The sequence below is a fragment of the Strongylocentrotus purpuratus genome, unplaced genomic scaffold (assembly GCF_000002235.5).
Source record: "Strongylocentrotus purpuratus isolate Spur 01 unplaced genomic scaffold, Spur_5.0 spur5_scaffold_1, whole genome shotgun sequence".
Classification (NCBI taxonomy): Eukaryota; Metazoa; Echinodermata; class Echinoidea; order Camarodonta; family Strongylocentrotidae; genus Strongylocentrotus; species Strongylocentrotus purpuratus.
The window spans coordinates 19,479,342-19,551,430 of record NW_022145594.1 but is presented as its reverse complement, the minus strand read 5'-3'; the positions used below and the strand labels follow the sequence as shown (position 1 = coordinate 19,551,430).

Below are 72,089 nucleotides of genomic sequence, written 5' to 3'. Positions count from 1 at the left end.
AGCACCTGGAAATATCCATTCCCATATAACGCAAACTGAATGAAATTGTTTGACTTTGAAGATGCCTAAAGTCCCGAACATTTTATGAGGCAATAGCCTAAAATTATGAACTCTACCAATTGACATAAATGCTCAGAAATATTGTGTATATTTGCGACTAAAATTGGAAAGAAGCAACATTTTAATGTAAATATGTTTTCATTTCTTTCAGTTGACAGGGACGAAAGTTACAAAGAGATCTGACGATTCACCTACAGAACGCTCTAGCCCATCCAAGGTTTGTGAGCTTGAGATTTTTAATTCTACTCGCGTTTAGTACGAATTTATTACGATTTATCTGTTTTGAAGATGTCTCAAGTCTCAAGAACAATATATCAGGCACTGACCTTTATGTTATGCTAAACTTGCAGTTTGTGTGTACAAGGTATATATTATGAGCAGCTAAATTATGACCTCTACCAATATACATGAATGCTTAAAATCTTCTACACATTTGCGACTAAAGTTGGAAGGAAGCCACATTTTAATGTAAATATGCTTTATTTTATTTTCAGTTGATAGAGCAGGAAGGAGGAAAGGGGTCTGACGATTCATTTACAGAACGCTCTAGTACATTCACGGTTTGTGAGCTTGGAATTTTTAATTCCATATGTAATTACCTTAGCTTGAAGTTTATACCCAACAAGACTTTTGTTTCTAAAAGAACAGACAAGATATTTCGTTGCCATTGGTATGTTTAAACAATACTTATCATCTGTAATAAATTGTCAGATAAATTTGGGGTTCATAATATTGATTGGAAGACAAGCTTTATAAATGCCTTTAATTCCATCCTCAACCCTGTTTAAGTGATCAAGCTTTAAAAATCTAGACAATGTTGCACTTGTAACTATGTAGATGCAGGGTACCACAAATAGAGGTTGGAGCAGGTTCACGAGTTTGTGGTATTTTGCATGTTATATAAAAGGAACAAAGCCAGCAGATTAAAATAATGGTGTGGGGTCACACGTTAAAGTTATTTGCATGAAGTGCTTCATGTGAAATACAACATTGTGTGTGTCAAGAGGGTGTGGTATATGGCTAGTCTTTTATACCAGTCATCTGGTTACAAGAAGAATGCATAATTTTTAGCAATTGATCGTTGTTGCCAAGTTCGTGTGTACTGCTGTTATGCTAAAATAAAAATGATTCTTTGTATCTTTCCATGTCCAAACTAAGGCATATTAAAATACGTCCAAAGAATAATAATTTTAAATTCTTAATTTGGTTAAACTCGATGTTTGTCCTCTCTTTCCATATGTGTGAGTCATTAAATTAACTGCTTTGTAATAGGGTAAAAGCAAAATTGGATACAAATCTTTCATCTACACTCTCTCGATTCGGCTCACAGAAGAATAGCAGGATTGACTATACAACATTTTAAGTTTGAAAAGCATCTGAAAATATGGTTCTAGGACAATCACCCTCCGGGCAATCAAACCCCGGCCAATTACCATCGGGACAGTTGACCCAACACGGACAATAACCCCCTTGGAAAATCTTTCCCCGAGAACAATAACTCCCCGCTCCTCCCTGAAAATTACCCTCTTGAACAACTGCCCCCCCCCCCTCCCCCCGCCCCCCCCCCCCCCCCCCGAAACAAATTCTGCTTTTTTAAACACCAACTTTTTATCGGGGTGGATTTCCCCTTTAATGAAAAAGGGTATTTTTCGGGGGGGGGGGAATTTTCTTTGGGAGGTCGTCTTTGAATGTCGGGGGGGGGGGGGCATTGTACAAGAGGTAATTGTCCTCGTGGGGGAGTATTTTTATGGGGGTATCTTTCCGTGGGGTTACTGACCTTGAGGGGAGGGGGTGGTAGTTTTCAGGAAGATGAATGTCCTAGGGATAGTTGTCTTGATACGGAAAAAATATATACCCATTTAGTACGAATTGAATACGATTTATCGGTCTTGAACAAGTCTCAAGTCTCAAGAATATTATATGAGATAATGACATTATGTTATGCTAAACCTGCAGTTTGTATGTACAAGGTATCTTTCTGAGATTATGAGCAGCTAAGTAATGACCTCTACCAATGGATACGAGTGCTTAAAATCTTCTACACATTTGCGACTAAAGTTGGAAGGAAGCCACATTTTAATGTAAATATGCTTTATTTTATTTTCAGTTGATAGAGCAGGAAGGAGGAAAGGAGTTTGACGATTTATTTACAGAACGCTCTAGTACATTCACGGTTTGTGAGCTTGGAATTTTTATTTCATATGTAATTACCTGAGCTTGAAGTTTATACCCAACAAGACTTTTGTTTCTAAACGGACAGACAAGATATTTCGTTGCCATTGATATGGTTAAACAATATTTATCATCTGTATTAAATTGTCAGATAAATTTGGGGTTCATAATATTGATTGGAAGACAAGCTTTATAAATGCCTTTAATTCCATCCTCAACCCTTTTCAAGTGATCAAGCTTCACAAATCTAGACAATGTTGCACTTGTAACTATGTAAATACAGGGTACCAAAAATAGAGGTTGGAAGAGGTTCATGAGTTTATGGTATTTTGCATGTTATATAACAGGAACAAAGCCAGCAGATTAAAATAATGGTGTGGGGTCACACGTTTAAGTTATTTGCATGAAGTGCTTCATGTGAAATACAGCATTGTGTGTGTCAAGAGGGTGGGGTATGTGAAGAATGCATAACTTGTAGCCATTGATCGTCGTTGTCAAGTTCATGAATACTGCTGTTATGAAAACAATGATATGATTCTTTGTATCTCTTTTGCACAATGTTTCATTTGTAGCTATGTACATGCAGGCTATCAAAAATGGAGGTTGGGGCGGGTTCACGAGTTTGTTGTATTTTGCATGTTATATAACAGGAGCAAAGCCAGCAGATTAAAATAATGATGTGGGGTCACATGTTAAAGTTATTTGCAATAATTGCTTCATGTGAAATACAACATTGTGTGTGTCAAGAGGGTGTGGTATATGGCTAGTCTTTTAAACCAGTCATCTGGTTACAAGAAGAATGCATACTTTGTAGCAATTGATCGTTGTTGTCAGGTCCGTGTGTACTACTGTTATGCTAAAATAAATATGATTCTTTGTATCTTTCAATGTATAAACTAAGGCATATTAAAATACGACCGAAGAATAATAATTGTAATTCTGAATTTTGTTAAACTCAATGTTTGTCCTCTCTTTCCATATGTGTGAGTCATTAAATTAACTGCTTTGTAATAGGGTTAAAGCGAAATTGGATACAAATCTTTCATCTACACTCTCTCGATTCGGCTCACAGAAGAATAGCAGGATTGACTATAAAACATTTTAAGTTTGAAAACCATCTGAAAATATGGTTCTAGGACAATCACCCTCCGGGCAATCAAACCCCGGCCAATTACCATCGGGACAGTTGACCCCACACGGACAATAACCCCCTTGGAAGATCTTTCCCCGAGAACAATTACTCCCCGCTCCTCCCTGAAAATTACCCTCTTGAACAACTATCCTCCCCCCCCCCGCCCCCCCCCCGAAACAAATTCTGCTTTTTTAAACACCAACTTTTTATCGGGGTGGACTTCCCCTTTAATAAAAAGGGTATTTTTCGGGGGGATTTTCTTCGGGAGGTCGTCTTTGAATGTCGGAGGGGGGGGGGGGGGGGGCATTGTACAAGAGGTAATTGTCCTCGTGGGGGGGGGGTATTTTTATGGGGGTATCTTTCCGTGGGGTTACTGACCTTGAGGGGAGGGGGTGGTAGTTTTCAGGAAGATGAATGTCCTAGGGATAGTTGTCTTGATACGGAAAATATATAAACCCATTTACTACGAATTGAATACGATTTATCGGTCTTGAACATGTCTCAAGTCTCAAGAATATTATATGAGATAAAGACATTATGTTATGCTAAACCTGCAGTTTGTATGTACAAGGTATCTTTCTGGGATTATGAGCAGCTAAGTAATGACCTCTACCAATGGACACGAGTGCTTAAAATCTTCTACACATTTGCGACTAAAGTTGGAAGGAAGCCACATTTTAATGTAAATATGCTTTATTTTATTTTCAGTTGATAGAGCAGGAAGGAGGAAAGGAGTCTGACGATTCATTTACAGAACGCTCTAGTACATTCACGGTTTGTGAGCTTGGAATTTTTATTTCATATGTAATTACCTGAGCTTGAAGTTTATACCCAGCAAGACTTTTGTTTCTAAAGGAACAGACAAGATATTTCGTTGCCATAGGTATGGTTAAACAAATATTTATCATCTGAATTGAATTGTCAGAGAAGTTTGGGGTCATAATCCTGATTGTACGAGAAGCTTTATAAATGCCTTTGATTCACTCCTCAACCCTTTTCCTGTAATCAAGCTTCACAAATCTAGAAAATGGAGCACTCGTGACTATTTATATGCAGTGTACCAAAAAATAGAAGTTGGAGCGGGTTCACAAGTTTGTGGTATTTTGCATGTTATATAAAAGGAACAAAGCCAGCAGATTAAAATAATGTATAGCGTTAACAACATATTGTGTGGTGTCACGTCTTTAAGGTAGTATGTTCCATTTGCAGGCCAACAAATGAAAAGGTTAAATTCCAACAGCATTTGAAAGATAATACAAATTTAGAGCTTCTCTCAAAATAAAAGGGCTAGAAAATGGGAAAATAACAACCATTAGTTGTCGAATCGACACAAGTGCTTGCAGTCACTCAAGTAATAGTCATCTTTTCTTCAATTCTAATCTTGATTGCTAATTTTTTTTTAAATGTATAACCCTTACAAAAATGTACCATGGTAACCATGGTACTTTTGTCCAAAGTACATTGTTTAATGACCCAATGTTATTCATTGTTTCGGTACCATGATAACCAGGGTTACCATGGTGGATGGTAATTTGGACAAAATTACCATGGTTACCATGGTTAATTTTTGTAGGGGATATAAAAACAAATTACTTTGTGCTATGCTAACTAAATTGCTCGGGTGACTATATGCATTTTGACTACGCACTTTAACTGGGTGACTCTGGGTACTGGTGCTAATGCATTATTCTGTGTACAAATTTCCTTATTCCTTTGTGTTTTAAATTCTCCCGTCTAAATTACGTCTTTCTCTGCTGCTACGGCTTTTTCGTCTACAATATTTATTTTACCAGGACCTATAATATACAAGCACTGCTTTTTAATAGGTTCCTCACATTCTACTTACTCTATTAATTCTCGGGGTGATTGTTCTCGGGATGGTGGTCTTTGGTTGCCAGGGGGTGGCATTGTCCAAGGGAGTAATTGTCCTCGAGGGGGGGGGGGGACTTTCCGGGCGGTTATCGTTATCGTCCTTGGGGACCGGGGGCATTTTTACGAGGGGGGGGGTCATGAGTGGAACGCAAATACTCAGGGCTGAATTGAACTACAACAAGTTCAGAATAGAATTTTTAGGGAAGAATATATAATATTAGATCTATTACTTGTAGTGTCAATATATACTTTCCAAGGAGAAAATCATACAGAACTCTCATCCGACTGGGTGAGGAAAAACTTGAATAAGAAGAGGAATCCACATTTTTTTTAAAGAAAAGAGTGATGTAGTTGCCTCTACAAAAAGCCTGAGTGATTGTAATCAATTGTGAACAAAGTTTGACGAAAGATACATTTTAATGTATATGCTTCAATTTCTTTTTAGCCGATTCAACAAAAAGGAGAAACGAAGTCAGGTGTTTCAACTAGAAAAGTGAAATTCCTACCCAAGGTTTGTGTGCTTGAGATTTTCAATTTAATATTTTACTTTGTGTCCTAGTTTATACCTAACATGACCTTTTAATATATGAACATGCAAGTTATTCTATAACCGTAAGTATAGTAAAAGAAAAAATGCCCTTCATATTTAATTGATTGGCTTTGAAAGTTATGCAATAAGAAGGCAACAAGCTTGTGTAATCTGCCTTGTCAGAGAAATCAGTCTTCCCCATTAATAATAATGATTTAGTACCTTAGACACAGACACAATGTTTGAATTTGTGATTATATGGAGTTACTCATATTTCCAAAGATTTGTTTTTCTGTACGTTCATACAGTATATCGAAAATAAAAAAATTACCATACCTTTTTATAAATGGCTTTAAACTCCTCCTCAACTATTGTCATAAGATCAATATTCATAGATCTAGAAAAGAAACATTACAATCATTCAAGGTTTGTATGCATAACTTGAAGCCATTGAACACTGTTGCCAAGTCCATGTGTTTTGTTATGCTAACAATGATATGATTCTTTGTATCTTTTTTGCACAATGTTTCATTTGTAGCTATGTACATGCATGCTATCAAAAAATGGAGGTTGGAGCGGGTTCACGAGTTTGTGGTATTTTGCATGTTATATAACAGGAGCAAAGCCAGCATATTAAAATAACGGTGTAGGGTCACGTGTTAAATTCATTTGCAATAAGCGCTTCCCTTAAAATACATTATTGTGTGTGTCATGAGGGTGGGGTATATGGCTATGTTTTTCTCTGGAAAATTTTATGAGGCAATGAACTTCATGTTATGCCAAACCTGCATAATTTGAAGCCATTGAACACTGTTGCCAAGTCAATGTGTTCTGTTATGCTGAAAAAGATTGAGTTCTTTGTAACTTTTCATTTCAGAGCTAAGGAATATTCAAAGTTTAAAACACCTCCAAAGAAACACGAATTTGATTTTGATATTATTTTATGCAATATTTTTTGTCCTCTCTTTAATTAGCCCTCACGTAACAGCGTAGTAGGGTATAACCAAAAGTATATGAAAGCTCTGCATCAATGTCATGTACCCCCCCCCCCCCCTCCACCTTGCAGCATTTCCAGATTCCAGCTTGATATTTTACTGCTGATATTTTACTGCTGATATTTTGCTACTTGGTAACACTCAAGCTCTTTAGAATTGTAAGAGTTACTTCAATTCCCTTATGTTCTTTATTCAATAAATCTTATACAATGGGTAGATCGGAGCCCATTTCACAAAACTGATTTTGAATAACAATTGCCAAAATGCTATGACAAATCTTGTCAGAGCTAATCAACTGTGCATCGCTTTTAGTAGCATCAGTTTAAAGTTTTTATTGATCAGAAAATATGAAATTGTCTAACTTCTGTACAAGTAGCATTAACGCATTACATTTGTATTATAAAATTGCAGGAAATGTCTGACCTAAAGACACCCTCAAAGCCTAGTCATGCATGGTACGAAAATACTCTGGACTGATTACTTGAACTACAACATATCCAGAACAGAATTGTTGGTGAAAAATATAAAATATTAGATTTATTACTTGTAACGCCAAGATCAATTTTCTAAGGACAAAATCATTCATAGCATTCATCCTACTGGTTGAGGAACAACTGGAATGAGAAAGAGCAATCCATTAAAAAAAAAGATATATCAGAGAGTTGCCTCTCCAAAAAGCCTGGGTGATCTGCGTTGTCGAGAGAACCAGCCTTCCACATTAAAAAACAGTGATCTCCTTTGGTAACTTGAAACCCGACACAATGCTTAGATATACGATTACATTGGGGTTACTTGTCTAGCTAAAGCTACTGTCACAAAGGTTCGTACGAATCTCCATGTTTTTCCATTGTCTTTCCGAATTTCCATTGTCTGAAAATCGTTCGTACGGCGTTCGTAGCAGTTCGTAATGGCATTTATGACCGAGGCTTAAACGGCTCTGTCAGAAAACTTTCCCATGTAAAACAATGATCCCTTTTAGTACTTAGATATCAGGCACATTTGTTTAGATATATGATGGTATAGTGCTTACTTGTATTTCCAAAGGTTTATTCTTCTGAAGGTGTATATATTCCAAAAACACAAATTTCCCATACCCGATATATTCCCTTTAATAGGGGAAATAACTCCAAAACAACCCTCCTTTGGGACACGGTGTCATCTTGAGATCACATGATTTATCATCATCATTAATTTCAGGTGGCACTGTTAAGCGCTGATGTGGTCTTCACGAGAGCACGCCATGCAACTCTTTCACCTGCCATTTGTGTTGCACCTTTTATTCCTTGTTCAGACACTTTCTTGATTTATAAATGCTCTTAAATTCTCCTTCAACTCTTTTCAGAGGAGCGCTTTCCAACGGTCGCCTATGTCGTCTGGTTACGGAAGTATCGATTTTGGGGTTTGTATGCATAACTTGTAGCCATATGAACACTGTTGCCAAATCCATGTGTTCTGTAATGCTAAAAAAGATTTATTTCTTTGTAACTTCCCATGTCTGAACTAAGGCATATCATAAGTTTAAAACGCCTCAAAAGAAGAACAAATTAGATTTTGATTTTGTAAGCAATTTTTTGTCCTCTCTTTCCACATTAATTAGCCCTCACGTAACAGTGTAAAAGGGTTTAAAAAAGAAAGATGAAAACTCTATAAATGTTGTGTACCCCTTTCATCTTGCAGCGTATTTTAGATGTTAGCTTGATATTTTACTGCTGTTAGGTCAGTGCACTTATGCTACTTGATAACACTCAAGCTCTTTAGCATTTTCAGAGATCATAACAATACCTTTATTTTCGTTATTGAATAAATCTCATAATGGGTAGATCAGGGCCCGTTTCATTAAACTGATTTTGAATAATAATTGCCAAAACGCTATGACAAATCTTGTCACAGCTAACTTAATGCATTGCTATTAGTAGCATCAGTTATACCTTTTTTATTGATCAGAAAATATGAAACTGTCTAGCTATTGGACAAGTAGCGTAAGATATTTAGTTATACATACATTATATTTTAAACTGTATGAAATATCTGTCTTAAAGACACATCAAAGCCTGGACATGAATGGTACGAAAATACGCTGGACTGATTGATTGAACTACAACATATACAGAACAAAATTGTTGGTGAAAAATATATAATATTCGATTAATCACTTGAAGTGCCAAGATCAGCTTTCTATGGAGATTGTCATTAGAAACTGTCATCTTACTGGTTGAGGAACAAAGTGAATTACAAAGGGCATCCAAAAAACATGTAAAGAAAATAATGATGGAGTTGCCTTTTCAAAAAGCCCTGGGTAATCTGCCTTGTTAAGAAAAGCAGTTTTCCCTATTGAAAAAATGATGTCCTTTAGTACCTTGATACCCGACACAATGCTTCTATGTATGATTATATTGGGGTTACTTGTCTTGATAAATGTTATTTTCTGAAGGTTCATAATTCTAAAACACAAATTTTCCCATACCTTAAATATCCCGTTATGGAAGATTTAAACCTGGACACGATTGCGCGCGCTGATTTGTTGGGGGTAAAATGTGCTTAAATGGCCCAAATGTTATTATTTAGAGGTTCACCATTGCAAATATGCATTTCAGAAGAACTGTTTCCATATCAATGCAATCATACAATGTGGGAATGAGGATTTGATGGCCAATTATGTTTCAGGTACCCAAGATTTGATTTAAAAGGCCCGAATGTGATGCTAGGAGTCCACTGGGCCAGCGCCAGTTGGTGCCAGTTTGCGCCAAAGATTATGTGATTGGCGCGTAGTGGCTCGCTGTGGCGCCGAATTAATGTCCGCTCGGGATGTGTCGCCAAGTGGAATAAACTGGGTGCCATATAGCGTGCGCCAAATGCCACCCGGCTTGCTCCATTCAAGGCAGTGCATTAAAAGGACGTCGATCGTAGCAATCCCCATTGTCTTCGTGCGAATCTAAAAGTCCCTATTGGTTGACTCGACACGTACCTTTAGTATAGCACACTTCCAAATGTCTTTAGAAAGATACACATTTCACTATAGTCTGATGCTCTTCAATTTTTATGTCATGCTAGGAGTCCACTGGGCCAGCGCCAGTTGGTGCCAGTTTGCGCCAATGCAATTTACTGTGGCGCCTAGTGTCGCCAATAAGGTGCCTAGTGGCGTGAGGTGGCTCAAACTTGGCGACACATAATCTTTGGCGCGTAGTGGCTCGCTGTGGCGCCGAATTAATGTCCGCTCGGGATGTGTCGCCAAGTGGAATAAACCAGGTGCCATATGGCGTGCGCCAAATGCCACCCGGCTTGCTCCAAAATGTTGCGCCAGTTTGCGCCAGTTTGCGCCAGTTTGCGCCAGTTCGCGCCATTACACGGCCATTTGATTCCAAAATTCACCCTGTTGGCGCCATTCGCGCCAATAGACGGCTACTTTGCGCCACTTGGTGATTAGTTTGTGCCAAAGGTCGCCAAATTGGTTTTAACTTGCCGCCGCTTGGCGCTACTTGCCGACTATATAAATACCGGCCATCGGCTACCTGGTTCAGACCCTCCTCAGCTGCTGTATGAACAACATCTCTACTAAATATTTAAAATTTTGATAGGCGGCGAGTGGCGGCGAATGGCGGGCAACCAGGTGGCATTTGGCGCGAAGTAGTCACCAATCGGGTGCCGTTTGGCTCGCGCCACTGCACATTTGGCGCGCCACTTGGCGCCAAGTGGCTCCATGTGGCGCGAAATTTCATTGGCGCAACTTAGCGCGCGCCATTACATTCCAGTGGATTCCAATCGGCGGATTGTTTGCGCCAAAGGGCGATATGTTCGCGCCATTTGGTGCCACTCGACGGACACTTGGCGCTGATTGCTCGATGCAAGTGGCGCGACGAAAATTTCAAACTTTTTTGAAATTTTCTTGCCGCCACATTCAAATTTGGTGCCGTTACGGGCCACCACGAGCCAGTTGGGAGGCAGTTCGAGCCACTAAACGCCACTAGGAACCTTATTGGCGACACTAGGCGCCACAGTAAATTGCATTGGCGCAAACTGGCACCAACTGGCGCTGGCCTAGTGGACTCCTAGCATGACATAAAAATTGAAGAGCATCAGACTATAGTGAAATGTGTATCTTTCTAAAGACATTTGGAAGTGTGCTATACTAAAGGTACGTGTCAAGTCAACCAATAGGGACTTTTAGATTCGCACGAAGACAATGGGGATTGTTACGATCGACGTCCTTTTAATGCACTGCCTTGAATGGACGTCACACGTTTCAGTCCATGCAAATCTTAAAGTCCCCAATATTATATATTTTGGTCCCTCCTCCGATCTCTGAAGCTATTTATAACAGCCGAATAGGGAACGCATATTTCCTATTAGAAATAAGAAATGTATTTGTGTGAGAAATCGTGTATTTTACTGACTCAAATATTAAAAATGTGCTGTATGATGTGCTGAACCCATTGAGGAGATTCATGGATAATAATTATAGACCACGGGCACCTACGCCTTCCATTAAAATGTTTATGGTTCTTTTTCTTTATTTAAATGTAAATATGGGCACACCGAAGGGATCATGGTTCTCGGAACAAGGTTGAAAAACGCTGCTCTAGTTCATCTGCCTTGAAATAATCGAAGAGAAAGTTGACAAAATATTTTTGTTATGATTTATTATAATGTAAAAATAGTACGAAATAACTTACGAGACCTTTTAATGTTTTCCTATAACATTTCACAGTCAAAGGAGTTCGACGGAGTCTTACCTGACAATCGAAGACTGACTGAGGCTGATATAGATAGCTTTACACGTAACTGGATTGCAAATGAAGGTATGTGAAAATATATCACATGGGATTCAAAATCATCATGCGAAAATCATGATGTTGGACTTGTTTCAACATATGTGTTGAAAGCCTTGAAAAAGCATTGCATGTACCGTGTATCGCATTGTTATAGTTTTTAAAAAGTGCAGTAAACGTTGTTGACGTAAAGCTACCCCCCCCCCTCCCCAATGAAGAAAACAAATCTTGATTAAATAGACATATAGTATTGCAGCATAATTATTATATATGGTAGCAGCGAGAACGGTTTAATCATTCTCCCTAAAGAGAGAGTAAGCCGAACTGTCATAAGAGAGTGGGCAAGGCTATAGGATAAATGCAGTACAAAAAAGGTCTACAATAGAGTCAGTGCCAAAAATAAAACGACAGCATGGGAAATGTTGGTGGTGGTTAGAGGGGGGGGGGGGCGTGGAAGGAGGTTCATAGGGCATATGGCAATTTTAGTAGTGGTAGGGGGTCCTGGATTGAGAATTTTACTGTTGGGGGGGGGGACGCAAATGTCAACAAATCAGTGGCGTCCAGTGCAAAAATGAAAAGAATGAGAAAAAAATGAAATTTCATAATCGTCCTTTGTTCGTTTCTAATCGTCGTATGTTAATTTCCAATCGTTCTTTGTTTATTTCTAATCGTGCCTTGTTTGTTTCTAATCGTTATTTGTTCATTTCTAATCGTCTTTTGTTCGTTTCTTAACTTCCTTTGTTTGTTTGTAATTGTCCTTTGTTTGTTTCTAATCGTCCTTTGTTCGTTTGGCATGGGCCTTTGTCTGTTTATGACTGTTCTTTGTCTGTCTGAAATCACGTTTATTTTTACCCATTTGGCCACCCATTCATCTAGACCGTGAAGGAAAAAGTGTGAGAACCCGTGACAGAAATAAATTAGTGCCCATTGGACCCCAGTTACACCCTAGTACTGTTTCATCCACACTTGCCATAATTAGATGGATTAGGGGGTCGTTTATTCAATTAAAGGGCAATCAAACACTTTGATTCAGTTCATTTGTGTAAAAGCGGAAAACTGAAAGAAACATAATGGCGAAAGTTTGAAATAAATCGGACAAATATATAATAAGAAAATTATAAATGTTTGAAATATGAGATCACCAAGTCTATTCGATTTCCACATTAGTAGGGTAAATTGCCGTTTGGTTTACAACCCGTTCGTCTACTACCCAATTAATCCATTCACATATGGTCTACACCCGGCACATATACTTTCCACATGTTCTAATAAACGTTTCGTCCACTCATCATTTGGTCTAATGACCATTTAGGATGTAATTTTCATTTGGTCTTATCTCTAAAAATATTTGGTCTTGTTCGTTTTTACCAGTCATTCGAATTTCCCAGTTTTTCTAATGCCCATTTCGTATACTTATTTGTTCTAATAATCATTTGATCATAAATAATGATAATCAAATGATTATTATACCTTTTTGATGATAGACGAATTGATTACTAGACCATGTGGAAGGTAGACGGGCAAGGATTAGACCATATGGGAATAGACTTATGGGGTGGTAGACGAACATGTTTAGATCAAACGGCAAAAAACGTGACATAGTCGCAGATAACTCTTAATGGGAGGTTTTCCGCCTCTACATCACATACAATTGAGCCCATTTTGATTATGTTATTATATATTTTATTATACCTATAAGGATTATAACTTTAAACAAATTATATTTTTTGGATTTTTTTTTTTGGTCAGATTTCGACAAACTTTCACCAGTTTGCTTTTTTGATCTTTCTGCTTTGAATTTTCTGCTTTCTGATAGAGTTGTTGCTCTTAAGGTTGGATTTCCTTTTAACACAGTAGGCCAGGAAAGATATCACATTTTTTAGGTAAACCTCAAACAAATTGCAATACAATATTTTTCACTGCAATGCATTTTAGTAAGTTCCCCCAAATGACATACTAAAAGTCCGAAAAAATCCGTGTAGTGGAAGTGACCCTAATTTGCATAAATCCAATATGGCCGCTATTTCGAGGATTTTCACATAGATTTGTCATACTGTTCAACTTGTATGGGCTGTTGTGGCATTAAACAAATTGCAAACAAATATTTTTTACTGCAATGCATTCTCGTAAGTTCCACCAAATGACATACTAAAAGTCCGACAAAATCCGTGTAGTGGAAGTGACCCTAATTTGCATAAATCCAATATGGCCGCTATTTCGAGGATTTTCACATCGATTTGTCATATTGTTCAACTTGTATGGGCTGTTGTGGCATTAAAGAAATTGCAAACAATTAATTTTTGTTTACTGCAATTCATTCTAGTAAGGTCCCCCAAATGACATACTAAAAGTCCGACAAAATCCGTGTAGTGGAAGTGTCCCTAATTTGCATAAATCCAATATGGCCGCTATTTCAAGGATTTTCACATATATTTTGTCGTATTGTTCAACTTGTATAGGCTGTTGTGGCACTAAAGGTGTTGAAGAAGTGATTTTTTTATCAACTAAAATACCCATATACTACAGGTATATCACACACCTGAAACAAATCCCCGGCACACACACACCCACACAATCCAACATGTAATTTATGCTCAATTTTTCACCTTAAATAGCAGATGATGTTATTTCATTATGCACTAGACAAATATATTGTAATGCGAAACACAAAAATCATGCCATTTTAGTTTGAAAAAACTCAAACAAAAATCTTCAGAAAAACTGGCCCTTATGAGTATCCGTACAAACACAAGAGCTGCTGGTACGTGGTAGGGCTATGTAGGGATACAGCCTGTACCTTACATTATCCTCATGGTCGTTGTATTGGTTAAAACTTGTTCTCATTGCATCAGTTTACTTTAGAGAGGTGACAAACAGAAGCATACATTGCATGCCCATGGCTCATCACAATACAAGAATATTACTGCGGTATTGCGCTCTCTAATCACTATTTCTGTCAAATATTCAACTAAGTTAGACCTGAAAGCGTTTATTAATTGTGTGATATCCAGTGATAAAGCTTAATGCCTCATTCATAGTCATTCATTGTAGAACTTTAAAGTTGAACACCCAATAACAGTTTCATTATAATATCGATGGAAAGCTTATAATGTGCAGAATACAATATATGTTTTTAATAAAAAATATATGACCCCACATAGGCACAATGACTAATCAAAGTTTGTCACTACACCCCACTTCATCTAAGGTAATTCAGATGTCAAATTAAGCCTGTAATTCATGACGTCACAGAATGTACACCTTTCTATGCAGTGCTACAAAGACAAGCCTACACATGAGCCTACATCAATAGGAAGGGGGTTTTAGTTGCTGGTGTGGTACTGGTACTGGTTGTCCTATTACTGTAGTTGTATAGTAGGAATATGCATGAAAAGAAATAATACTTGGTCCTAAAATGTGTCTAGAAGACTTGCATCTGTCAACGATCTTCCCGCAGTTGATGCTGTATACCATAAACAATGCATAGTGAACTTTAAAACTGAAAAACAAATATCAATGTTATACTCTGTGAGCACAATCACTTCCAAAAAGGCTAAAACTGGCCGACCTAAGGATGAGGTGAAATTGACTGCATTCTTAAAGTAATTAAGTTCCTGGAGGAAAATGATGAGGAACAAACAGCAGTAGTTGATCACTAAGATGCAAGAGTATTTACTGGATACAGATCATGAGGCCTACAGTGGGGGTATACATGAAAAAGAACATACAGGGGCACTTTGGTGAGAGGATTGTTATAACTGAACTGAACGGAAATAGAACAACAAACCAAAGCAGGAGAAAATGAGGATCATAAGGACTGATGCCTCACCGTATAAAAAATGACGTTAAGCTAAAGAATGACGTCAAGCTAAAGAAAATTGCAAGTGACGCGTTTACCCAACTCCTGCTGAAATGTCGTCTACCTTCGGAAGTTCCTATAGTGATCACTATAGGAACTTCCAGAGGTTATTCAGCACCCAGGTGTTCAATGTGGAGCAGATTCCTGGAATTAATTGTGATGCAGCAGAATTTTAAAGCCACAGTTCTTGTCGGTGATGACACAAACCTTCTCATCTTGCTGATCTTCTACGCTGATCTGAATGCGAAGGACTTTTTGTTTGCACCTGATCAGCCCAAGGCAAACTCCAAGTAGAACCGAAGATGTAATATGAAACAGCTGAAGGAAACTCTAGGAAGGTAGTGTGTGTAACTACTTTCTCTTTGTCCATGTGCTTCTGTGCTGCCAGACAACGTCTTACATATTTGGATATAATAAGGCGTGCAGCACTGAAGAAAATCATGAAGAATGATGACTTTTTTGAGCTTGCCATATGGTACGTCAGCCAGCATCAGACCTGAAGGAGACAATTATTACAGCTGGATAGAAGACACTCGTATGCCTGTATGGTGGTGACTCAACAGAAGTATTGCGTAAAGGTATCATTTAATCTTGTCTGCCTTATTATTAGAAGCAAAGACTTTGCCACCAACTTCAGCAGCAGCAAAGTTCCTCAGTCTGGGTGTGTACTATCAGATATCAGAATAGACAGGAATGGCAGACAACCTGACATCGGGAAACTGAGTTGGCAGGTCATGGATGGGAAATATCTTCCAATAAAAACTGATAAAACACCAGCACCTGCATTACTCCTTAAGGTCATCAGATGTGGATGCAAGAAAGACTGTGCAGCCAAGAAATACATGTGCCGGAAGTATGGCCTCCAATGTTCAACAGCCTGCATTGATTGTCTCGGCACTAGTTGCACCAACTCACCACCATTAGACCTACACTAGCAGGACCCGTGGAAAATCCACGGGATTCTAGGGGAGGGGAAGGGGGGGGCGGTAAATAGAAAGAGGCCTATGTGCTATCGAAAATAAAATTTGATTATATTTCTATAGGGTCTAGACGATTTTTTATAATATGCGCTGTTTGACTATGAATGGCGCACCATAATACCCGTTTTAATGCATTGATTTGATGAAGAAACTGTATCATAGTAAAAGTATTTTATCCAGCATGGCTATATTTTTAAACGACCATCTGAATTTTCTTGTGAAAACTTTACTTTGAAAAATGATTATCGAAATTCAGCATAAAACTATACATGGGCAGAATAATCACAATCTAAGCTCAGGTTTCATACCTCTATAGTCACGAAACTATATTGAGATAGGGGCAATAACAGCAATTTCAAAGTGTTGTCGAGTCTCAGCTCACTCACAGTCACAGTTCCGACAGTGCTCGGCAGCAGTGGCGCACTGCACTGTCCGTGCGTGGACTCGAGCCCCACGGCAGCTAGCTTGCAACTGGACTGTCAATTACGATGAATTTCTTGTGAAAACTTTACTTTGAAGAATGATTTTCAAAATTCAGTAAACATGGACAGGATAATACTAAAGTAACCCTGCTTGCATACCTCTATTCACGTAAACTATATACAAATCACGGCAATCATCATAGAATCAGAGTCGAAGCGACTGACCTGTGCGTGTGACGGTCTAGGTGGAGGGAGGGTGGGGGGGGGGGGGGTAAATAGAAAGAGGCCTATGTGTATCGAAAATAAAAATTGTTTATTTTTATATAGGGTCTAGACGATTTTTATAATATACGCCTTTTGACCATGGCGCACCGTAATACCCGTTTTAATGCATTGATTTGATGCAAGAACTGTATCATAGTAAAAGTATTCTATCAAACTAATTGAGCTAGGCTATGTTTTTAAACGACCGTCTGATTTTCTTGTGAAAACTTTACTTTGAAAAATGATTATCGAAATTCAGCATACAGCTATACCTGGCCAGAACAATCAAAATCTAAGCTCAGATTTCATACCTCTATAGTCACGAAACTAAATTGAAATCGGGGCAATAAGAGCAATTTAAAAGTGTTGTCGAGTCTACTCAGCTCAGCTCACACACCTGCACAGTCACAGTTCCGACAATGCTCGACAGCAGTACAGTGGAATGCACTGGCACTGTCCGTGTGTGGACTCAAGCCTCACTACAGCTACCTTGCAACTGCAACTGAACCGTCAGTTACGATGAATTTTTTGTGAAAACTTTACTTTAAGTATGATTGTCAAAATGCAGTAAACATGGACAGGATAATCACAAAGTAAGCCCTGCTTTCATACCTCTCATTCACGTAAACTATATATAAAAATCACGGCAATCATAGAATGAAAGCCGAATGAAAGTCGCAAACCGACTGTGCGTGTGAAAATCATCGCATACATTATACACGTACGTTCGTACACACAGCAGGTCCGTCTGGCCTACAAAGCATATCCTATAGAAAGACGCATAACACGGGTAAGCTCAACCCGTTGAGCGTACATATTGGCTACATCCCATCACCTGAGTGAGTCATCGGTTAATGTGTATTTCTCTGACACGCTACAAAGCATATCCTATAGTAAGAGGTCTAACTCGGGGTACGCCCCACCGTTTTAAGATGAGATTTGCTACACCCGTTGACGCGAGTGGATTCTCGTCTATTGTGTGTCTCTTCGTCTCGCTTTGATAATTAGTCAAAGGGCGGGAGCACGCCTTGTCGACTCGCTCTCGCGGGTTCGTCGCCTCCTTGCAATCCACGACGCCCGCCGTGCTTTCGTCCGCCCGTCCTCCCCGAAACCCCGAAACCGCGTTTAACGGCATGGACGTCGATCGCGGGGTCGAGGTGGCACGCGGGTTACGGGAGACAGGCCTCGTGGAATTGTGCCACCGTCCCCGCGCCACGGCGGAGGCGAGCGGGGTCGGGGAAAGACGTTTTTGAGGAACCGTTTTGTACCCGTTTGGACCCCCCGCGGCGATTTTGCGTATTAGTAATATAGACTAGCAGGACCCGTGGAAAATCCACGGGATTCTAGGGGAGGGGGCCAAATAGATAGATAGAGGCCTCTGTGCTATCCCAAAATTTTTTAGATTATCTTTATATAGAGAATTTTTATAATATATGCTGTTTGACCATGAATGGCGCATCGTAAAACAAACTATGTCAGATAGGATCTCGATAATTACTATTTATTTGCATTATTATTGTTGTGATTTCAATGTAGTTTCATGAAAAGACTACATATGCAGAGGCTTGGATTATGATTATGTTGGCATTGTTCACAAAATGTGTATAATTATTTTCAAAGTAAAGATTTTACGCGAAAAATCGGACGGTTTGTGCACAAATTGACTCGACTGTGTGTGGGACTGTGAGCGTAGAATCCAGTGAAAGATTTATTTTTTTCGGGGACTCGATCTATATCAAATTTTGGGAAAATTTTGGGGGGCTACTTTTTTTTTATCTTTCGGGGGTCATTTTTCTTGGGCTAATTTTTCATTAATTCATTTAAAGATGCAGTTTGTTTAGTTTAGTAGCGTAGTGTTACGTAAAAAAAGGCGTACTTTCTGCGTCAAGTTTCTACGCCGAAAGTACGCGAATTTTGTTAAACATATTAAATTGTTTGCGTCCATCTTGCGTTCTTTTTTGCGTCCCTCAGGGTATAGTAACGTAGGCCAGCGTACTCTCAGTTCAGCGTAGTTGGTACGCAACTCTACTATGGACCCCACGCCAATTAGTGATCGACCTGCCAGTGTCACAAATAAGGCATTAAAGATATGCTCATCTGACCGTAATTAAATGCCTAAAACCCCTGAGCTTTCGGGGGTTCAGCCCTTTGTACCCGTGGACACCACGCCTGCACTCAAATCGCTTTGAGTTACCTGACCCCCCCCCCCCCCATACTTTAAAAATTGATTTGATGCAAGAACTGTATCATACTAAAAGTATTATCATGTTTTTAAACGACCATGACGACCGTCTCATTTTCTTGTGAAAAATGATTATCGAAATTCAGTATACAACTATACATGGCCAGAATAATCACAATCCAAGCCCAGGTTTCATACATCTATTCACGAAACTATATTGAAATCGGGGCAATAATAGCAATTTCAAAGTGTTGTTTAGACTCTCCTCACACCCACGGACAGACCTGGCTACTCCAGTCACCGCTACTCCATGCTCACACACTCAGCTCCGACAGCACCGCCGACAGCACCGCCGACAGCGGCGCTCAGCTGCCGTGGCAATACACTGTGGACTCAAGGCAGTTTGCAACTGAACTGTCACGTGAAGGCGTACTATCACAGATCTATTTGCGCTATTCTTGTTGTGATTTCGATGTAGTTTTCATGAAAAGACCAATAAAACAGAAGCTTGGACTATGATTATGTTGGCATAGATCACAGAATTTGTATAATTATTTTCAGAGTAAAGATTTTACGTGAAAATAGGTCCATGGTTTGCGCCAGTTGTCGCAATCGCCTCGACTCGTATCGACTGTGGTGTGTGCATGTGTGTGACCTGAGAGCGTGTAATACACGTACACTGTTATGTTGGCGCCTGGCCTACAAAGCATATCCTATAGAAAGACGCATAACACGGGTAAGCTCAACCCGTTGAGCGTACATATTGGCTACATCCCATCACCCGGGTGAGTCGTCTGTTAATGTGTATTTCTCTTACATGCTACAAAGCGAACCCTATAGCAAGAGGTCTTACTCGGGATACGCCGCAGCTTTTTCAATGAGACTTGCTACACCCGTTGACGCGAGTGGATTCTCGTCCATCGTGTGTCACTTCGTCTCTCTTTGATAATTAGACAGAGGGCGGGTGCACGCCTTGCCGACTCGCTCTCGCGGGTTCGTCGCCTCCTCGCAATCCACGACGCCCGCCGTGCTCTCGTCCGCCCGTCCTCCCCGGCACCCCGAAACCGCGTTTAACGGCGTGGACGTCGATCGCGGGGTCGACGTGGCACGCGGGTTACGGGAGACAGACCTCGTGGAATTGTGCCGCCCTCCCCGCGCCACGGCGGAGGCGGGCGGGGTCGGGGAAAGACGTTTTTGAGGAACCGTTTTGTACCCGTTTGGACCCCCCGCGGCGATTAGTGGTATTAGTAATATAGATGTAGAACTTGATGCTACTACTAATCAGCATGCCACATAAATGTATGTTTGTTGGAGACTACCAATTACTCTAATCAACTTAAAATATGTATACCAAACTGTACGCCTCATGATCTGCATCCTGTAATAACAACTGAACTGGGATTGTACACCAACATTATTATAGCTGCTCTGAAATGCACTATAAGGTGAGAATCATCACAAAATGTATGCAAATTAACCAATTTTTTTGAAAATGTATGTGTATATTATATGCAAATTAAAGAACCAAATTATGATACATTTGAAACATAACAATATTTTACAACATGAATAAGCGTTGTCGCAATTATTCTGAATATATCATAGGACAAGAAATATAAGTATAATCAATTCTCTTCAAAAATGCTTAATTTGGCAGCCATTTTGAATTCAAGCAGATTGAAACACTCATGCAACTGGGCAGATGAAACCTTGTGCAAACAAAAGCATTCCAGGAAATAACATTTTGATTTTAGACTTTCAAAGTACACCCAAAGTATGCTAAAAGGTATGTATGGTGAATAATTTAACCAAATCTAGGAAAATTAAACCCTAGAATTGGTGGCCATTTTGGATTTATGTAAATTTGACACACTTCCACTACACGGATTTTGTCGGACTTTTAGTATGTCACTTTGGGGACTTTACTAGAATGCAATGCAGTAAAGAAAATGTTTTTGCAATTTGTTTAGTGCCACAACAGCCCATACAAGTTGAACAATATGACAAAATCTATGTGAAAATCCTCGAAATAGCGGCCATATTGGATTTATGCAAATTAGGGCACTTCCACTACACGGATTATGTCGGACTTTTAGTATGTCATTTGGGGGACCTTACTAGAATGCATTGCAGTGAAAAATATTTTATTGCAATTTGTTTAGTGCCACAACAGCCCATACAAGTTGAACAATATGACAAAATCTATGTGAAAATCCTCGAAATAGCGGCCATATTGGATTTATGCAAATTAGGGACACTTTCACTACACGGATTTTGTCGGACTTTTAGTATGTCATTTTGGGGACCTTACTAAAATGCATTGCAGTGAAAAATATTTTATTGCAATTTGTTTAGTGCCACAACAGCACATACAAGTTGAACAAAATGACAAAATCTATGTGAAAATCCTCGAAATAGCGGCCATATTGGATTTATGCAAATTAGGGCACTTCCACTACACGGATTATGTCGGACTTTTAGTATGTCATTTGGGGGACCTTACTAGAATGCATTGCAATAACAAATATTTTTTTGCTATTTGTTATGTGCCACAACAGCCCATACAAGTTGAACAGTATGACAAATCTATGTGAAAATCCTCGAAATAGCGGCCATATTGGATTTATGCAAATTAGGGTCACTTCCACTACACGGATTTTTTCGGACTTTTAGTATGTCATTTTGGAGACCTTACTAAAATGCATTGCAGTGAAAAATATTGTATTGCAATTTGTTTGACCTCAAACTACAATTTTCCTAGCCTACAGATGAAGCTGTCGTATATGCATTGAATTCACAAAAAGCAAGGTTCAAGTGTAACATAGCTTTGTGAATATTTGCCAATGAGAATATTGTCAACATACGTTTAAATGAATCATAAAATATTGAAAGAAAAGTTGATTTTCTGTTTGAACATTATCTAACCACATTACCAACTTGTCTGGACACCCAGCATGTGGGTTCACAATACAAAACACCGACATAAACTGTGGCATATGTAAATGAGCCTTTAGTTGCGATATATCTTGTGAGTCCAAAAAAAGTTTACACTCAGAAAATTGTCATTTGTTTTAAAAGTCAGCTATGAATGAAAGGTTATCATACGTGTTTTGAAAGAGTATTAGGCACTGTTTTTTTTTAAAACTATGACCAAATAGCTAAATGGCCCTTTGAGAGCCTGAAACTTTACAAAGATAACGAAGTAGAAATCAATTACAATTTTTTCTTGTAGCATGGACCTAGATTGACCTCCCATAGCTTAATGACAAATTTTCAATCTTGCTTTATGTGCATGAGGTATCCCTGAACAGCAAATTGTTTACGGAATTTCGTAAAAAAGTTGACATACCTTTTTGGTTGAAGCCGGAAAAAAAATATAGCTACAAACAATATGTTTTTTTGTTGTCTATTGATGATTAATGAGCATGGGTGGATCTTAAATAAAGTTAACAGTACTTTGAATTAACTCCTGTATTTTGATGGAACAGTGCAATTGAAAATGGTGTTTCGGACGTTACATTTTCCGTAAAAAATGTAGACCCTCATTTAACCCACTAGAACAATAGATTATTGTGATTGTATATTTTTTGAATAAGCTTATTAGTTACTCCAAGTCATTAAATTGAAAGAAAATATAATTTAATTATAGTAGCGCTTATATTAGAAATATACTCAAAATTTGAAAAAGTTGTCTCATTTTCCGTAAACAATTTTGTAACGTCCGAAACAACTTTCAATTTGAAGTAGTAGAAAATATATAAACTGCAGGACCTATCTATCGTAACATTTTTTTAACATTTCATTGCGGCTACCCACCAAAAAAAGAAACTTGCAATACATCACTACAATACTATTTTATAGTTAAAACCACTTTTCCGTTAACAGTTGTAACGTCCAAAAGAAATGTAACGTCTGAAACAAAAAATACCAATTAAATGGTGATAATCCATATTTTAGGGTATCTGGAGTGAATAAATCATTATGAAATAAGTTATTATAAGTCTTAACAAAAGTCAAAACAGATATCAGGTCTTTCAAATCCAATAATTGTGTGTATTAAGCTCAAGAAGGGTGTTTCGGACGTTACATTATTTGATTGTTAATACATAGTTTGCAAATTTCAACAAATTTTCAATCATATGTGCAAGTTACGATTTCACAATGCATACTCCTGTTAAAAACAAAATTTTGGTAATTTTATTTAGATTTAAATATGAAATATGGAGAAATAAGATGCAAAAATCAAATTTTTCGTAACATATCTAAAATTTCTGCAAAATTGACTTATAAAACCTAAAATATTGAAGCCACACTTTGGCTGGCTGTTTTAGTATATCCTTAATTGTAATTTATCCGAAAAAATCTCAATAAAAGTGACTCATAAAAAATATTCAACCATTGTAACAGCACTCTCTGGTATGCTGTTAGCACGTTTTGGACGTTACATTAAACTGTTAACAGGCATTTTCATACTTTAACTAGTTTAATTGAGGGGCAAAGACAGATGTGAGAATATCAAATTTCAATATTTCAACCTCTCCTCTTGCTATTTACATCGCTGTGTGTTAGCAAATCATCAGGTTTTCATTTTTACAGAGGTTGTTCCAAATGATGTCATATAACCAAAGATTGTATGGTCAATCTAAACTATTTGGTAGGTTACAAAAGCTCAAAATCACCCACTTAAGCAATACCCAGTGTGCATGTACATGACATGGGTATGTTACAGGCATATAAAGTTGATAAAATCAAGCAAATTAAAAAGTTTCTCTAAAAAATTATGGGGAATTTCATCTGAAAATTAAATACATTTTAAAAAGGGCACTCAGTACACGTAACTAATCTGTGTACAAGGAATTACAACTGCCATTATCCAATACTGAAAAGAGCATTAATACCATATTTAATGATCCTAAACATACAGTTTCTTTCTCAAATTTATAAGCTAGTGTGAAATATAAATGGGCTTTAATACTGCTTGTCCCTTTTCTCTTGCCTATTCATTAACCATCGTTTATCGTTCAACAGAGAAATTTGAAGGATCCTTTACAAAATTATATTCTATGAATCTATAATGTTTCACAGATAACTAGAATACTTGATTTACGCTCCGAACATCTAATTGGTATCCACATACCTGTTGGGGCAAAGTGCAATCTAAGATACCTATACTGTTTGTCACCTGTGATATCGGCACAGCAAGAGTGAAGATCAATCAACCAACCAACCAAACAATCCATCCACCCATCCATCTATCAATCGGTCATCAAGTAAATAAATAAATACTTTTGTAAGAGCATTTGAAAGTGTTGCCTTTTGAAACAGCCTCCTAATACAAATAGCGGTAAAAGGTGATTGTTACTAGTATTAAGATCTAAAACATACACAACTTTAAAGTAAAATGTAAAATGTCTCATTCCCAGGATGTACAATGGATAAGAATTTCCTTAGTTCTTATTACTTTAATGGCTGGGGATACTTCTTTATAGTTTTATTTAAGACAAAATATTTTTCAATGGTTTGCTTATATACAGTACATGCATGTGTTAGTGATATTATTGAATAACACACTGCATAGTTTAAGGCAAAGTGTAACATCGTGTAACATCCGAAACAAACTATAGCATGCATTGTACACTGTTGTTCATAACATGCAAAGAGAGTATGTTTGTAAGTAAATTTTCTAAGGAGTTTTTATGACAACAAGTCTACAATTGCTATTAGCTTCATATTTCGCTCTGTTAGATCACATAAGCATTTATAACTACCCGTTCTTGAAATGAACAGTATACCTTACATAAATTGGGTAGTCGATGAAGATGAACTAGGTATATGTGCTAAACTAATCAAAACTGCACAATTTTTTTCAATAAATGTATTTTTCTGCAAACAATTAATGTAACTTGGGTCAATAATACCTAAAGAAAGCAACTAACTTGAATAAAGTTATGATGTTAACAGTGTGTAACGTCCGAAACACCAGTGGTTCTTATATTAAAATAAGTTTGACCAAAGAAAAAAGCACTTTACCTATTGAAATAAAAACTTGTTATTGTCAAAACCCTAATTTAGAGCTATTTTTCACTTCCAAGGGATACAAAATCTGTATTTTTCAAGATAGAAACTCAACAATTTGCAGGAATAACCTCTGAAACATATTCTTAAAGACCAACATATTTGTTGGTGTAGTTAATAGCAAAGGAGTTTTATATCACAGTTATTAGATATGCTATAGTTCACAATACAATTGTACGAACTCAAAGTATTCATATCTGGTGAATAAATGGGGAGATAGATTAAGCTCCGAAATGTGCATTTCTCAAAAATATGAATAGTCCTGATCCTAAAAATACACGTTTACAGTAAGTAAATATAATTTCATTTTTTACCCTTTTTTCGACACATTTGGTATATGTTGAAGAAAAAAAAACAGTGCCATTATATCCCGAATCGTGTGGTATCATTTTTGTGTAGTTTTGTGTTCACGCTTGGATGAACAGGTCTGGAGGCATTGCTTGCAAGAGTGCAAATATCGACTTGCGCAAAAGTGTTAAAGTGAAAGAATGAATCGAATGTATCAAATGAATGTGCTTTTTTTTTCAGAAGCAAAGTCACACACACACACATACACATACGCACTTCCGCGCACTCGCATACTCGCATTATTACATAATAAACATTCTGTAAAATCGCAAATTTCCCACTTAATATCTTAATGAAATTTAAATTCAATCATAATGCCACAATGATAGTGTGGTGAATTGTTTTTCACAAAGGACTCGGTTAGTCTGCATCTTATGTGTGTGTGTGTGTGTGTATGGCTGACTGAGTGTGACTTTTGTTATGCCCGCGTCACACTGTCCCGAAGTTGACATAAGATGGACACACGATGAAGAAAATTTGAACTTCGCACGAAGATGGCCCCGAACTTGTTCAACAGCCAACCAACAGCCGAAGCAAGTACGATGCCTACCGAAGGTCACACGATGGCATTCGAACCACTCACGGAGGCAACCCAAAGATGTGAATTTTTAATAAGAAGTGTACCCACAGTCCACACGAAGGCCACACGACTTCGTATTGAGAGTACGATGCGTTCTAACTAGGTCACGGAGGCGTCACGTGACCTCCCGATGGTATAAAACCTTCGACCGACGGTGGGAAATTCAATTGCTGATCGGAAATTAATGATGCTCAGAGCTGGGGCGTCGTAGCGACTTCCAAATTGGGGGATGGGACCGACAAAAAAGGTCACTTTCTGGAGAAGAAAAAAGGGCATCTACAAAGGGAAATCTCAAATCGAAAATATACAATTTGTTAGACATTGGTTTGTACCCCTATACATACATTGTGGTTACATTAACAGGGATGCTTTCAATATTTATGGAAAAGGGCACACGTGAAAATAAAAGGTGTGCTTATGGGAGTTAAAGTGGGTAGTTATTAAAAGGGGAAGAGACACTTCCTACAAAGGAAAAGAAGCACTGGTCAAAGTAAAAGGGGCACCTCTCAAATTTGAATAGGGTAATTATCAGAGGTGAAGGGGAGCACTTGTCAAAAGTGAAATGGGCAGTTTTTTAAGTAAAATGGGCCCTTTTGCTCTGTAAAAATGGCACTTCTTACGAAGTTATAGGGGCACTTTTACAGAGCAAAAGGGCACTTTTGGGGAACTTGAAAAAGCCTCTGGCTATGAGGCTGGCTTTTTATATTCATTTATTCATTCATTCAAAATGGTTTCAAAATTTCAAATAAAACTTTCATCGCGGCGTTTAGCCGAATTTCAAAAGTTTATGAACAAAATTAAAAACACATAATGTAATATAAAACATTGCCTAACATGAAACATTGAATCTGAAAAACAAATCAGTATAGATACGAGAAATATAGCTTATTGCAACATATGTCCCCGTTACCATGACACATGGGAAACGCTTGAGCTGCTAAAATTCGGCGACACCGTGGTGCCATCTGGATGTCATCGTACTATAATACGATGGCTACACGATGGCATTGCGAGGGTTTCACGTAGTCGTGTTGCCTTCCGAAGACATTCGGGCATCTTCTTGTATCCTTCGTATTGTCTTCGTGAGGTGATAACTGCCCGATGGCACCGATGATCACACAAAGTAATTACGAAAATGACACGATTTGACAAGATGCCCTCCCGATGGCCTTACGAAGGGCAACATGGACTAACTAATACAACACGAAAATGAACCTTCGCAAGGTCTTCGGGCAAATTTTTGGCACACCAAAGATTTTGCCATCGCTCACGAAGTTGCTGCCGGAGCCTGAAAAATCGACCGGTGGTCATACGATTGCTTCAGATGCCCTCACGAATGGCCCGATATGGCCCGACGTGTTCACGATCAGAGCCGAAATTGGAATTTTCCTTCATCGTGTGTCCATCTTATGTCAACTTTGGGACAGTGTGACGCAGGCATAAGGGATGTTATTTGGATCTGCAAAGACCGAATTAATACCCAAATCCCACATGTTGTGTGTATTATTGTGTGTGTTCTGTGTGTACTATATCTTTAAGCTCTTGATTTTTCATGAATTTAACTGTATTTTGGGCGACTTACCTCATCTTGATGCTGACATCTTGTTTATGATGACTTGTGGATGCTTGTTGGCAGAATATATGGAACATTTGCTTATTCTTCATGTGCTTTGATGATTGAAGAAATACATCATATTCTCATTCGGATTTGCATAGCTACACTGCACCACCGTTGATGTCACTCGTGTTCTCACATCCTTGAACGGTCACTAGTATGTTGAATCCTGCTATTGTTGAATCTATCACAATGAGGACGGTCAAGCTACTTGCTTTTGTGTTCTTAATGCTGTCATTAGGGGTATTTCGCAAGCTCATTGCGGACAGAGAAGCTGCGCATCGTGTGCAAAATCAAGATGCTACTAAAGTAACAGCAGGGTGACCGCTGAGGTTCTAAAATTCAGAACGGGTTTTGGCCAAATCTACGGGCGTTCTCAATGAAGCCCCAAGTGAAGCAAGTGCCTCGATACAAACTATTTCATTCACCTGATAATAATAATAGTATTTAAATAGACAGAATCCAATCTGCATACATTAGTTGCTGTCACACTTAATACATGCAGTTTGCATTCTGACTATTGCGAATCTAGACAGGTGAATGAAATAGTTTGTATTGGGAACTTCACAAAGCCTTATGTATTAAATTTGATTACGTTACGAAAATGGCCTATTCCCTGCCACGCAATACAGTACAGACGGGACAAGCACAACTTGTCTCGACCAAGCCACAAAACGGCTTTTTATCAAATTTCAACAATTTATCATCAAGTTTTAAACATTTCATGTTATATCCATATTCATGTTGTAATTGTTCAGAAACAATAATCGGAAGAAGAAAAAAATCTCACCGAAGAGCCGTTTGGATCTAGGGGGGGGGGGTTAGGGGGTTTAAATCCCCCTTGGGCTGGCGAAGGTGCTTTCTACCAGGGACCCCCCCCCCCCGCGCCCGAAATATTGGCTGGCACTTTCTTTCAAAAAAATTAGTGCTCACTGCCCCCCTACCCCCTAAAAAAAGAGTATAAACTGTTGTGCTATGTAAAATGTGGAATAAATAAAACTTCAAACTTATTGAAATATTGGTCGGCGCGATTTTTCAAATCCCCCCCCCCCCCCTTGGTATCCCAGATGACTATATTATTTACGACGAGACAGAGGTCAAAACCAACGTGGCGGTGGTATCCTAGTAGCTATCACTCTCACCAATTTTGCTCACCACTCCAGACAACTTGGATGTATTATGGTTTGCTATCTAGGCAAATAGAAAATCATGGATCATCGGTTTCCTGTATCGACAACCATCCAGCAACTCATCATTCTGGGAACGTCTCCACCAGAACCTGACTTCCATATACATGGAACTTTATGATGCATGCATGGTACTCGGGGATTTTTATAACGTTGGCATGAACCCTCATGGTTCTTCTTTGGAAACCCCAATTATAAGTTTGTATCTCACCTAGATCATAGCTGACTAATTTATGTTTATTTTGTCGCTAAATTTTTTTTAAATAAATATTGCAAGCTCATTTCTTCATTTTGTTCCGTGCAGTTAAGGTTTCAGATTACAATTCTGTTCATTTCATTTTGAAAGTTATAAATTATTGTTAATCATTATTTTGATGTCAATACATATTACTTTTCTTCCCGATAATGATCAAATCAAATGTTTATCCTGATATATGTTTATTATCTCACATTGTGAATTCTTATTCTGTTCTTTACTCTTCGTTTTCGAGGATGCAGCCTGTAGGGGTGACATGATTTCGAGTAATAGGAATTTCAATTGCTTTTGTCACCCCTGACCAGCAGATTGTATCATTCTCTCTCTCCTTTCCACTTTCCTAAAATTGTTAACTTTGCATGTATGATGAAATATCCATGTATTATCTGATTGTTATACGTATTGCATGTTTTCCGATTGGTGAAATGAATAATAATAATAATAATAATAATAAAAACATCACATATGCATCACTTTGGTGCAAGTCGATTTTTGCACTCTCTTCTTGTCTCCTGTTCATCCAAGCGTGACCACATACCACACAAAAATGATATCAATAATTTACTGTTCATAAATGATTTTTTTTTTTTTTTTATAATTATCAATTTTCTTGGTGTAAACTTTTTTGGACTCACAATGTACAGGCAGAAAATATTTGTACAAATGATTTTTAATTAATATAAGTAGTGATTACCATGATTCATTCATAAAATCTCAAGATGCTCATATTAATTACAATATAACATTAACATGCACTGTGTATACTTTTTAAGTTGATTTTTGTTTTATTAGAAAATAGAATTTGTAATCATCAATAGAGAATGAAGTGAAAAACCACTTACAGACTTTAGATACAGACAAATCATGTGGATATGACAATTTTCCTGCAAGATTGTTGAGGGACGCTGCTCTATAAATTTCAAGGTCATTAACATTTATTCTTAATCTTCCATAGAAAGATGAAACTTTCCAGACACTCTTAACGGTAGCAAAAAGTGACACCTATTTATAAAAAGGGACAAAAAGATCTAGCTGGTAATTACAGACCCATTTCAGTTTAATCTATACTGGGCAAAATCTTCGAGAGAATAATAAATAATCGTGTAATTTACTATTTGGAAGCAAATAATATCCTGTTACAGCACCAGTATGGTTTCATTAAGAAAAACAACACTAAATTATCATTGATTAATCTTGCAAATACACTATTGAAAATACTTAAATGAAGGTAGAAAAACAGTTGGTATCTTGATTGACTTTCAAAAGGCATTTGATACTATAAACCACAGCATTCTCCTCAAAAAATGTCACACTATGGAACACGTGGGTTAGCCTTGCAATGGTTTGAAGATTATTTGTGTAAACGATCACAGTTTAATATTTTATACAATACACAACGTATGTCAAATCCATGTAGCAACAGTATTTTTTTACTATAATATAAATGACTTGTCTATTACTCTACAAACTATTTCGATTTCAGATTATTTGCTGATAGCTCAAATCTTTTTCATACTTTTAATACTCGAAAAACCGAAATTGATTTAGAAATTATTAATGAAAATTTAATCAGTGTGCAGGAATGGTGTAATGCTAATGAAGTCACACTTAACCTACAAAAAACAAGCTTTATGATTATGAATTCCAAAGGTAGATCAATAGACAAAAAAGGATCTGTGAGAATATCAAGATCAGATATAAGAGAGGTATCCGTTTGTAGAAATTGAAATTGATTGTCACCTTTCATCGAAAGAACATATTCAGAGGACAAACAAATGCATGCGGAAGAAAGTAGGCATTATTTTTTAAACTAAAACTATTTTGTTCACAAGAATATACTTGATTATTCATATTTGTGGCTTACACCCAGTAAACAAGATCGATTGATCGATCTGTAATTGAAAACAAGTCAGAATCAGAATAATCATTGGAACTAGCGAGATCTGAACCTGCCATCTACTACTTGTCGGGTAGCGACTCTACCACCAGGACATCACCGGTCCATGGCACAGTCACGATGAACTAGAAACAAATACCCAAGGTCTCCCGATTCATTCTGATTTATTAATATTCATTAGTCCGCCATCAGGATATTAATCCACATATGGGCTATGTTTAAACAATTGAAATTTCTCCCGGGAAGCATTACATTTGGTCTGGTTGTAGAGTCGCTGCCCTGCAAGCAGTAGATGGCAGATTCAGATCTCGCTGGTTCCAAGATTTTGTCTTACTTGTTTGCAATAAATTACAGATCGATCAATCGATCTTAATTACTGGGTGTAAGCCACATTATGTTCAAAAAACATTGAGGTTATCTTTTCCGAGACATCTTTCCGCCTACCTTTTATGTAAATGACGTGGGCTCAACCCCACCCCACCCCCCTTTGGTTTTCCTTTTATAAGGTGGGCTGTATATAATACAAATCACCTTATGTTTTCGTTCGATAATTTTTCTTATTTCAAGCCACTTTTTTGTTAGCAAGATAACTTGAAAATGGCTCCATCAACTGCCTTAAAATTTGGCACACCTACGTATAGGCATATGGACCAAGCACAATGAGGTTTTCAATAATGACCTTGAGTGATTACGTTATCTAGGCGCGATTTTGTGAATTTTTCTGAAAATCAACTCATGATCATATCTTTATAACGGAAAGTCATTTTTCATTCATAATTATCATGATCATGGTCAATATCCGTCCGGTCAATTTCAGGTCAAAAAACGCGCGCGTCAGTGCGAGCGCACAATTTAAAAATGCTCAAAATCGTTTCAAATTGTTTTTGCATACGTTGTACTCCATTTTAAGGATTATATTTGTTTTAACGCGCACACGCGCATGCGCTCGCGTTTTCGTGCGTAATGGCCGTACGCAACACAGAATCGCCATTTTTTCTTTCATGATATTACCCATTTTTCCCGAATAATTTTATACCATGTTTATCTGTTTATGACCATTGATAACGGAATGATCGCCCGTTTAAGATAAATGTCCGTGCGCGCGAGCTCATTTAATACATAGCATATGGGCAAAAGCACGCTTATACAAAATGCATTATAGCTCTTTGGAATTTTGTTAAAATATTTTGATAAAGTATGAGTCGGAGATATGATTTCATGTCTCATTTGGCCAACAAAGGTATTATGACGTCATCATAATGGCCTTCGAACTCAAAATACGAGTTTGCATATTTTAATGACGTCAGCATATTTATGGAAAATTGAATGTATCTCTGTAAACTTGATTGATTTTCTACCAAATTTAGATATGTTGTAGCTACGACAATTCTCTACAAGCTTTGTTCCCACCATTTTTCATTTTGATGACGTCATCATAGTGAACATTTCTTAAGTTGCGTGTTATGCCTATGGAAGGTGAATTTAGTTCACATCATGAATCTACATGAATTATTATTTTATTTTAGCAGTATCTCGCTTATTATTGCTCTATTTTCTCTCAAATTTTAGTTGGAGCAGCCCACCTACACTTGTTCCAAACAGGTATTACATGTCTAGTTATGAATACATCCTTTTCATATCACAAATACAGTGATGATTGTATTTGTTAAAATATTTGTTATCTTTCATCACAATGATTTAGCCCTTGAACTTTTTAAAATTGTATTTAAGAAACGTCAAACAAAGTTACAGGACACTGTATTATTTGTTTTAATATATGTTAAAACAGAACAAACAAGTTTTACATTCATATATATTTACACAAACAAATAATAACCTTGCTAACAAATGGAACTAGGCTCGACTAGCAGTTATGCTAACTTCTAGTTTAATCATCACATATTTACGTTCATATATTTTGTATATTATAAAGTATACAGATATATGTTTAAATATTGTTTTAAAACCATTACTGTGCAATCAACATAACTCTTCTGTTATGTATACATTTATCAGTATTATTCGTTGATGTGTATGATTGTTCATATACTGTCATTGTCGTGACGTGTTGTTGTTAATAGATTCAAATTCAAATTCAAATTCAGTTATATTAGTAGCCTCAATGAAAAAGATCTATATTCTGAGTTGGTTATTCACCGATAGATGAGCTTGTTGGAGCCACGGCAAGGGTCCAAGTTCACGAAGAACAGACAAACACCCAGAACAATGACGAAGAAGAAAAGGAGGAGGAAAAAAGAAATTGACAAAAGACTTCCTTCAGAAGATAAACAATTAAAAAAAATTGAGAACATTTTTTTTAAAACACTTATTCATCATGAGAAGAATCTTTTAGAGTGACATTGCTCTTCGGTGCTCTATAACATATATTTGATATTTTGCCGAACGTTGAAGTACAATTTCGTATTCTTTTGTTTGCAGACAGGTTTTAATATAAATATTTCCTATGTATTTGTTACCACATGAAGTAAGTGCCAAACCAATCAAGATGGAATGTTGTAAGAGAGTTGGAGTTGAAGGTGGCAAGCTTCAGCTAGATTCCTTTGGAATTGAACTCGAGATCCCTCCCGGTGCAATTGACAGCGAAGTGCCGCAGGACATTTCTCTTCGTGTCTTGACAGATACTCCCATTCTTGGCAACAGCAAAAAAGAGATGTCAGCCTGCTTTGGTGTACAGTGTTTAGCCCCTGATGACTTAGTCCTTAAGTTACCAGTGACTTACACAATACCTCACTGTGCTGTGATTACACAATACCCACGTGTGGAGGCAGTTTTGTACACGGGAGAGGGAGAATACTCACCCGGTAAGTGCATCTTTACATGTATGGACATTATGGAGCAATGCTATTTGATGAATGTCATTTAATAATATCAAAAGCTTTTTTGTAAATAAATGAAACACTAATACTCGGTAGTAAATAATTTTTTTTTTAAACTCCATTTTCCATTAAATATAAAGACCAGTTATGGTCATGCGATTGCATTGTGAAAGAAACGTTGTGGAATCGATCAAGAAAGGTTGATCATCTAGCATATACAAAGTATTGGTGTGTACTGCAAGGTTCTCGAATCATCAAAATGATAAGAAATTTGGCCCAGTCTTGATAAAGTTACAAGCACTGTACACAGAAAGATGTATATGGGACTACCCCCACACGTGCGCAACACGTGCGTTATATCTATCAGGTCCATACCCAATAAACAAAATCACGTGAAACTCACGTCAATATCAAGGTATCGACTTGAGGAGAGTTACGTTCTTCAAACACCTGACATTTACGTAAATGTGTTAATACGTTTATTGCACTAGGTAACTTAAAACACACGTACACTAAGTCACGCAATTGTCACTGCAATATCACCATTATAATAACGTGATTATCCCTACCTTGGAGACCATGGTTTGTAAACCTAATACTCCCGTGTTTGTTTGGTTATGAAATTACATCTTCATAAACGAAATTATCGCGTCACAGAAACACGTGAAGCGTTAGTGATAGTTTTAGTCAAAATATCTGCGTGAAATTCACGTGAATATTACGAGGCTGACTTGAGATGAATCATGTTCTTCATTCACGTGAAATTTACGTCGAGGAGGAAGTATGTTACTGTAAACCGCGTTCAACCCAATAATTACGCAAATGTTACACAATAAATGAACCAAAATAATGACGTTCTCATCCCGTTTCTGAACATCGTGTCTTGGATCTTCCATAATTACGTCCAGGCGCGCCGGAAGCAGTTTTGGATTAGAGGGGGTTGGGGTGCAAACATCCCAGAAGAGAAAGCTAGTTGCAACTGGTCCAGTTGATGAACCAGTTAATGCCAACTGGTAACCCTGGAAATTGAAATGGGCTAAATGATCCAGTTGATCCAGGCCAGTTATAATTCAACTGGTCTAGCTGAGCCATTAGAACCATTTGGTAAAACTTCCAACCAGTTGAACAACAACAATAATTCAATACTGGTACGTCTGTATTTCCAATGTAAAGGCATTGGTAATAAGTAGACTTACATAATTGAATTAATCGAGAGAAAAAAATCGTATACTTGTACTTTATTGAAATTATTTTAGTTCATAGTTAATGTTTCCCTTATTCATGTTTAACTTAATGTATAATTTATACGAAGTAGCGAAATGTCCTAATAACTGGTAATTTATATTTGTAGTATTTTCGAAATGAATTGCATATAACAAAATCATCAGTTATTAAGAAATATGCTGTACATTCAGATAAATTGTTTAAAAAACATAGATCTGCACGCACCCCATATTCAATATGCAAATTAATTGGTGTCAGCTGGTTCAACTCGAAATATGCCAACACTCAGTCATCAACTGGTGCAACTGGAAATATGCACACTCCAGTTATCAACTGGTGCAATGAAAATATGCCAACAGTCAGTTATCAACTGGTGAACATAGAAATATGCCAACAGTCACGGGATTATCACCACGGAACTTAAATGGTAACTGTGAAACCATCAAGACATCTAAGAATAACTCATTTTCACACCTGGAAAACGCGGAATACCCAGCTTATATTAATAATCCGTTTGAGTCACGAGATCATCACCGCGGAACTACTGGCAACGTTGACTACCATTTAAATAGGTGTTTTAAGACACCTAATCATGACTATTTTTTCACACCTAAAAGTCACGTATGCCCAGCTTAGATTAATATTCCGTTTGGGTCACGAGATCATCACCGCGGAACTGCTGGCAAATTTGACTACCATTTAAATAGGTGTTTTGAGACACCTAATAATTACTAATTTTTCACACCTAAATATCACGGATTCACAGCTTAGATTAGTAATCAGCTTGAGCCACGTGATCATAACCAAGAAATTTATGGTAACTTTGAAACCATTTAAAGAGGTGTGTAAGACACCTCAGAATTACTAATTTGATATAACCAGAGATTCACGGACAGAACAATAAGACGATTAGCTGGTGTAAGTAACGTGATTATTACCATCAACCTTGGATAACCTGTGAAACCAATCGATAAAGGTGCTTACAAGACCAAATAACTACGTATTTATAGCCACCATCGGTTAACGGACAAAAAACTCGTTGCTTGGTCAAGTGGTTATTTGGTAATAAACACTTGATTTACAGAGGTAAGTGGAATCACGTTACTCCAGTCGCGTGATAAACTGGTGGTTTTTAGGTTAGATGAAAACGTGAACAGGAGTACCTGTTTTGTTTAAATGAAGGCACGTGTCGATAACGTTTAAATCTAGTTCAAAAGGCACTATACTTTAAAATCACTTAAAATACACTCCCAAAAGAGGTTACTTTTTAGTGTTCTGTTTATTGGGTATAGATATTTATAATTTACCAAATATATCAATTATTAGGCGGTTTCTCAGCAAAATTTGTATCACATATTATTCAAAACATATTCTTTCACATGATTGGTAATTAAAGCTTCTATTTCATTTTTGGAGAAAGGGGGGCGTTTCCAAAACTGGTTTTTCCCTTCAAAAGTCGTGAGTGACTAAAACAGTTATTGAGGTCTTCACATTGTAAAGTTGAAGGATGTCATACTCAACTGGACAAAGTTATAACATTTCTTTGAATTTGGATTTTGAAATATCGCTCACAATTATTCAATTAGATTTCGCTTTTTGAAAAATCAAATCCACACAATCATGTGGAAGTTACGATTTTATAATGCACACTACTGTTACAAACACTATTTTGATAATTTCATTTAGATCTAAATATGATGAAAAAAAACAAAATTTCCGTAAAATATCTGGATTTTCTGCAAAATTGACTTATAAAACATAAAATATTGAAGCCACACATTGTGATGCAAGGCATGGTTGGCTGCTTTAGTATATCCTTAATTGTAAATTATCCGAAAAAATCTCAATAAAAGTGACTCATAAAAAATATTCAGCCATTTTAACAGCACTTTCTGGTATGCTGTTAGCACGTTTCGGATGTTACATTAAACTGTTAACAGACATTTTCATACTTTAACTAGTTCAAATGAGGGGCAAAGATAAATGTGAGAATAGCAAGTTTCAATTTGTCAACCTCTCTTTCTATTTACATCGCTGTGTGTTTGCAAATCATCAGGTTTTCATTTTTACAGAGGTTGTTCCAAATTATGTCATATAACCAAAGATAGTATGGTCAATCTAAACTATTTGGTAGGTTACAAAAACTCAAAATCACCCACTTAAGCAATATCCAGTAAAAAATTTACTTGACACGGGTATGATTCATGCAGGTATATAAAGTTGATAAAATGAAGCAAATTAAAATGTTTCTCTAAAAATTTATGGGAAATATGGATTTTCATTTGAAAATACCTTTTAAAAAGGGCACTCGGTACACGTAACTTATCTGTGTAGAAAGTACATACACTTATAAAAGAAAAAGACATTACCATTAATACCTTATTTGATGATCCTAAACATATACATGTAGTATCTTCCTCAAATGTATGCATACAAACAAAATGTATAAGCTAGTGTGAAATATAAATGGGCTGTCTGTTTGTTTTGTTTTTCTCTACGAAATGACAAAGTTGGGGTGCGGCGCTGCGGCCTTATCGTCGGCAAATACGGTACATGTTTAACCTACACTGTATATTGTTTGTCACCTGTAATATCGGCACAGCGCGAGTTAAGATCTATCAACCAACCAACCAACCAACCAACCAATCAATCCATCCATTCATCAATAGGTCATCAAGTAAATAAATATATGAATACTTATTTAAGAGCTTTAAAAAATGTCGTCGTTTGAAACGGCCTCCTAATACAAATAGTGGTAAAGGATGATTGTTACTACAGTAGTGTAGGGATTTATTTTGAACTTCTGAAACTCCCCTTCATATCCATGATTCATCCCTTTCATATTAATTGGTCATCCCTTATTCATATTGACCCTTTTCATCTACCATCATTTCTTCTTTCTATCTCCCTCTCTCTCTCTCTCTCATTGGTTTCCATGTTCACGTGATGCAGTCAAGCTTAAAATAAATTTTACATATACTATGAATATTCAATGTATACCCTTTGTTTATGTTTGAATATTCAAGAATTGTTTGTGATGTTGATTTATACTTGTATGGGACTATATGAATATTTATTGGTTTCTTCTACTTTGCATGGAATGTATGTGGAATGCTACATAGAATGCTGTAATGCTTTTACACATTAAAACCTGGTCAGTTAGCCAGTAGTTATCAATCCTACAACATGTCTGCTGGGCTGCCTCTGTGTTAAGAGTGCTAGGAATTATTTGTTAGAACCGCAACCCTACAGTAGTATTATAAACTAAAACATACAACATTTTAAAATACATCTAAAATGTCTCATTCTCGAGATGGACATAAATTAGGATTAACTTATTTATTATTACTTACATGACTGGGGGTACTTTTTTATAGTTTTATTTTTTAAAAGATTTTTCAATGTTTTGCTTACATACATGTATGTGTTAGTGATATTATTGAATGACACACTATAAAGTTTAAGGGAAATAACATCAGCAAGCTGATTAAACATCTATATTGTAGAGTTTGTAGAAATCGATGATCTCATTGAAATGTTAACATTGTGTAACATCCGAAACATAGCATAGCATACATTTCACACTGCTGTTCATAACATGCAATAAAGAGTATGTTTCTAAGTAAATTTTCTAAGGAGTTTTGATGACTACAATTGTTATTAGCTTCATATTTCACTCTGTTAGATCACATAAGCATTTTTAACTACCGGTACACGCTCTTGAAATGAATAATATACCTTACATAAATTGAGTGGTCGATGAAAACAAACTTGGTATACATGTATTCGCTAAACTAATTAAAACTTCCCACAAAATTCCATAAATGTTACAGAAGTATTTTTCTGAAAACAATTAATGTAAATGAGGTCAATAATACCTAAAGCAAAGCAATAAACTTAATTAAGTTACGATGTTAACAGTGTGTAACGTCCGATACATTAGCGGTGTGACATATGAAAATTATTAGGCAATGCACTGGTTCCCAATTTTTTAGCATGTATTTACCTTATATCATCAGTTGTTATAATAAAATAAGTTTGACCTAAGAAAAATGAACCCATGGGTATTTCTGCAAGATTGAACTATTTTCCTGGTAACTGGAATTATGCCGGGATTTTACTGATTTACTCTAGAACTATTAGATAGGTTTGGCATTTTTCGTTTATTTACGGGAATGGCTAAAATCATGACTGCAATATCGAACAATCAGATGGCTGGATTTCTTAAGTAAGGTATATAAAAGATAATATACCCTTAACATAGTGTAGAGCTATATTTTGAACAGGATACTGTAGCATGTGTGAAAGCATCCCATCTTTTCATTTGTCTCTTTGTATCCCTCTACCATCAAGGTCCATTTTACTCTTTCCATCACATTCAATCGTATCACCATTCCCTTTACCTGCTCTCATGCCATGTTCACTCTCCCCAACTTTAGTCTCTTTTGTTCCTCCTTTCATGTTCATCCTTTGGTTTAGTAGATTTGTTCTTTCCAGTATGATTGGTTAAAGATACTATGTCCCTTTTGCAGCCAACATCAAATTCTGTAGAACATTGCAGGAATCATGAATATATCATGTATATGCCCTACTTGTGAAATCTAAACGTTAACAACGTCCTAGTATTCAAATAATGCACTGTCAGACACTATTGAGTGACTGCCTGACTTTTTTCTTCTTTGGTAATAAAATACATAAAATGAACTGTAACATGTAAAATGCAGTATTTGTCATTAATAACCCACTTCTTGTAATGGCCCAAATCAAACTGATTGATCTTTGCGCAGCACAAAACATACGACCATTCGGTACAAGGGTCTGAAAATCAGACTATCTATGTAATGTGATAACAATCCCTTATTTCGATTCTACAACAAACATCGTTATTTTCCCACAAAAAGACATTTCCCAGCCCTCTCGTTTTTATATGGACAGAAAACTATGTATTTCCGCCGATTTCGAGATTTCAAGGAGGAAAAAATGGGAATTGTAAATTTTTTAGAGCAAGATATGGGGTATTAAACAAATATTTCTCAAATTTGGCATTTAAATGCAAGGAAAATGTGTCCTGTTACATAAATATATTCTTAAAGAGAAGGTTCAGTTCTGGGAAGAGGTGACAAATTATTTGTGAGCGTTAGCATTGTATTATGCAAGTGGAAGAACACCAGATAAAAAATGTTCCCTGAAAAGCATGGCTCTTCAAATGCCTAAATATATTAAAAAAGGGGCAAGAAACATCATAAAATCGGGACAGATTTGTATGCCACAAGTTCGTGTAGTCCTGTATACATCTTTCTGTGTACAGTGCTTGTCACTTTACCGAAAATGGGCTAAATTTCTTATCATGTTGATGATTCCAGAAACTTGTAGTACACACCAATACTTATATGCTAGATGATCAACCTTTTCTGATCGATTCCACGTTTCTTTTACAATGAAATTGCATGACCAGAACTCAACGTTATCTTTAAGTTTTCTGTGGAAAGTGGACACAGCCCTCTTAATTACCCCGCAATGGCGTTGCCCCCGGACCCATCTAATCTTCCTTCATCCCTCGCATATTCAAGTACCTCCTTTTATTTACAAGCATAACTAGGCCACCCTACCATAGTTTTCAGAATCCTGATTTAGAGGTATGTTAAAAGTATGTCAACTCTGGGACTAAAAATTAGTTTTCAGAATACTGCCCCTGACCAGCTTCCATGTTTAGGCAGTTTATAAAGATGACCCATTTCTTGAGAGATTGGTCTTATGGGTAAAGTGCCAAAATGTTTGAGTTAACAATGTCAAAGGTTAACTTTGCTAATTCGAATGAACCCACAATGACTCTTTGAGTCTATGCAGAACAGGTGTTTGCCTTCGCTTTGAATTATTTTAACAAACATGTGTACCCCTCGCTTTAATGAGTCCATATAATTTTCCTGATTTTCTTTCCATTTTTTTATGTTATAGATGCAGTTGTTAAAGAACGAATTATGTTGTTGAGGTCCGGAATACCTAGCTGCATCATCACAAAAGATGTACTCAAATTGAAGATGAACCACTTTTCATGGGTGAAGATTAAGTTCTTGTTCCGAGATTACTTCTTCCCAGAAAAGTGGATGTGCTGTCGACCGTTTAAAGAAAAAAACATAACCCTGCAGAAGACACCTGTCATCCTACATGCACACCTCTATGACGACATCAAAGGGAATAGCGAGGTGAATTACTGTCGCAGCAGTTGATTTGGAAGTTGGGGAATCTGACACAATATACTGAACTGTGAACAGTCTTTGCAAAGATCATCATCTGTTTGTACATAATTTTCCAAGAGTACAAAGTATTTGAGTGAGCATTAAGTAATCAACAGCAAAAATACTATGTTAATACAATTTCCAAAATACATTGCAGTTGGTGTACAGTAGATCGAGGCACAGGGTCCAAATTTTAGAGACTCCCTCCCACTTAAGAAACAGTACCCCATACATCAGAGACTTAGCTTACAAAAGAACAAATGGAATAACATCAACAACAAGGCAGTTTTTCCAGCGTTTCCACTCTGAGGTCAAAAGCCCATATTGTGTGCGTGGTGATGATAAGAAAAGATATTGTGACATAAAAAGTAGATTTTTAAGACTCTTTACTGAAATGAAAATAGTGTTTTTATTTCAAAAATTCACAATAGATAAGACATATTCAGGCACCGTAATGCCCGTATATGACAATATACCGGCATCTCGTCACATAAATATGGGAGTATTCATGCACCTTTGCTGCCTGAAACCATCGTGTTTCTAAATTTGTAAGGACACTCTGCTAATCTTTCAAATTGTATTTCCTCATCAAAATGCACATTATGATATATATTTGATCGTCTTACAGTTTCTGATACTTTAGTTTCATGAAGTTGATCGTATTCCAAAATATGTTTTAATATAACAAAATTCTCTTGTGGCACCCTCAGCGATGCCTTGCGGCTTCCTGGTTGAAAAACCCTGCCATAGATATCCGATATTAGCAAGGTGATTTTCTATCAATTTATTCAAACTGAAAAAGAATATCTTAAATAGTATGGTGGCATAGCAGAAAACATGTGTACTTTTGTCTAAAACCACCATATTTTGTACATTTAGTAAGTAACCCGTACTGATATATATCAGATAGGGAAGCACTTTCCTGAATATCAACTATCATCGAGCGAGGTGTCATGATTGTCTTCCTTTGTTACCTATTTTCTTTTCTTTGGTAACAGGTGGTAAAAAGCCAAGAAGGGGATCACGAATTCATACCTGCCCATATGGAACTACAGGTCCTTGTTCGGACAGCAGAAGGTGATCTCAAAATGACCTGTTACGTAAACGCGAAAGTAATTGGAGGACCTGCTGTAAGTTCAGTGATGTGTTTAAAGATTCTGGTTAACGAAGTAGAAAAGTTGAATCCATACCTCGTCGGATGATCTTGTGTATTGTTCTACTTGTATCAAAACATACAGGTACACATGCCTAATATTTTAATCTGAACATCTGAAAGGATATCCAACTTGAGATTATTAGTGGTTGAATATTGCATTTTGCCCCGACCCCTAACATAAACAAAATCCTCTATGTGGGCATGCCTTGAACCATAATACATGGCCCTACAGAGGAATTTGTCCTGTTGTGGACCGGGGGGAATGCAATGAATTATTGATAATTTATTGCATTTTCTTTGTTTTTTGTATTTGTGGTGGCGGCGACGTACCCTAGCCCCCGCTGCGTACCGTCATGATTCAGTGGGTAAGCAATGGCCTCGTTCCAGTGAGGCCCCATAATAAAAACCGTGTCGATCAGCTATATCAGTGCCCTTTAATGAGGCATTAATCCTCATTACTGTCAGTTATGACTTAATGACGTAGGTCCCCTAGTTGATTACCATAGTAATATACACAGGCTTTAGCAGTCACGCAAAACTAATAACAAAAATTATCATTCAATAAAATCTGAGAATGTATACTATTATCTAGATCATATCAAAATCATTCCATAAATTGGGGTAAAAATAATTATTCCACCTTTATGACCAACAGTGTGGTTGTTAGTGCATCTTCGTTTATATCCATCAATAGATTATAATAATATTAATGATAATTATAACGAGAAATTTAATTCGTCTTTGAACGAATTAGGTGGTCTGTTATTAATTCCTGTGGACGCAGATCTTGTTAAGAAATGTTTACAATGTATCAACATTTGGAAGAAAATCGATCAATATTTACAGAGATACAATCAGTTTTGCCATAAATATGCTGACGTCATAATATGCAAATTCAAAAATGGGGAATATCATGCCAAAAAAGGAGGTTTTAGGTTGCGTTCGGACATGATGAACGAAAACGCGCGTGCAATTGTGCTCGTAATTTTTTTTGAAAAAGCTTGAAATTGCCTAAAACGTACTTTAATTTGATTAAAAAGTGATTTTGAGCATTTAGAAATTTTGCCCACGCAAATACGCGCGCATTTATTGACCTATAATTGACCGGACGGATATTGACCTTAATCATGATAAATATGAATGAGAAATGACGATGCGTTATAAAGATAAGATCATGAGTTGATTTTTAAAAAATGGTGCCTGGATGACGTTATGATAATCTGATGAACTTGAAAATGTTGCTGTCACGTCTTATGACAATGACATATGACTGTCTCAAAATTGAAAGAAACTGACCAAATCGATCTCGAGTAATCTTCTCCACAAAACAGTTGAGATAAAAATGGAGAAAAAAAAAATTCTTCCGAAATCAATACGTGGTCTGTCGATGACAGACCACCGAATAATGACAATAATACTTCTTCTATTAATAATAATACTAGTCATAATAATACAGTGCTATATTTATATATAGAAAAGATATGAAAAGAAAAACAGGTGCTGTAATTGCCCATTGAGGAGAGTTTTTAAAATTAGAACTTGTGGATGCTTCTTTCACATGAGATAGGATGGTGTTCCAAAGTGCAGGAGCAGCCTCAATACATATGACCACTCCTAAAAACTTGGTCGGACAACTAGATATTCCAAGAAATATTTTTTTCTGAGCTGATTTCATATTGCTTGAGGGTTCATACTTTACCAAGGACTCATGATTAAGACAATGATAGGTAATAACCGTATTTTGTTATAATTATGCTTGATTGAAATGTGAGGCATGTAACTGCTTTAAAGGTACTATTTCCCATTTGCAGACCAAAAATGAAAAGGTTAAATTCCAATGGCATTTGAAAGATAATACTAATTTAGAAATTCCCTAAAAGGTTGGGCTTGAAATTGTCTTCAAGTGGGAAAGTAACGACTATTAGTTGTCAAATCGACTTAGGAGCTATAAAGCCAATAATTAATAGTCTTGATTTTAAGACCATTGTACCGAATGGTCATACGTTATATGCTACGCAAAGATTCAATCAGTTTAATTTTAACCATCACAAGAAGTGGGTTATTGATGTAGACAAATGCTCATGTACCCTTTACAGCTCATTTGATGCATGTTATTACCAAAGAAGAAAAAAAATCCGGTCAGTCACTCAATAGTGCCTGACAGTGAAGTCTAGCAGGTAAACGGGTTTCCTTGCATAATTTGAATACTAGGACACTGCTAACGTTCAAATTTCACAGATAGAAAATTCATGACATATACATAATTCCTGCAAAGTTCTACAGAATTTGAGGTTGGCTGCAAAAGGGACATAGTACCTTTAAGACAGATTATCTGAGAGTATTATTTTCTTAATACTTTGGGTTATCAATCTTGCCGCTGAGTTGAAATATATGGATCTGTAACATAACTTGGAATGGTGGAAATTGCTCCTTCAAATACTCAAGTGGCTCATAATGGTTGCTGGAGCTCAATTCAGGAAAATAATGTCTAATGCACACTTCTAGATCAGATGATTGATATAGGGAAAATAAAGGGGAATTTTTTGTTTACCTCTCTTTCAATGATTTTTGTTAAAGGTTGTCCCCTTTGATATACTTATGAGTGGAGCCAGGATCTGTGAGCCCTTTGTACTGGAATTTCCCAACCAGCCAGACAGAGTTTTAGTGTCACTGAAAGTAGGACAAATTGAGAAACTACGAGTCAAATTCGTATTTCGGCTGGATTTCTCAACACCTCGCACAACAGAGAGAGCTTCCCCACAAGATCCAGGTATTTTGGTGTAAATGTATCTGTGATTTGTTTTCTATTAAATTAGTTGGAAGAGAGTCATAATATAAATGTTCCCTGACAAGGATTGCTCTTCAAATGCCCTCCTGTTAATATTTGGACCACACACTGAAGCTTTAAAGCTGGGAATTCAGATGTAAATTTTATTGTATTCTCATCATTTGTAGATTTCTCTATTTCTCTTAACAGTCATTCCCACTTCATTATCAGCTGATTGAGGCACAAGCAAAGGAAAATTCTACCATAAATGTGTTCCTACATGTATTTTCTCTGTGGCTGAAGTGAGGAGATGCCATACTCTTGTTGGTGTAATTTTGTAATTTCCTTCATCTAATTAGCTTGTACCAATCCTAATTTAATGTATGATCCATAACTTTTTAAAGGGTTATGGTCCGTCAACTAAGACTAACAAATCAGTATGAATGTATCTAAAATATTTATCAATTTTCACCTAATATATCAGTTTAACTAAGCTGATTATTACATCTCAGAAATGGATATTACATTAAAGGACAGTCATTTCAATTTATCTGGCCAGTCATGCAAAGTTTATGTTCCCTGAATATTCATTGATCTCTAGTAATATAATTTCAAATTATTCTTTATTCTAAGAATTAGGAGAATGTAATATCAGCCCAAATAAACTCTATTTGCCGTGAATAGTGAAATGCTAAATAATTTAACCCGGGAAAGTTTTGAATAAAATGATTGGCCCTGATATCAATATAAGAAATTGTATTGGTAATACCTGCTTGTGGAGTTGTGTTCTACCTTTTAAGATTTGTAGTTTACTTTATTCAGCAATCAGAATTATAGGATAATGAGTGATATATGTACTATTTTTTTCCTGGTTCTCGAAATTGCAGAACAACTACAAGGTGCATCAAGTTCACAACAACTGCAAGGTGCATCAAGTTCACAGACACTGCAAACATCACATCAAAGTACATGTGAAACTCTGGAGTAAGTTATGATAATATTTTTCACCTTTAATACTATCAGCTTGATTAGTAGATTAAGACTGAGACTCACTCGCAAATAAAACATTATTTAATATCACTGTAACTAAAGGTGCATGTGAAATATCATACTTGAACTATAACGTTTCAAATTAGGAGACAGGGAAAATGAATGCCTGTTGCACTCTACCCGTCCAGGATAATAAAAGCGATTTTTTTTTTGTGTGTGTGTTTGGCTTAATGCATGTAGCCATTGGCTGGGATGTTTTGCTGCAACCCCCCCCCCCCCCCTTGTTGTCAGAACATTTTTATTTGTTTGATTTGATAAGGTTTTATTCGAATATTCAACACTACAGCTGGAGGCTGATGCATGTGAATTTTCAAGGTAAAAATAATTCCATAGACATATATATATAATTATATGCTTTAACCCTTTTAAATGAATCCAGATATAAACAATACATAGTACATAAATCATAAATAATGAAAACAATAATAATGTTGAGTTCGGTTTGCATACTTGGATATGAAATAAATGGAAAATCAAAGGGTATAAGATCAGATATATACAGTTTGAGAGTCGGTGCAGGACATCTTGATAATGTATTAAGAGAAAAATTATTATTGATCATTAAAAGATTGAAACTAAATGATTAAACTGTAACATTTACATGAAGTATATATACAAAAATAAATCGATAAAATACAATTATTAAATATTGTTATGTATGATCTTTATGAATACGTGATGTAAAACCCGGTTGAAAACATAAAATTACATTTATTAAATTACATTTATTGAAATAACATTAATAATTATTGCATTGATCAACTTGCATTTATCAAAGTTAAATTTAAAAAGTCAGATAGTATACATTGTCCTTCTGAGTTGCATGGATTGGCAATGAGAATATCTTTTTTAATAATTTATCGGATCAAAATTGCATTTAACTAAATTATATCTCTGAAAGTTACATTTCTTTTCTCAAAATAAAATTCTTAAAAACTGCATTTTATCAAAGTTATATTTATTAAAATCATATTTATCAAACTATATTCATAAAATTACATACAAATTCAAATAGAGGTTTAGGATTAAAGAGCTAGACCTATATGAGGAGGTCGGGATTCCTATTTAGTAAACGAACAATTGATGGGATACTAGAATTGTAATATCTTGTGGTCCTGCATTTTGGTTCATGAAGAAGATGTGAGTTGCGTAACTGCCTTCCAGACGGTGATCGTCGGGACTTTGGAAGAAAGTCACGATGGCGAGCTGACGTGAGAAGGTCACGTGCAAAGGAGAGGAGAAGACCTTCTCGTCGTGAGTGGAGAGAATCAAGACGGAGGTGATCCAAAGCACCGCGGTAGGAGTCATACCCACCAAGGATGACTCGACAGACCCTTTTCTGCACACGTTCAATGTCATTGGATTGAGCAGTGGTCAGTGACGAGGACCAGACAGGTGATGCGTATTTAAGTACAGGTCTGATGTATTAGCATAAATAGCAACCAAATCAGAGGTCGGGAGTCTACATTTTCTGAGGCGATATACGATGTAGAGACGTCTGCTAGCCTTCGAAACCATCGCTGAAACATTGGTGTCCCATTTTAAGTCGGCTTGAAGATGGACACCAAGTAACGTGAGGTGGTCGACCACGGATAAGCTGGTATCAGCGACTTAGAGCTTAGGAAACTGCACTTGCTTTACGAACGAGATATTCATGACACAACATTTAGTAGGGTTGGGTTTCATGTCATTCGACTCACACCACTAGACAAGACTATCAAGTTGAAGTTGGACAGTAGAGGGCTCATTCGCTCGGCGGATTTCTACTACACTGAGGTCATCCACATATTTCCACCTGTGGTTGAATTCACTCAACGCATCATTAAAGAGAAGGTTGAGTTCTGGGAAGAGGTGAAAAATAATTTGTGAGCGTTATCATTCTTATTATGCAAGTATGAAAGAACATCAGATAAGACATGTTCCCTGAAAAGCATGGCTCTTCAAATGCCTTCATATTCTAAACATGGCATGTAACATCGTAACAATCCAGGGTAGGATTTTTACGCCGCGTGTTCGTGTAGTCCCATATACATCTTTCTGTGTACAGTGTTTGTAACTTTACCAAGACTTGGCCAAATTTATTATTATTTTGATGATTCCAGAACCTTGCAATACACACAAATTCTTATACGCTAGATGATCAACCTTTTCTGGTCGATTCCACACCGTTTCTTTCACAATGCAATCGCATGACCAGAACTCAACTTCATCTTTAAAGGTAATACAAAGTTTTGGGAATTTTGACAATTGGTTGGATAGTGAATCTTTACAATTTTGATATATTTGGAGGCTCCTGTGGATGTATTATAAGCACTGAAAAAATTAGCCCCTAAAACACTTCTGTTTTCGAGATAAATTGAATATAAAAAATTACCGGTGCTCCCGGTAAATCTTGATAAATTTCAAATAGCGCCTATGGCCGTACAATGGTAGCTGCGACCATGAAAATCTCAGAATATGTAGTTGAGATATATCATTTCCAAACGGAAATAGCTAATCGGTCGATTTTAGTCAAGAAACATTGTTTCATAGCTAAATTAATATCTTGACCTTGAGAGGGAGCTATACAACTTAAAGAGTTTATTATTTATAATTTCATAACTTTAGACTCGATTTCAACCGCGACAACGATCAATGTTTATTGTAGGAACGCATATGCTTCCAATATGTTTATTTGAACCAAATTCATGACCCCACACCAAAACTTTGTAATACCTTTAATCATGACAAGAAAAATCACGGGACCTAATTTTGTGCCCTGTGGGACTCCGCATGTAACTCCCAGATCACAAGATATGCTCGAACCAACTCTAACTGCCTGTTTGCGCTCATTCAAAAAACTACAAATCGCTGGTATCAGTGCAGGTTGTACTCCGTAGTTGATTAACTTTCCAATGACAACATTGTGATTCACGTTATCAAACGCCTTTGCGAAGTCGATCGCGCACAAAGATGCACAGTGGCCAGGTCTGTCTATACTATTTATGATTGTGTCAAGAAGGCTGATGAGTTAATGTGACGTGGAGCTGCCAGCAACATTACCAAACTGCTTCTGGTCAATACCAGGTAAGAGGTCGCGAGTAACCCATCTACAGATGAATGTTTCCATCACGCTTGAGAATATTGCGGTGATGGAGATGGGCCGTAAGCTTTGAATACAGTTGCGCCAGGAGCTTGCACTGTTGTTGAGCTCTGTGATTTCGTTGAATTTTTCTTGATAGTTTTAGGAATAGTGTTCTGAATTCATCAGCAGTCTTTTAAGTATCACTCCACGATCCAGCTAGATCATTTTTGTGATGGATTTAGATGTTTGGAACACCTACAGTTTTGATTTATGTTTTCTTCATGTTCCTGTATGAGCCCATGGTCAACCATTACAGTGCTTGATGCACATAGTATTCATGTCCATGACAATTATGTTCTCTACTATTGTTAGACTAGAACATGAATAGACAGCCATGGCTAGCATCGGCATGGTGACTACTGTTGTGAGTCTCCTGATCCTATTAGCTTCTATTGTGATAATGCCTACAATCACCTACACCAGAGAAGACCTTTTGTCTTTTCAACCCAAGTGTGCTGATCTCAGGATACCACTAAATACCTATCACATATTACAGGACTATGGCATATGTTCAGTGAAACCAACTCATCGTGGACATCGTGTACATCATTCTTCATGTCGTGTTTCTGACTTTAGAAACTTAATATCAGTAATACCTACTAAACTCTCGGCAAAGATGTGTACATTGAACGCTAGATCAGTAAGGAATAAGACTACCGATATCGTTGAATTTGTACTTGATAATGATTTTGACATCCTCGCATTGACCGAGACATGGTTGAAGGATGACGATGATGTTATTTTGGGAAACTGTATACCTGAGGGATATACCTTTAATCATAAGGATCGACAAGGAAAAGGAGGAGGTGGTGTCGGACTGTTGTTCAAATGTTCACTGTCGGTCAAGTTAGAAGCTGTACAACATTTCATGTCATTTGAAGCTTATGAAGCCCGAGTTTCATGCCAATGCCGTTCACTTATTCTCCTTGTCATTTATCGCCCAGATATAGTGGAAGAGCAAGGCCAGCGAATACCTTATAGCCTGTTCCTTGAAGAGTTTGCTACCCTACTTGACTCATTTGTTCTTGATCCCTCCGAAGTTGTCCTGACAGGGGACTTCAATGTATGGGTCGACGATTTCAATGACGTACGGGCAAGGCAGTTTATGAACATACTTTCATCCTACGGAATGAAGCAGCTTGTACGAGAAGGGACTCATCTACATGGCCACACACTTGATTTGCTTATTACTCGGGATTCAGCCACTCTTGTTTCTGATGTATCTGTTATCCTTGGAGTATCTGATCACCACGCTGTCCAGTGTAACCTTGATTTAAGAAAGCCGTCTACTTCTCGCAGGACTGTCACAACTCGCCCTCTACGATCAATGAACAGAGAACAATTCCGATCTGGAGTCCATGAATCTTTGTCAGAAATTGACATTGAGGATAGCAGCATCTCTTCGTCTGTCGAAAGATATGATCTCTCTCTCACTAGTCTTCTTGATAAGCTAGCACCTCAAAAGACTAGAAGTGTTATCATCAAACCTTCGAGTCCATGGATGACTGAGAAAATCCATGCTGCTAAGTGCCTTAGAAGACGCCTTGAGCGCAAGTGGAGGCGTACTAGAAGTGAAGAAGACTGCAAATCATATGTGACACAGCGTCAGGTTGTTTCCCAAGAAATTGAAAAGGCAAAAACTGAATACTATTCAGAGTGTGTTGCAGAATGCGAAGGAAACCAAAGACGTCTCTTCACTGTAGTAGACGCTCTGCTGCATCGAAAGAAGGAAACTGTTCTTCCGGGTGCTTCTTCTGACCAAATACTGGCTGATAACTTTTGTCATTATTTCTTCAACAAGGTCACCAAGATCCGTGATGACATTGATGTCGAGCTTTCGTCAGGACAGTGTGTACAGCATGATGAGTCATCATCTGTTCCAGTTTTGACTGATTTCGCTAAAACTTCTATTAGTGAGATCAAGAGGGTTGTCATGAATTCTCCAACATCATCATGTGAGTTAGATCCAATTCCTACTGCTCTTCTAAAAGAATGCATTGACGACTTTGCACCATATATTACAGACTTTGTTAACCCATATCCTGCCATGAGGCTGCATGCACGCTACCTATTGAGTGCCATGTGCGTGCAAGGGCGCATTCGTAGTAGGAGTTATTGTTCATGCTCAGGCTGTGCTGTGTGTTATGCAGTCGCCATTCATAGAAACATCGCGTTAATCAGATTATCTCCAAAACAATCTGGCACAGTGGGGATTAGCCCTGTGGCACGATAAGAGTTAATAAGTCTCTTCGATGTGCAAGCTTTCCAGCCTCAATGCAACGTACTCTTGTGAAGCCTCTCTTGAAAAAACCGAATCTTGACAGACAAGACTTTGCAAGTTATCGACCTGTGGCAAATCTAAGCTTCCTATCGAAGGTTATCGAACGCATAGTATCCGCTCGTCTTCAGTCCTTCTTGAATGACAATAACCTTCAAGACAACTTCCAATCAGCCTACAGAGAAAAACACAGTGTTGAAACTGCCCTCTTACGAGTGCAAAATGATATCCACACCGAAATGGATAGTGGAAAAGTAACTGGGCGAATTCTGCTCGATCTGAGTAGTGCATTTGACACGGTCGACCATGTTATACTCCTAGAGAGACTTCAGTTTATGGGCATTGGTGGACAGGCTCACCAGTGGTTAACATCTTATCTCTCAAACAGATCGCAAAGGGTTTGTGTACGCAGTGCTGTCTCTAAGACAGTTCATCTTGGCTTCTCTGTGCCTCAGGGATCGGTACTTGGGCCACAACTCTTCAACATTTACACTCTTCCCCTTCATGATATCATCAAGAGGCATAATCTCAAGCACCATATGTATGCTGATGACACGCAGATATACTTTTCGTGTTCTCCCACACAAGGGGAAGTTGATGCCTGGATTGCTCGTATTGAAGCCTGTATAAGTGACATTAGGAATTGGATGAAGGAGATTTACTTGAAGCTCAATGACGACAAATCTCAGTTTGTTATGCTGGGTTCCAAGCAGCAACTCGCCAAGTCGGTAACCCCCTATCTGAATATTGGTTCGTCATCAATTACTCCAGTGAAGAAAGTTCGAAATCTTGGAGTTATTTTTTACTCCAATATGACCATGGGGTCGCAAGTATGATCAAGTGTTAAACTTGCGATCCACAGTCTCCGCAATCTTCGTGCTATTCGCTAGTATCTCACCACAAAGGCGGCTGAGCAGCTTGTGCATGCATTTGTTACATCCCGCATCGATTGTTGTAACTCTTTACTCTATGGCATCCCTATGTCTCAAGTTAAGAGGCTCCAGGTTGTTCAGAATGCTGCTGCTCGTCTCGTGACATATACACGCAAGTTCGCCCACATCACTCCAGTCCTTAAACCCCTGCATTGGCTTCCTGTTGAACATCGTCTCACCTACAAAAATCCTTCTGATCACATACCGTGCCTTGAAGTTCTCCTCGCCACAGTACATCTCTTCTCTACTCAACTTTCGCAAGCCTGGTCGTTCTGGTCTGCGTTCTGCCAATACATCAACTCTGATCATCCCTAAGACCAGACGATCATGGGAAGATCGAGCATTTGCCTCAGCAGCTCCCCGATTGTGGAACAGTCTCCCTAACACACTTAAGGACTGTAAATCAGTAGATAGTTTCAAGGCCAGCCTGAAAACTTATCTAATGGCCAACTTTAACTAATATCATCTTCTTCCTTTTTTATGTGTAATGTGTAATGTATTGTAAGTAAAATTGTATTTAAGTATATTATGTAGCACGATCATTGTAAGCGCCTTGAGCACCCTCTGGGTGGATATGTCGCGCTGTAAAAATGTCTTTAGTATGTAAGTCTGATAGTTGTGAAACTTGCTGTTTCTTCGGAATAGGAGTGATAACTGCTCGTTTCCAACTCGAAGGGTAGTTCCCAGTGTGAAGAATGGCATTGAATATCACCGAGAGGGGTTCCGAGAGTTCCATTGCAAACTCCTTGATAAGTTTGATTGGAATATCGCCCGGTGCCGCTGCCTTGGATGCATTCAGCCGACGTAAGACGTTATACACTTGATGGGCATGAATAATCGGTGGTGGTAAGGGTGTAAGATAAGATGGTAGAGATGCCCAGTCCAGTGATGGGAGCTGGTTACAGATGTTAGCGAAGTGTTCATTCACCCTGGCAGCTTACTGCGAGTCGTTATGCCTAAGGCAGGGTGGAAGGGTTAGCGAAGACTTGGTAACTCCAACCATGCAACGAATTTGCCGATGCCATTGGGAAGGTTCACTTTGTTTCAACATTTGAACCTTCCGAGTGTAGAAAGATGCCTTGCTTTTTGCTATATCTCTCGCTGAACTAAATTCCTTACGGTACGAAACCTGTCCAAGTTCCCGGAATCGTACGCTCGTTGCCTATATTCTCGATGAGGGCTCGGATGTGACGCGTGATCCATGGTTTGTCATATTTTGCTCGTTTAGATGCGACTAATGGGAAGTGTTCATGATACGCCTGGATGAGTACTTCCTGAAAGGCCTCTGCCATTTCATCCGTAGTAGCATCAATAGTGCAGCGGCTTAGCAAGAAAATTGTGCACTTTTTGAGAAAAGCATGAAACTTCTAGCATAGTTAGTTTAGACCATAAGATTTATTTTCAGATGTGGAGGGAAGTCAGATTTGACCTCTGATGACCCTGAGAGGTCAAATCCAAAATGGCCGCCAGTCCGCATGGTCTAATTGTACAAACACGCTTAACTTTTGAACCAAATAGTCGAAAAAAATACTCAAGGTGTCATTTCCAACTAACTTGGGGATGCCAATTCATTTGGTAACACTTTTGAGATCGCCAGAACTCAGGGTTTTGCCTGTAGGTCAAGGTCAAGGTCAAAGTTAACTAAAAAATAGCAAGTTTGTAATGGTTACAAATAGTTTTCCCATTTATTTGTCATTTGTTCTCCCCTATGTTCTCAAATTTCTTTAGGAATGGTTCCCCTGCATAGTCCCCCACCTTAATCCCTTTCAGTTAGTTTATTTCACAGTTTGATTTGACCTCTGATGACCCTGAGAGGTCAAATCCAAAATGGCCACCAGTCCGCATGGTCTAATGTACAAATGCGGGTAACTTTTGAACCAATTAAATAGTCCAGAAAAACGTTTAAGGTGTCATTTACAACTAAATTTGGGATGCCAATTCATTTAGTAATACTTTTGAGATCGCCAGAACTCAGGGATTTTTTGTTGTTGTTGTAAACTTTGCCTCCATGTTGACACTTAACGAGTCATTATTTTAAAAATAATGGAAAGACCCATGTACCACCACTTTGACTATCCAGGGCCACATTTCATAGAGCTGCTTATCGACCGGTTCTGTGCTTACGTTTAAGTTTCTCCTTCATAGCACTGCTAACCGTAAGCACACGAAAATGCATTAACTTTAATGAATTGTCTAACAATGCAAATCCACTGTGAACGCGCAAGGTGGACGCCTTGTTTTCTTGCTAACCTGCTTAAGCAAATATGTCTGCTACAGTTAGCACTAAAATTTGCTTACCGGTAAGCAGCTTTTTGAAATTGGGCCCAGAAGAACAAAACCTGTTCATATCCACATTAATTTAGCAAGGTCCACAACTTATGAATATCCTAATGGTAACGATCAAAATCTAACAGTCTCAAAAACAAGAGCACAGTGCAGTGCACTTGAGTACAGCTTTGACACACTTGCAACATCGATCAAGTGCACCCTTTCTTGCAGCGACAATGTATCAATTCATGGCATGATATTTATACCTCCGGGGGAGTGGTCCAAAGAGGCTGCCACCCAGTTGTTACGTTTGTCCAGCCCAAGTCAGATGACTCTGGCATCTCTGGATTATTGGCCAATGTCTAGTTCCAACAGTAAGTTGGCCTGGTAGCAAGTGCGCTTGATGTGCTGCTTGAGTGCTGCCTGGGTTGGAGGAAGGTTCTCCAGGTTTCTAGACTTCTGTGCGAAGAGCTGTTTCCTGGCATCATTCACTACCATGCTCTCACTGGTTCGGTCGTACATCAGCATCACAAATCGCTCTAGCAGTAATATTAGTCCTTCACTGACCTCACTAGCCATGCACAGGGGTTCACTGAGAAAATCATTCACCTCTGGGAAAGACTTCCAAGTTTCCCAGGCAGTCTTCTTTCCTCTGAATGCAGAAACAATGTCACACCCGGTGAACGCATGAAATAATGAGAGAGTCATACACTGTGTCGGACTCATGGTGGCAACCATTTTGTGAAAAGCTAGGTACCGAAAACTTGATCTGACACCAAAAGCGATCCACAGCTCATCAGGATAGCTGTCTTTCTGAATGAAGCCACGGTCAGTACAACCGCATCAGTACCAACAGTACGTATGGTTACCTTTTTACACCCTTTTTGCACAGCATCTGCCACATGCAGAAGACCAGAAGTAGACGAGTGTCAGCCTCCTCGTGCAAGCATGGGGCAAGGCCTGCCAAGTGTGACTCAGCAGGAGAGCAGAGTACTCCACTTCTGTTGCATACAGTTCCTTGCCCTGTGGTACAGAAAGATGAACGGTTTCGCGTGACAGCTAGGAAAGCAAAAAATTCGGTTTTGTTTTCATTGACTCGAAGGAAGTCCTTCCCTTTTTTTTGGCAGCCCAGTAGAAGCTAGAGCCACCATTTTTCTAGTGCCCTTTCCCTTTTCCTGTCTTGTTTTGGCATTCAGGCAAGCAGGTAAGTATTCACCATAACCAAGATCGATGCGGAGGCTTTTCTCGAGTTGAGCAAAGATGTATGGGGCAAACATTCTTTCTCCATACTCTTGAAATGTTCTTGATGTTCCAGGATTGAGCATTTGAACCACAGCTGCACCATCAAGAACTATTGCTTGGGAAACAGGTGCACTAATGTTTTCGTGCCGATTTGATTCCAGGCAGCAAAGTCGATCTGCTTTAACTGGCGGGGCTGCCTCCTTTTCATGGGAGAAGAAATTGTCCATATTTCCATCCCGTGTCTCACACGAGATGTACATCCTCGAAAAGAGACCACAGTTACTCTTAAGTGCTGCGAGCTGTGCCATTACATTGACATAACCTGTGACAGATGTCGTACAGTGCTCTAGCCTTTCTGTCATAAACTTTGTGTACTGCTCCTCACCTAGGCCTGGTCTCAATCCTAATTCTCCCCGTTTCAGCCACTTGGGTGTCCATGATATGTCACTTGTGCCAATAACTAGTACGTCTTGACTTTGTTCTAGAAATGGATTCTCCATCTCTTTCAGTACTGTCACAAGTGCCTTAACATCCCTCAGGAATACTGCCTGCACTCCAGGTTGCTGGTCATGGTGATGTTGTCGAGTGTTAGCAGAACCGTTATTTTGCTTTATGGCCTGTTCCTCAAACTTTGTAGTCATCCTTTAAATTACTTAGAACCAAATAAAACACAAAGTAACTTAAAGAACAATTTACCAGACTATTATTGAGCAGTAATGGAAAGGAGCAGTTTTCCTGACTTGAACTGAGGTGTTTGCCGTATACTGCCTAGCTGCCCATTGACCATGCTATGCAAAGGGTCATGTAGTTGCAAGACAAATAATGGTTTGGTGCTATAATTAGTGAAATAAACTAACTGGAAGGGATTAAGTTGGGGGCCTATGCAGTGGAACCATTCCTAAAGAAATTTGAGAACATACGGGTGAACAAATAGCAAATAAATGGGAAAACTTTTCGAAAATATTCAAAACTTGCTATTTTTGGGTTAATTTTGACCTTGCCCTTGACCTACATGCAAAACCCTGAGTTCTGGCGAACTCAAAAGTGTTACCAAATGAATTGGCATCCGCAATTTAGTTGGAAGTGACACCTTAAATGTTTTTTCTGAACTATTTGTTTCAAAAGTTATAAGCGTGTTTGTTCAATCAGACCATCCGGAGTTCCGGACTGGCGACCATTTTGGATTTGACCTCTCAGGGTCATCAGAGGTCAAATCTGACTTCCATCTACATCTGAAAATAAATCTTATGGTCTAAACTAACTATGCTAGAAGTTTCATGCTTTTCTTAAAAAGTGCACAATTTGTCATTATATGGGAGCTTATCCGCTGTACTACAATGTGATGTAACCAATCAAACTTATAGGCCGTTATCCATCTCCCAAAGGATCTAATGTTGGAGTCCCGTAGAGGGCGTCTGCAGGTCTTGACGACGTTGTCTGAAGAAAGTTGAGGTGATCCAGTCATCAGCACGGTAGCATAGTCAAAATTGGCTATTGTAGCTTTGATAAGGAGTTCGCTATAATGCTCTGGATGATCAGTGAAAATCATGTCTAGAATGCGATTGTTGTGGGTGTGTTGCTTAGCCATCTGCGATAAATTGAGATGTCTCTCAAACACAGAAACATCGAGATCGTTGAAGTCTCCAACTATCAACATGGAAGAGTCTGGGTGAGTGTTTCTGATATGGTCCCCCATGGTAATCAGATGGGTAATTATGTCATCTTGGTGCGGTGTACGGGGTGGAGAATACACGACGCATACAAAGAGGTTGGCATTACCTTTCACATAGTCATACAAATTAACTTTAATCCAGATTATTTCAAGATGAGGTGGGACCTGGTCAAGTTCGAAGTCCTCTCGCAAGTAGAGGGCAACCCCTCTACCCCATTTGAGCAGTTCTGTCTCGATGGAAAAGTTTGTAGCCCTGCAAAGTATTGGCTACAGCAGGATTTGAATCACCAAACCAGGTTTCAGTTACACCGACAATATCGGCATCATAATGATTAACTGTTGCAGTCATTTCATCAATCTTTTTATTCATCGACCGTACGTTTGTTAGCATAGTAGTTGGATGTCTATCTTTACATCTCTTGATGACGACTTGTATGTGTCTCAAATTAGGATTCAATTTGTGTGGAGGTTCCTTGACAGTCTTAAGCTCATTTTTCCTGCAAGAAATTCGTGTTTTGATCGGGCGACGTACTCGACGCCCAGCACGACAGCCCCGTCTGGTTATTGCTAGTTTCTTAGCAACAAGACGTACTTCCTCCGATGGTTTTATTGTTGTATTACGTAATGAAAGGAGTTGTCCGGGGCTGTAAGAGGTTCTCGATACGGGGGTATGAACATCCATTGTTCTGTCCAAATTCAAAGTCTCTTGTGAGAAAGACGGTGCCTGGTAATGCCCGATATACGTGTGTACTATGTCAGTGCTCGTACATATACTGGACGCTGACCATCCTAAACTTAAAATCACAAAATGCACAAGTAGAACACATAACTTCTTCTCCATACCTGTTCTGTTTGCTCTCCAAGTCATATTCTAATGCATCATATCAAAATAAAATGGTGTCAACAGATGAAGAAGTAATAAAAAGCAGATAAAATCAGAGCTAAAAAATCAAGTTCGGCAGCTACTCAAATGGCGCCCTCACATGTAATCAGAAACGTACTAACATAGTTTTTTTTTGTTAATATGATATATTTAAGGAACATTTCAGGTGCACAGAAGGACTTTGACGATAAGCTAAACACTGTTGCTCGAAAGGTTGTCAGTCGTGATGAGATAGATGATCTTGGGAAGGCTCTCGGCTTCGATCCAGCAGATATCCAACGCTATGTCAACACAAACATGAACAATTCAGAAGTATCATACATGGGTACACTATCTATGCTCCGAAAGTGGAGAAATAAACAAACCGAGGCAACAGAGTGTGAAGCCCTGAAGTGTGCTCTAAGGAAGGCTGGTCAAATTCGTCTCGCTGATGAACCATTTGGTACTTCATGAGATGCGAATTATATGCTTCTCTCTTGAGGACTACATTGTTCCAATGATATATACAGAACAATCAGCCGTAGACGAAAGACTCCATGCATGGCTGATTGTCAACGAAACGGAGTTAAGTCTTCTGTCAATTCTGCTTGTTGCTACGGCAGGCAGCCAGTGACAACAAATTCATTTGATAAAATTATGGAAATGCAAGCACTATTTTAAACAAACAGAACTTTGTCATTCCTTGCTCATCTTTCCTGATTGAGGTGTCACATGAAAGGGCAGAAATGCAACTTCCTAGAAATGTGATTTTCTCTTTAAAATTCAGATACCGTCCGCCAAATGACTCTTTGGTTTCCTCTCTTCAAATTCATTTCAATCACTCATGCGTGAAATATGCATCATATGAGTTGCATCAAATTAAAGAAGAGGATCTAAGCTTTCCAGATATGTATAATATAATATATAATATTTATTAATTATAAATGTAACTAAGTTATGATAAAACATCGATAATTCTCGGTTTCGTTTTTTCTGGGACGCACTGTTTATTGATTTTTTTTTAGTTGTGTAGCTCAATCAAAGTTCCCCTTGCTTGGATGGACTTGAGGGGGATATTAAAACAGAATCATATTGCCTTGAGTAGTAAGAAGAGGGCAATATTATTCTTTTAAGAGCAACATCTCCAATATTCGTATTCCCAGAAAGTAGAGCCAACCAATACATGTATCACTATTATCTTTTATGTATCAGCCTCGGGTACAAAGTCATGCCTATTTGTAGCAATTACGAACAAGTTTATTTGCCTTTCAGTCCTACTTTCTTCAGTTTAGTACTATTCATATCATGCATGTTATCTGAAAAGAGCAATTATTACGTCATTTGTCACCATGCAAATCCATTGTTTAAGGCTCTCTTTCATCAATTTTAAATTATTATTGAAATAGTTTTTCAGTTACAGACAGTAGTGTAATGATGTGTGATGGTTGTACATGTAAAATAACAATTATTTCAAATTCATCTTTCTCGATTTGTATTTATGCCATGTACCAATTTCTTAATTATAAATAGAATGATATTCTGGGTTGATATCGCGCATAATACCTTTACAATATATAAACGCTTGACAGAAATATTATTATCCCTGACATCGGATTCAGCTTTGCCCGCACATAATGTCTGAACATTCTCCACACCATGGGGAGCATTTTACAGATACCTATACTGCTGTGCCAACTTCAATTCCTTTTTTCATCCTACTCGGTATCCATTTAACACCTGGTTGGAGAAAACCAATGTAGATAAATGGATTGATTACTGAAATAAGAGTGTGACAGGAATATATCGAGCCCAACATATTCGCCTCTCCAGTTAAGTGTTCAAACCATTCGACTAGTTTACCTCTATGGAAAATGAAAGGGCATTAGGAGTGTGTTTTAGACAATATTAATAAGTTCCACGTTAGGCTTTTAAAAGTTATCGTATTTTTTCACAACATATGACAAATTTTCTCTGCTAGTATACAAAGATACATGCTGATGTATAAACATGTCAAAAATTATATGAAGGATAGGTATACGATACCTAAAATATTGATTATCACAAATGGGTTTGAAGTCTTATTGTACATTTTTATTTGAATATTCCTGCCTTGATATATAGGATAGGACATCTAATTTAAATATATCTTCCTTTTACTTGCCACTGTTTATAAAGACTCATTTGTACATGTATATCTATTTGAGTGTACTGTATGTTAGGCACATTCTTTCGAGACTGTACAATAAATTGTTTACATGAATTCAAATGTTAATTATTCTATTGCTATTGCAATTTAAATTTCATTTTTCATAATGTTGTTAAAGTATGTAATATATTATTAATTGTTGAACAGAATTGTGAACGCAGCGTTTTTATATATATTTTTTTCTTCTGAAATATGAACAAAAATACATGGACAACTTTATCAAACATTGCTGCACTTTGAAGTGAATTCATCAGTACTTGCATTTGCTTCAAAGAATCATGCATGATTCTGTTTATCGGGTCTAATATGATATAATGAACTTGTTAGTACTTAAAACATGATCACAAATACTTTGGAGAAATCAACTCAAGAACAATTTCAACACCCCCTTCTATAGCCCAAAGAAACAATATTCCTATCATGTAATATGTTATTGTAATGTTCACACATTTCAATAGGTGATGATGGACAAGACTAATGAAACTGCCTTATGCTTATTTGTGTGAAAGTCTCTGCGATCATACTTCTAAGTACTATAATTAAATATTAGAATACTGAAAGTGCCTTGGAAAAAAACCTAACTTCGCATTCATAATGATATGAATAGAAGGAAAATCATGTTGAATTCCCTATGTAATGGTATCCACAGGGGTGTTAGTATAATTTGCCATAGCAAATCCATTTGTGATTCCTACTTTTATAATGAATCCTGTGTTCGCTGAAACTTTTTAATGTTGCAGATCATAGCTAACCTGTTTTCCTCTAAAGGATGGCATCAACGTCTTTGTAGATATTGCTCGTAAACGGTTTTTATTGTAGAACACAATATTACCCCCCCCCCAATGTTTCTTTAACCAATATTTATATGTACTTATTGTTTTTATGTAAACATATCATCAATTGTTAATCGTCAGGATATCACTACACAAACGTGTATCTGAAGATGGAAAACAGAGGCCCTAAGTAGAAACTTCTCCTGTAAACATAAGATACTGAAATATAAATGTAAAAATGTGAACTATGATTGCAAAGTGCTACAAAATAATCTGCAGTGTGGAAATGATCTACATAAAAGCTCTATCATTATCATTAGTAATTTGATGTATTGCCTATAGAAATGCGCAAGATTTGTATTGCCCTCTTCTGCATCAAACATTATAAAAAGGGGCTGACATTGAAACTAACTAAATCATCAAAATGTAGTGTGAGCAGATGTATTGTCAGTTTGTTTAGATATGAACGAGAACCAGCTTTTTATATTTTGAAATATTCCATGAAGACATTCTTTTGATTTCATTCATTTACATCTTATTACAAGGAGAAATATTTAAAAGGATTTTTTAGTTTGTAGATTCTTATCTGTGTATTTCAAAATAGTAACAATTACAGTGTCCTGTTTACCCATTGGTCATGTCAAACGGTGAAATACATATAGGCCACATACATTAAGATATCTTTCAGATGTTTGTTGTGAAACAAAGAATGCGCCATATCTGTTACTTATACTTCATATAATTCCTTCAAAGATTATTGTGCCGAACTTCTTTCATTTTGTAAATAATTATGACCTTCCATGTTCATGTCCTTGATACTCCAGCCTTTCAAGAGTATGTGCTGGAATTAGTTTATCATGTTTATAGTGTACTCTTCTGTACGTCATGAATACTATCTGTATACTCGTTTGCCAATATATAAAGTGTGGGGTGTACTATGCATGTGCATTCCAGTTATTCAACAGATAAAGGCTTGTTCAGATATGGCGCGGTAAGCCACCGCAAAACATGCAGCCGCGGTTTTATACGTGTAAATTATGAATGGCAAACGCACGCAACAATAGACTTGCCCGTATTCAGTGTCCTCTATGTTACAAAAATACAGAAATGATAGTGTATTACACTCTACGTCACCATGAAAAAAACACAAATGTTTTGCTGCTTGATATGTGAACGACCCTTAACGTGATACTAAACATGAATGACTTAGCTGACATAGCGCACTGTTTATTACACAGCGCCATCTCACGGTCATTGCCATTGCCATCAGTGCAGCTAGTTACGAGACCGTATGCCACAGCTGACCTGAGGTGGCGCTAGAGGTTTTGCTTCTCGTAAAATGTACAGTATTATAATGTTCTAATTCAAAATGAACTTGTTCATTCAAATCTGACATTTATTCTGGTAATGGCTATCATAATAATCAATGAATATATATAAGATAATGTTTGTGAAATTGTTTATTACTATCAACTGCACATGAAGATAGTTTTCTGGAGCTCTTAAGTTTCTCTTTCTCAGCCCTTGCTGAGTCATGAACTTTAAGCCCCAGTCCCATATAAAGCCGGACCAGCACGGACGAGCACGGACCACTCCGGACCATCCCGGACCATGGTCTGGGGTGATCCGGGATGGTCCGGGATGTTTTGTTCAAAAAAGTGTGATGCTTTTAAAGCTACAGTCCCATATACCTCCCGGACCGTCCCGGACCATCCCGGACCCCATCCGGGGTGATCCGGGATTCGGTCCGTGTTGACACCGTGTTGGCACCGGGGTGGTCCTGGATGGTCCTGGATGGTCCTGGATGGTCCTGGGTGGTCCTGGGCGGTCAATAACTCACTCCCGGACTGCCACGGATCAACACGGACCGCCCCGGCGCCACTACGGATGACCCCGGACCCAGCACGGTGGCTACACGGATCACCCCGGATCAAACTATTGTCCCGGACCGTCCCGGACCACCCGGGCAGTTTTTGACCGTCAAAAACATCCGGGGTCGACTCCCGGACCGCCCAGGACCATCCAGGACCATCCAGGACCATCCAGGACCATCCAGGACCATCCCGGTGCCAACACGGTGTCAACACGGACCGAATCCCGGATCACCCCGGATGGGGTCCGGGATGGTCCGGGACGGTCCGGGACGTATATGGGACTGTAGCTTTACCAAGTGAATTTTATTTGCATGCATATATTATTTGTTGCTATTCTAACACATCGAATATATTTCACATCGTGGACAGCGTCTATAAGTAGACGATAAATATAACTTGTTGTTTGTCTTCTAAAGATATGAGGTTCATGTGCATTTGTATTTTGATACTCCAGAGATGTACAGAAATGTTGTTAGTATTACATGCATTTTGTTTTCTCAAGATATGATGTGAATACAATTGATTTTTGTATAGACGTCTTGAAATGTATTGAAGTAATACTGTTATTTCATTGTGTGATAACCTGTCAAATGTATAGGCCTATTGTTAAGTGTCATCAGTATTACTGATGTAAGTCGATCTAGCGGTAATAGTCCGTACGTTCTGTCTTCGTCTACAAACTGGATCTGATAGGAGCGAAACTGAGTCACGTCTTTTGGATGGTGATGTTTATTCAGATATAAATAATGTTGTTTCCTGTCATTGTTGCCATGGACCAAACCAATTTTCAAGGATTAACTTCTTTCTATTTAAGGCGAAAATTGTTAAAATGAAAAACATAGGCCTAGTTATGTATTGCTTTCATTGTTTTCCATTTCGTTTATTTATTTATTTTTTCTAGCAGCTTGGTGAGTTACAAATAAAAGTTAGTGCATGCTTTCTTCAATATTTGTCTTTTGATGCATATTTATGTTGTAAATGAGAGATAGACAGTTGCATCGCATAACCAATTGATCGAGAGATTGGTATGTGATAGAGACAGAGAGAGGTGCGGAGAGAAAGAGGGAAAGAGAGAGAGGGGGGGGGAGATACAGAGAATGATTTATAAGGGGAGGGGGGATGGAACATAGAGCAATTATAATGAGTGAAGTTATAATTTGGAAATTGATCTGGATTAACTAAGCGACAGTGATTGAACAGGTGGAAAGAGAAGGAAAAAGAGGGAGAGGGAGAGATAGAGAAAGAAAGAGAAAGAGAGAGAGAGTGGCTAATAGGGTAGGCAAGTAATGAAAAAGAAACGGAAAGAAAGTGGAAACGGGCAAGTTGAAAAATTGTAATTATCTTCTGACCTATAAAGTGAAGTAATTAAATGCAAAAGGAACTATAATAATGAAAAAATATAAGCCGATATTTACCAGGCTCCTCCTCCGATGTGAGGTTGATGTTGATCAGCACTATGAAAAGTAATTGAATATTAAATATATATATTAAAAATGCCCGCCTTGTTTGTCCGGGAATCTAATTGGAATATTATTAGGGAATCACACCCGCCCCCATCCAATCTCAAGCTTTTTCTTTTTACCTCTCCCTCTTACTCACGCATTCTCTCTCTCTCTCTCTGTCTCTTTCCTTCTCTCTCTTACTTTGAGCAAAAATGTGGGCAAACCGATGGATGCTTGAGTAGACGAAAGCAATATTGCTCTATAAACAGTTTCAGAGGCACAGAAAAGGTGTTCTCATGCTAGTCATAATAACATATGATATTGGTATCCGTCTTCCTGTTCTATTTGTGCACTCATATTATCTAAATATAGGGTAGGTCTAAATGTAAAGGTGTGGGGAAACCCGTTCATATGATTTTCCATTGCGTGCCTACCTGAAACCGAACAATGACAAATGCGAATATGCACAGATTATCAGATTGAGTAGATGAAAAGAATATGACCTGCATATCATAGAGTATGGCATGTTCTAACACTCTGATGGAATGTTGTAATACTCGAGTATAAAGCTATGAAGGTATGACGCAGTGGCTAGGGGATGTACTGTAGCACTGGGTAGGCATAGTTAGAAAGGCATGGTGAATAATTACAGTGCATGCTAAGGTTTAATGCTCTGTACGGGAATGTATTGTGACAGATAAGAAGTTTAAAGTTGTAACTCTGAACTAGGATTTGCGCTCGCCCCGCACACTATACTTCTTTTTTCGAGTTCGCATTTTATTTCAAATTTAGAGTGTGAAAAGAAAAAAGAGAAAAAAAGGACAGAAAGACAAAAAGTCACTCTAATTACTTATCTCTTGAACTCTCTACACGTCTTTTCCGTCCTCAGAATTCTAGTATTTTTCAAACTAATGTTTCTTTACTCCATCTCTCTACTTACACAAGCACGAGCAAACACACATAACTTCCATACTAATATCCTAGCAATTATTCATCTCTTTAATTTTGCATCATTCTATTGGATTTAAAATACAAACTTTTTTATTCAAACTTGTTGTTCTCTTGCCAGTAAAGTATTCGATATTTGTACGTACAGACTGCTACGCATCCTTCTTTCTGTTGAATGTATGTTAATATCATTTTAATAGACACAAAGATGTGTATAAACAATGGCGATGTTCCACTGTTAATGAGGAAAAACCCGTTTTTCATTATATTGAACGTAATTCTAAATAAAGACGATGAGTTTTTGGAACTTGACGTGGGAGTCGTTCGGCCCACATCATGAACATCACATATAACTTTGCCAAACTTTGTCTCACATAGCAACTTATATGTTGCTACTGTTTGTGGTATTCTAACAGGTGGTCAACTTTGGCAAAGTTAGCTCATTGATGACTGACAGATGATGTCACAAGGGGAATGAGATCTGGAGGCTTTTGGGGTGGAGCTTAACAAGTTCGAAAAACAAATATTTAAAAAAATATTAAAAAATCTATGAAACAAATTCAGAAGTTTACATATCAAAATATGAGATGTATGTATGACTGCACACCAACAGGAATACACTTGTATTTCGATGTCATTTGGCCCTTTAATGTACTATTGTGGGATTTAAACTAGGTTCTACACACCAACCACCGCACTGACACAAACACTTCACAACAAAGCTTCAACTTTGAACGAGTGAGGTGATTATTCATACAATTCCTTCTCTTTTGAATCATTGTTGAATTTGTGCACCCATCCATGTGTATTGCCATCGAGCTGGAATACGAACCTCTCTTGCTACCTCTCTTACATTATACATCGTTAGCTGATAGTCGAGAGGTCCTGATCACAGCAGTGAAACAGTGAGGTAACATTGTGTTGCATATACAACAAAACATGAAACATAGGAGCTTGATGTCAGTAAGATATTGATTACTACAATTTTGCGAATTTTCTTTCATTTTTCAAAGTTATCACAAGATTCCAAGACGGGTTTTGGAGGGGCATATGTTGCTTCGGGTTTCTAAACAGGTTTTATCAATATAATGTCAGTAACGCGTAAAGGTATAGCCAGAACTTAAAGGGAACTTGATAAATCCTGGATTTAGCTCATGCTGCAATGATAATTATAAACCTTTAGGTCAGTCAGGAACCCCTTGACTTTTACAAGCCGATCGCTTGTCTGATTATTAAGATATTTATGATTGGAAATCGAAACCAAATTTGAGGAATGGTTTTCATTACACTACAGTCTATTGGGGAAAACGAGTATGGTAAAACCGGTAACTCAAAAAACTTTACTTTTTTTGAGGCACTTCTTGATCATTTTGAAGCGCGATTTTGTTTTAGGGCTTCAATATTATACCATATTACATATACTGATAACTCGTAGGGTCGTGCATCTCAGATTTAACATTGTTTAAAGATAAAGGGTTATGACCCAATCTTTTGAAGTGGTGTGGACAATTTCATGGACCGTAATATTGAATTCATCATATTGCCTTATCTTTGAATTCTTTTATTGATTTATGCTTTTTATCGAGATAGTATAGGATTTCCCGGCCAAATTCGCGAGTTTGTCATTCAAATTAATTTGTCTTGCGTTCAAATTAGACGGTTTTAGTGCATTCAGGTATATCTCGGGTTTATATTCCCTTTTCTTGTTTTCAAATCTATGGAATTTTCGTTAGAATCTACGGAAGTTTCATTCAAATTAATGAACAATGTGCTTCTTTCGCTATGTGGTCATTCGATTTAGCGCAACACGAATTTCTGACAACGCGACGGTGTACTTTTAGCATTCTAATTCATTTGTAGCATTCAAATTAGCACTTTGTGGTGGTCACGTATACATTTCTCGTTTATTACACACTTTTTATAGCTCATTCTTTTTCTTGCAAGCTTGTTTTTTCATGTGTATTTCATCATATTTCATTTTCTTGCATTTATACACTTATACTTATTATATTTATCTGATATTTATCAACATTTAAGTATGATTGTTAAGAAGAAAAAACGACTTGCATCTACGGACCTGATGGTCTAATTATATTTGTACATGTTCATGTAAGGAAGTTGTTTGTCTTATGTTTCATCATAAATTTATCATAATTTCATCATAATTTCATTATGGAAGAAGGGTACAATATTGTGACTGGGGTAGGGACTAGAGTCAACAATTTGAACGTGATTCATTATTTAGCCATGTCTTTAGCCATCGATCTGCTGGCGGGTGAGTAAACTATGAAACTCTTTAAGAAAAACAGAAGGGTGTGCTGGGTATTAGAGACGATGTGAATTACTTTTGTAAAATTCCGAGTCTGTAGTAAAAGGGGCGATTGAGGGTACCCCCACCTTTCCCGGGGATATAAACATGTCCGTGCAGAAATGCCATATCCCTTGATTTCGCCCCTTCTTTACTTTATGTCTGACTACACCTATCTGCATTGTCCTGAAAATAAATAAATGGAATAACAGCTTAGACCCCAAAGGCAAATCATGCATTTTAACTGCATTATTTAAGAACTGTAAAAGTTTGTTGCAATTCTTCCCCCTAACATTCCTAAATTGAATAAAAAATATTACGAATACGAATGACAGGTGTTAATTTGAATGATAAAAAATTACGCTTCGACAAGTGAATATTAATTTGAATGCTAGTTAAGCAGTTTCTAAATTGAATGACAGATCTACGAAACCCTTCGACCAAAATCCTAAATTAAATACAAAAACTGGAAAATCTAACGATAATTGGCATGGCAAAGCCGATCTGCGCTAACTTAAATGCAAAGTAAATGAATTCGAATGACAAACACGCGAATTTGGCCGGGAAATCCTAAATTGTAAGAACATGTACATCGGGCTTGTGAATACAGTTTGCAAACTTTTGATGAACGTTCTAGCTGACAGTTGTAGACAGTTGTAATTGTTTGTCAGAAAATAGAATTGTTTCATGTTATCCAAAATATATCTTTATTTAGTCCAAAATGTCCTTTGCATAAAGAGTAGTTCCTAAGCGTTTATAAAGCACTCGTTACTAAAAAAGAGTAGTTTGATAGTCATGTTCTTTTTGTTCATTTTTATTCTGGTATCTGAGGAGTAATTTTGTAGTCATGTTTGTTTTGTTTATTTTTATTCTGGTCTGTAAAGAATAGTTCGGTAGTAATGTTTATTCCGATCATTTTCATTCTAATATCTAAAGAGTAGTTTGGTAGTCATGTTTATTTGTTTAATTTCTGCTTACCCTGTTGGAAATTCATGGAGCCCTAGTTTGTCATGATTTATTTAATTAATTGATCGTGTTCTCGATTCCTTACAGTAAATTTGAAATGTGCCAATCACCAAAACATGCGTAGTTCTTGATGTAAGGTGTTTAAACAAGGCTATATACTATATTCAAATAATACCTTCAAGTATTACTTCTACAAAGAGATAGTGGAATTAAAGTACATTCCAAGTGAACAGTAGGTCTTGAGTAGACTAGTTAACGACACTCCCAGTACTCTTGCCCCTTTTCCTTTGTACTAAATGCCCATTTTTAGTTCAAGTGGCTTCTTTATCTCTGGCGTGTGCCCCTCATCAGGTGCGAGAAGTGCCCTTTTTCCACCTTTGATAACGTTCCCTTTTGTTTTGACATGTGCTCTTTTTTGTTCTAATAAGTGTGGTTTTCCCTTTGAATATGTGCCCCATTTTACTTTTAACATAAAATGTGCTCCTAATTTAAAGCGAGTAAGAGCAACTTATTATTTAATTTTACCCAAATCTCGCTCGATGAATTAAAAATTGATATAATTATTTTTCATATAAAGATCTTGTCAGCCTCTCATAATTAGATTGTGCTTAAGACCTTTTTCAGAATTGTTGTTTCCACTTTATATTTAATTGTTTGCATTATTGTGTTGCACTGCGACTTATTGCTCACTCGCTTGACATGAAAAGAGAGAAGAAAAAAACATTGAAATCATCCCGGATAATTTAATAATAATGTAGGGGTATATACCAATATCTAACATTTTAATAATTTCGCTTTGACATTCTCCTTGTAGGCGCCTCTTTTTTCTTTTTCCAGAAAGTGCCCTGCTTTGGGTGCCCCCCCCCCCGCACTTTGAAAGAAGCCCCACCATCCCTTGTTTATGTATAATACTTTTCAATTGTGTACTCGATTCAAAACCAGATTCAGATGATCTTTGTCCCCAGGTAATAGAAGGTATTATCCTTCGGAATTTCGGCAATGAACATGATGGAGAGACCTACCACTCAATTCGTTCAATATTTTCCCTTTATGTACGGTTCCAATAAGTTTGTAGATTACCCTTTGACAGAGGAATCGTACAAAGAGGCAGAATGATTTCGTAAAACTGTGTTTTTATACTATTATTTAAAAGTCACATGACATTCATATGAAGCGAATGTACATAAGTTTCTGATTATATAGATTTCATCAATTTGACGAACAATCTAGATTTAGGTTGATTTATTTCCTATACAGAAAACCAGTAAACATGGAAACACTGGGAAAAACTGTACCTCAGGGATCACTTCAAAAGGGAGAGAGCACCTGTCAGCATAAAAGGACACTTCTATAACACAGGACCCCTTCCCTCTACAAAATATGAACATAAAGCAGGAAAAACTAAATTTTGAGACGTTGACCCCCCCCCCCCCCACCTAGTTTAATAATACGTTAATAATGATCATCTTCGTCATTGTTTCTATCTGTAAATAAATCTGGATGTAGGTACTGCTTCAACATTATACGTTGTAGTTGTGTGTTTGACGATTTGTTTTCATGTCGGTCAACCCTCTCGTGAGCGTTTCAGTCGTCAAAATAAACTTTCGTTTAAAAAAATATGCATACAATGTGTTAACACGTCCATTGAAAAGCAAAATCATTCGCACCCCATGACTATTGCTTAATGACTTTTAGGCCCTATCTTCAAAGGACTTGTTATCAATTACAAGTGCTAAAATACTGTACAAATATTTGTTCACAGCCAATTGACAAATGCAAGGATTTCAGTAGTACAATCATATTATCAGATAATCTAGTTTTTTATGAAACAGGGACCAAATGGAAGCCTGCTGTTATTCACATCCATATCATTTTATTTACACAGTGCAACGGTGCCTATCGATTGTCATATTCGTATGTTCTTGCTTGCCATTCGTTTGCATTGTATGCATGCATATAATATGTGTTGCTTTTGAAACTGTAGAGAAATATCACTGCCAAGTTCGACAATATGGAACTCGGTGCCATGTTGATTGCGTCTAAGCAGAAAGTAGGAGTAGATATTCGCGTTATCGAAGAAGTCTCTACGTTGTCAACGTTCTTATTGAATTTATACTACGAAGATTAGAATAGAAGCTGACGTCACGCTTAGGTGAGATAATATTGTGTGTAGGTTTGATGGGGTTTGAAAAAGATGGGATTCTAAACAGGGAAGTGAGATCAAAATTTAAATGAGAAGAAACGAGCGTATCTGAGTAGACAATGGACTATTGGGGTGTATTTTCTTTTATAAATAAGTTTGTGAGGGGAAGTGTAAGAGGCAAACAGGTGTAGAAAAGGAGGTGATACCATTTTCGAATGTGACAACTTTAAAATTCATAACATTGTTAATGCGCAATACATTCTTTGAATGTCCTCAAACTGGACGGCACTGACCTGCTTCTTTTGGTTGTTATACATTGTATGCTTCTCTTTTTTGTCTATTTGATTCAAATTAAAATCTAATCAAGTAGGAACATTGCTGATTTTCGTGTATTTATTTATATTCGATTTGTCAATATCGAGTAATATTTGTATTTTGTTTTTAGGATTATATAGGTTTAAAATTGTGTAGAGTTTTCAGTATTATTTTCATTTGATATACATATTATTCGATTTGTTAAGTATAACTATCGTTAACCTATTCATAGAAAGTTTATTATGGTTTTGACAGATGCGAGATGCCAAAGTGTA

At 37.5% G+C, this 72,089-nt stretch overlaps 1 protein-coding gene across 1 annotated transcript; it reads left to right on the top strand.

Annotated features, from left to right (window-relative positions):
- Nucleotides 1–33,697: 33,697 nt before the first annotated feature.
- LOC763238 lies at nucleotides 33,698–52,699 on the top strand. The gene is made up of 3 exons (XM_003724013.1): nucleotides 33,698–34,013; nucleotides 50,530–51,540; nucleotides 51,855–52,699. Exons 1-3 carry the CDS (start codon nucleotides 33,698–33,700, stop codon nucleotides 52,697–52,699), a joined length of 2,172 nt encoding a protein of 723 aa, XP_003724061.1.
- The last annotated feature ends 19,390 nt before the right edge of the window (nucleotides 52,700–72,089 follow it).

Excerpts from the sequence above, each read along its gene's own strand:
- LOC763238 (XM_003724013.1), top strand. The coding sequence starts at position 33,698 with ATGGAATGTTGTAAGAGAGTTGGAGTTGAAGGTGGCAAGCTTCAGCTA. Across the intron at positions 34,014-50,529 it reads AGAGGGAGAATACTCACCCG|ATATAGTGGAAGAGCAAGGC; the intron begins GTAAGTGCATCT and ends TTTATCGCCCAG. Across the intron at positions 51,541-51,854 it reads GAATTCTCCAACATCATCAT|CCTCAATGCAACGTACTCTT; the intron begins GTGAGTTAGATC and ends CAAGCTTTCCAG.